At 47.0% G+C, this 71,663-nt stretch overlaps 1 long non-coding RNA gene across 2 annotated transcripts; it reads left to right on the top strand.

The window, feature by feature from the left end:
• Positions 1-28,556: 28,556 nt before the first annotated feature.
• Positions 28,557-71,208, top strand: LOC135453387 (uncharacterized). 2 transcript variants are annotated; one of them, XR_010441853.1, is made up of 6 exons: positions 28,557-28,649; positions 50,066-50,179; positions 54,942-55,099; positions 56,384-56,480; positions 58,763-58,824; positions 59,943-60,055. It is a non-coding gene; the product is annotated as an uncharacterized LOC135453387 (long non-coding RNA). The 2 variants fall into 2 exon arrangements; XR_010441852.1 differs by lacking the exons at positions 58,763-58,824; positions 59,943-60,055 and adding an exon at positions 70,889-71,208.
• Positions 71,209-71,663: the final 455 nt, after the last annotated feature.

Raw genomic sequence — 71,663 nt, 5'->3', positions numbered from 1 at the left:
TCCCTGTGAAATGGTGATTGATCCCTCAGGAGACTCGTGGGACAGCGAGGGCAGGATGTGGAGGCAGAGGAAGAGGAGAGCTCCCCCACAACCAGCAGTTCAGGTACCATCACCAGCTGGGTTTAGCCTAAAACATCCCAAAAGCAGAGCTGCAGTTTGTTCTTGGGGTACCTGCAATCTGGGCACCAGAAAAAGTTGTGGAAAATGCAAATTCCCTTTGGGAATGACAGTGGGGTGCTGTCCCTGGACTTGTGCTGGCTCATGAAGGCTTCACAAGCCTGGGTTTCATGGCTCAGAGCTCCCCTGTGCTGTTTGTGAGGGTCCCCAGGATGAGGTAGGAGATGAGAACCTGACTCCATGTTCTCAGAAGGCTGATTTATTATTATATTATAATTATATTATAGCTATATTGTAATTATGATATGCTGTGCTAAAACTATACTCAAGAAAGAGAAAGGATACTTACAGAAGGCTTAACAAGAATGATAATGAAAACTCATGTCTCCTTCCAGAGTCCTGACACAGCTGATGGTGATTGGTCATTAAGTCAAAACAATTCACAAGAAACCAACCCAACATGCAGCTGTTGGTAAGCAATCTCCAGATCACATCCCAAAGCAGCCAAACACAGGAAAAGCAATCAGGTAATTATTATTTACATTTTTCTCTGAGGCTTCTCAGCTTCCCAGGAGGAAAATATCAATATGACACCCCTGGACTCAAACAGGAGCATTTGGGAGGGGTTAAGTGGACTCTCCTCAGAAAACACCTGGGAAAATGGGATGGAAGAGTCAGGAATTCTGAAGGAATGAGGAAGGGAGAGCTTTTACTGGGGAGTCCCAGAAGGAGTGAGGGCCATCCCAAACTGGCTGTACTGAACCTGGTTTGGGATCTGGCAGAGCACAGAGCTTTGATCCCTTGGCTGGGAGCGAGAGCCATTGACTCACGGAGCCACTGCCAGCTCAGGTGGGACAAAATGTGCCTTTATTCCCTCTTTGGTGCACAGAAAGGCAGCAAAACCTTGTCCTCTGCTGGGAAACCTTGTCCTCCTATGGCCAGGCTTTGATCCTCCCCTGAACAATGCACCAGGAGCCTGAGCTGCGTGTCTGCATCCCTAAAGAGTGCAATAAATGTGTCTGCTAGGATTTCACCTGCATTCTGCACGGGTAAAATGCCTTCCATCCCGCTTTTTCTGCCTCATTTTCAACAGCAATTTCCTATTTTCCAATATAAATGCAGATATTTGATAAGTGCTGATAATGGGATCCTGCAAATCTGTCAGTGTAATGATTTCTCTGCAGTCTGGAAGGTGCCACTGTGGTTCTTGTTTTGATCCCAGGATGCTACAGAGAGAAAACCTCTGGAAAAAGGAACTGTGAGCCTGTGGGAGAGCACCTTTCCCATTTTCCTGCTTCTCTCTAATTTTTTTTGTAAATTCTTTGGAAAATCCTCTTTTACATTACTTTAAAAATGGATACAAGGTGAGGGCATGGAAGTTTAAATGCTTGTTGTTAATAAATAAATATAAAAATCAGAATTTAAATAGAAATATTATTGTGTACCTTATCATTTTGAAAAGCTAGTTTATTTCTCCAGTCACTTTGAAATACTTGGAGATAATTTTCCTTTCATATTTTCCATTTCTAGTCTATCATATCCATGAGAATTACTTGATAACCTGAATTTCCCTGTGGTTTATTTATCTGTGGAGGAACTGGTCTGGAGAGCACAAGTTCATCCAGAAGTGTCTGTTTTGCTTGATGGGGCATTTGCTCCCTCCCAGAGATGGAATATTCTGTCCCATCTGCCTCACTGAAGAAAATGAAAAGCACAATAAGCAGGGAGAGGGAAGCTGTGATGATAAAATATGAGATATTTGTTAATGTGCATCATGCACACGTTCAGAGCCTGCAAATGGGGCCCTAAAATGTATCAGAATTTATTCTGCAGTCAGTGTTCCCTCCTTGCTGAGCAATGGCCAAGGCAGCAGCACAGGGAACTGGGCTGGGGGCTCTTTCAAGGGTTTCAATTACAAATAAATAATCAACCCATTCTCAGAGTGGCCAGCTGTTATTGTGATGTTTTTTGAAACATTTCTTTGCTAGGATTTCTTCTGCTGGCAAAATGAGAAGCCTCAGCTTCTCCATGTTTTGCTGCCCTGGAATGTGATTTGGAGAATTGTTCACCCAGCATGTGAATTGTTTTTAATTAATGGCCAATCCCAGTCCAGCTGTGTCAGGATTCTGGTCAGTCATGAGTTTTTATTATTCATTCCTTTCCAGCCTTCTGATGGCTCCTTTCTCTTTCCTTAGTACAGTTTTAGAAATATAATATAATATAATATAATATAATATAATATAATATAATATAATATAATATAATATAATATAATATAATATAATATAATATAATATAATATAATATAATATAATATAATATTCAGCCTTCTGAGAACATGGGGTCAAATTCTCATCTCTCACCTCATCCTGGGGACCCTCACACCACCACAACAATCAGCTGAATGTATTTTAAAGCAATTAATTGCTGGTTAATTGCCATGCAGGTTACTATGCTGCGCAATAGAATTCCTGGGCATTTTTGCTGCCACAATGTGAATATTTGTGTCAGGGCTGACAACCCCAAGGCAGCTGCACAGCTTCTGCCTGGTGTACAAATCTCATAGAGGGGCTCATCAATTTTTTAAAAACATGACCTGGCACTGGTTCAGTGAAACAATTGAATTGAGTGAAAATCATGACATTGGGAAGCTTAATTAAAATAACTGCTGATGTGAAGGGCTAAGGGATAGGAGCTGTACATGATAATAACAAAAACAATTAGAAGTCTGTGAAGGAAACTTTCCAACCTGCTGGCCCTTGGCTTTCCATGGTCACTGCAGCTCTGGGGATGGGGCAGGGGGGCTTGGGCTCTGTCAGCTGTGCTGGGATAGCTCTGAAAAATCCTTCTCCAGGATGGGACCGACCCCTGATGCTTCAAACTCCTGCTGGAGCCAGGAGCTGCTTCCCAGACTGGGGGAAGTGAAGCTCCTGGCGTGGCATGGGGCCTCTGAGGAAGCAATTCCTTGATGGAGATGCTGGCCAGCACGGTAAATGCAGATTTCATCTGGATGGAGCTGCAGTTGAGGCCTGCCCAGCACAGGTAAAATGCAGATTTTCCTCTGGATGGAGCTGCAGGTGTGGGGCCTGGCTCAGCACAGGTAAAATGCAGATTTTCATCTGGATGGAGCTGCAGGTGTGAGGCCTGGCTTGGCACAGGTGAAATTCAGGTTTCCCTCTGGGATGCAGCCTTGGCCATAGGGAGGAGCTGTGCTCTGCCTGGGGAACATCCAGAAAAGAGGCTGCAGATATTTTAAAGCCAATTCTGGTTGTTTTTCAAACCTGAGCTGTGCTTTTGTATGTACTTGGATATCTGAAAAGCCCAAATTAGCATTCAGAGAGCTGTTGGCAATTTGGGGGCCAGATTTTGCTCTTATTTCCCTTTGTACAAGGCAGGAATGTGCAAGGAGAAATTGGCAGCGCACCCAGGCAGATCTGAGCCTGTTTAAATGGAGTTTCTGGAATTGCTCTGCTCTTCTCCAGGCTGTGTGAGCCCCCAGGCTGGTTCTGCACTGGGCAGGGATGGGTTGGGGCTGGGCTGGGCTCCTCTGGGGCTGCTCTGAGCACATCCCAGCCCAGCTCCTGGGGTTTCCCTGGTGAAACCCTCCCTGCCACTGAGCTGCTGTTTGCTGCTGCCCTGGCTGCTGCCAGAGGTGTTCCAGGTGTCCTGTGCCTCCTGCCAGCTCCCCAGCCCTGTGCTGAGCTGCTGCAGGGCACTGCTGGCACTGCCACCCTGGGCTGGCACTGCTCGTTCTGGGTTTGGGCAGGAAAGCGCAGAATGAGAGCTTGTAGGAGCAGAACTGGATTGCTGCAGCAGAAAGGAAATGGTGGAAGTTTGCAGCTCCTCCATCCCTGGCAGTGCCCAAGGCCAGGTTGGGGTTTGGAGCCACCTGGGACAGTGAGGGTGTCCCTGCCATGGGGGTGGCACTGGGTGGCCTTTGGGCTCCTTCCAACCCAAACTGTCATTCTGTGATTCTATAAAATCCCACCTTGCAGGTTGTTGAGCTGTTGGGCACCCCCTTTGTGTCCCCTCCCGTTTTCTGCAGGGGATGAAGGGTTTGCAGCAGGGTAGGGAGGAAAGGAGGGGCTGAGGTTTGGAGTGAGGGTGTCACTCACAGGCAGCTGCACAGCTTTGGAATTATTCTGGGAACTGTTTGGGCTCTGAGACCCAAACCCAACAGACTGAAAGCCTGTGGGACACGGGATGAATGTGACGCCCCTGAGCTCCCATGGCAGTGCCAGCACCCCCCTCTGCCTGCAGGGAACAGCAGAAATGCTTTGTGCCTCAGTTTCCCCACCAGGAATGAGAAACGTTCCTCATTTAGGAGCTCATTTTCATTGTTCATAAGAAAGGGATAAGTTTTAAGGTCATTATCACATGAAGCATTCCCTCAGTGCAGACACAGGGCTCAGGTTTGAGGGCTGGGGGTTTCTGAAGTGAGTCCTAAATGGAGAATTAGAGCAATAAATGGATCATTCTTTAGTTTGATGCTAATGGAGATTCTGGCATCTCTGGGCTGTCAGGAGGTGCAGTGATTGGGTCACTTTACCCTTTCCTAGCACTGCAATGAACTCTGGATCAAATCCTGCTGTGTTTGTGTCTCTAGCAGCTCCCACTTGGGGAAGGAGGTTGGGGAAATATTATTGTTCAAGCAGTTTGGGATTGAGAATGGATGAATAACTTTTATGGGAGAAGAAGAATATATTTAATTTTGAATTTGCTTTTCCTTGGGCTCGGGGCAGCCTGCTCTGCTCTCCTCTGGGTTCGTGGCAGAGGGAGACAGGAGCTGCTGCACTATCTGGGATGATTAATGCCTGGAGGAGCCCAGTGCTTATGGAATTACTGCATGTTTGAAGGGTCTGACATGGCAGATAATTTCTCCCTGCTCCCCCTGCCCTGGCAGCACAAGATTCAGACTTGCTGATGCTCCTGAGGAGCTGTCCCAGGCCCAGAGATGGTGGGGATAAGGTAAATAACCTCTCTGGCCACGGGCAGCTTATCTAAATGAAAACCCAGCTCCAGGCCCCTGGAATCTCTGCCATCGCTCCTGCAAAAGCCCATATTTAAAAAAGAAAATGAAATGTTGGAGTTTTCAATTTCAAGTGGGTGCAGGTATTTCAGTTCCAAAAAAAAAAAAAATTAGATGGTAGATTGTTAAAAAAATAAATGCTTCAGTGCCCAAAAATGACAGAGTGGAAAATGCCACATTTTATTCAGAGCAAACAAAACCAATCAAGGCTTTTCACAGGGTGTGAATGGAAGGGACCCACCAGGAACTCTGAGTCCAGCTCAGCCTGCTCAGAACCAGCTCTGGAGTTCCACCAGTGCCTCTGTGGTAGGAAATGGCAGCAATAGCATTGTAGCTGTTCATTCCCTGCTCCCCTTTTCCTGGGATTAAATTAAAGCTGCTCATTCCCACCTCCCCTTTTCCTGGGATTAAATTAAAGCTGATTATTCCCACCTCCCCATTTCCCTGGGATGCTCCCCAGTTCCCTTTCCCCACGGCAGCAGCAGCTGCACCAGCTGCCCACAGCTCCCACCAGGGAAATAATGAAAGCATGGATTTTTTAACCTGGATCAAACCTCTGCTATTTCCAGGCTTGTCTGGGCATAAATTGGAAATCAAACACCCAACAAGTTCCTTCCACCCCTGCTGAAAGGCTCCGGGCTTCATTTAGTCAAGGCTCAGAATTAATTTTCCTATTAAATGAATGCTTTCTTAAAATGAGGGGGGGAAATGTTTTCACTGATAAGATTGTTCTGTGAACCATTCCTAATGAGCTGCTGTGTCATCCCCTTCTGCCTCCTATTTATCTTGTTTAGATCCTTCGGTACGAGCTACTCCAGTCCTCTCCTGCCTGCTAAGAGTTTGTTTTGTTTTGTTTTATTTTAACTGGGAGCCTCAAATACCTTTTGAAAGCTGTTAGTGAAATATTTTATTTATTTATTTATCTTGGCTTTTTTTTTCAGGAAAGTGGATATAACTTTCCTGAAAAAGTTATATATATATTACATATAATATATTTATAAATATATATTATATATCTTATATATATCTTATATATATATATATATATATATATATATATAAATATATAAACTTTTAATCTATTTCTGTAAGGTTTATAATCTAAATTCCCATTTTAATACATGGCCTTGTTTATTTCCCAAGGACATTTTCCTTCTTGCCCTGGAAAGGGCTTGACCTCCACACTGGCATCTATAGAACCACTTGTGGGGCTGCCATCAAGGTGATTTTTATAGAATAAAAGGGTATTTTTGCTCAGCAGAGGCAGATTTTTATTGCCTGTTGCGCAGCAGGTGCTGTGTGGTGAGGGGTCCCAGCATCACCAACACCCAGCAGTGGGTTTGGCAGCCCTGCACTCCTTTCACATGGCAAAGCACTCTTGTGGATAAAACAAATACTTACAACTTCTCAGAAACATCTCTTGAGGTGCCTTTAAACGGGAGAGATGAGCACTGAAGGGGAAAAGAATCCCTCAAGATCAAACCGAGTAATTTTCAAACTCTGCAGGCCAAACAAGGCTTTATTGTGTGACTGCCTCATCCAAGGTGACTCCCAGGGCCCCCAGCACCTTCAGGCACTGCTGGCATTGGGATTTCTTTCACACACGGGGATTTTGGGAGCGTTTCTGGGATTCACATGGTGGGATTCACATTCTGCTGTAGGTGGGGTATTGCTGTTTATCCTCCTTGTCCAGCCCAGGGCACCCATTTCCACTCTGGGGGCAGAGCTCAGGCTCCTGCCCAGGGCTCTTGGTGTTTGTTGGGTACCATGGACTCTCCCTCTATTTTATCCCAATTTCTGGTGTTTGTTGGATTCCATGGACTCTCCCTCTGTTTAATCCCAAATTCTGGATGCAGCAGCAGTTGGTGTTTGTTGGATTCCATGGAATCTCCCTCTATTTAATCCCAATTTCTGGAATTCTGGATGCGGCAGCTGTTGGTGTTTGTTGGATTCCATGGACTCTCCCTCTGTTTAATCCCAATTTCTGGAATTCTGGATGCAGCAGCTGTTGGTGTTTGTTGGGTTCCATGGACTCTCCCTCTGTTTAATCCCCATTTCTGGATGCAGCTGTTCCAGAGGTGCCCATGGGCACAGAGGGATCACCCTGGGGTCCCTGGCTGGTGAAGCCCAGCCTGTCTGGGGACCACACCAGCACTGAGGCTCCCCTCTGCCTCAGCAATGTCAGTGAGAGGTGCTCAGCTTCCCAGTGTGTTTGAAGGAATTGAAGCAATTAGAGGAACTATTGAAGCAAGAGCTTCCCTCTGCCTCTGTCAGGTAACGCCGCGCTCGGAATTTATCTGAGGGAAGGAGAACTTTCACAGCCCAGTGATCCCACCTTTTATTCTTTCTACACTGTGAAGTATCATAATATTCTTTAATAGTGTCATACTTATATTTCACGGTCTAATCCCCTTTTCTCCTGCGTTCCATTGTGTTTTATCCAGCTGGAAGTCAGCAGCGTGCTCACCATCAGCTGCTCGGGGCTGAGGCTCAGCCTTTCATCAGGAATTGGCTCCTTCTCTTCAACTGAAACACTGCAAACTTGGTGCTGGAAGGAATTATAATGTCCTGTGCATAGTGCACATTTTCTTTACCTTTTCCACTCTGTGCCTTGCAGCACAGCACACTTGTCACTGGTTTTCCCTCCTCATGCCTTAATGAGAATCTCGGGTTTGGGAATGTGCTGCTTCTGTCCTTTGTGTCTAATCTGTGCCCTCTATTTCTCTCCCCCTCTTGGAGATAAAAGTGCATTTTGCTGCTGTTGCAGTTCCAGCTGAATTTGATCAAGATAGAGGAACTGACTCATCACCTTTCCCTGAATCTTTAGGAGCTGCTGTGGCACACGTGGCCAGGGCAGCGTCTGCTGGGGCTGCTGAGAGGGAACAAGAGGCTTTGCTGTTGTTTTCACCCACACTGAGTCTCCTTTGGATCCTGACTCTCTCGATTTTATCTTTTATAAGTGGAGAGAGAGGGGAAAAAGCTGAGCTGATGGCTGGGAGAAGGACACAAAATGTAAAGCTCCCTTGGATGTTTTCTGTGCTAATGGGCTGGGACAGTGGCTGCTCTCCCCAGGGAACTGTGCTGGGAGCTGTGCTTCGTTCTCTGTCCCAGGCAATGCTGGATCCTTCACAGGAGTTGCTGCAGGCACCACTTTTCTTCTGGCATAATAATAACAGGGCTCATAACTTGGGCTCATCATTCCCTCATCACTCAGCCAGGATCAATGGGAAGTTCCTAAAGGCCCCTCAGCCACTCCAGGGCACTGGGAAATGGAGTTTAAATAGAAATTCAAATGAAGTGTTCACCTGAGGAAGTGCTGCTTAACCAGCAGGGTCACTTCTCTCCTGCAAAGCCTTCTCTGAGTGCAGGAGGTGCAGGTCAGCCTGGCTCCAGGTTGGATGAATCTGCAAAGATGTTTGAGCACAGCTCTGCTCCAGCTGCAACACACAGCCCTTCTCTGCCTGCCTTTCCAGGTCTTGCCTTTCCTGGCTCCTTGGCCTTTCCTGGCTCCTTGCTTCCTGGGCTCCTGGCCTTTCTGGCTCCTGGCCTTTCCTGGCTCCTGGCTTTCCTGGGCTCCTTGGCCCTTTCTGAGGCTCTGGTCCTTTCTGGCTCCTGCCTTTTCTGGCTCCTGGCCTTTTCTGGGGCTCCATGGCCAATTCCTGGGCTCCTGGCCAATTCCTGGGACTCCTTGGCCAATTCTGGGACTCCTTGCATTTCCTGGGCTGCTTGGCCTTCCTGGGGCTCCTTGGCCAATTCCTGGGGCCCTGGCCTTTTCTGGGTCCTTGGCCTTCTGAGGCTCCTGGCCTTTCCTGGGGCTCCTGGGCCTTTCCTGGGTTCCTTGGCCCTTCCTGGGCTCTGCCTTCCTGGGTTCCTGGCTTCTGGGGCTCCTGGCCTTTCCTGGGGCTCCTGGGCCTTTCCTGGGGCTCCTGGGCCTTTCCTGGGGCTCCTGGGCCCTTTCTGGGGCTCCTGGGCCTTTCCTGGGGCTCCTTGGCCCTTTCCTGGGGCTCCTTAGCCAATTCCTGGGGCTCCTTGGCCTTTCCTGGGGCTCCTGGGCCTTTCCTGGGGCTCCTGGGCCCTTCCTGGGGTCATTCCAGAGGCTGGGGATGGCGGAGTTTCCTACAGGAGCTCAGAGTCCAAGCATTTCCCCTCCTTCCCTTTCCTGACTCGGGGTCTCTTGCCTGCCCCAGCTGCAATCCAGGAGGGTGTCAGGACATGATCTCCCCATGTACCACAGAGCCATCCACATCCACTAGTCTGGGTTGGAAGGGAAACTTTGCCTTTGACTTATTGGATTCCAATCTTCCCAAGCTAACTGCTGAGTTTATATCCATATAACTGGAATCTGCCTTGATAAATTCATACAACTGGAATTCAGTGGGTTCATAATTAGATTTTTTAATCCCATGCTTTCCTGCTCCTCACAATGGATATTTTTCCCATACTGCCATGACACTGGGTTTGTGTCTTGTTTTTTTTAGTTTACTCCTTTAAGCCTTGTCTCTGCTCCTCTAATTTAATGAATTACTGCAATGTTGGTTTGGTTTTTTCCCCAGTGCTGGGGCTGGAGTTTCTGAGCATGATGAAGTTTTTCTGTGGAGATGCAGCTCCCATGTTTTAATTACTGCTCAGGCCAGGTAAGCTGAGCTGATCTGGGGTTTATTCCAGGGAAACAGCCTTGGCTCTGGCAGTGCTCTGCTCCCACCATGGCTCTGCAGCACCCTCCACCTCAGATGTTCTCTGAGTTTATTTTGGGCAAACTCCTTGAAATCCAAAGGTTTTCCTCTAGTTTGTTTTGCTTTGCTGGGTCAGGGGTTATTGCTGCCATCTCTGCTATTGCAGGGAAATTTAAATGGGGTTTTTCCCTCCTACTGCACAAATCCAGGAAAAGAAAGTGTCTGTGTGGAGGGGAACTTGGAAAGGGAAAGGCAAAGCTGTTGTGTTATGCAGAAGAATTTCCTTGCTTCTTTTAACTGCCTCTTGAGATTAGAATTCTCTGCCTTTATTTTTAGCAGCCAGGCTGGTGGCAGGAACAATTCCTCCCCTTGGCTTTGTCAATAGGTAAATACCACATTTATTTTATTTAAAGCAAAGTCTGGATGCAGAGGAAATGCAGCAGTCCTCAGAGGGAAGCCTGGGGAGCTGGGAATGCAGGCACAGCTTTCCTGCACTCATAATATTGCCATTACCACTGAGTTCCTGAACGCTGGCTTTTATTTAATGGTAACTTGGTGCTTGAACAGATGGGGCTGTGCAATGTAAAGACAATCAATTCTCATACCAAAATGATAAATGAAGAACAGAAAAGCGTGTCATATTCTGAAGAATTTTTAGCATATTTATCTCTGTTACAGTGAAAGTTCTTCTAAAGAATAATTGCTGATTAAAGCAGGTTTTATCACAGGTGAGCTGAATTCTTCAATAGATAGAGTTATGTTGCCTTTTAGTTTTGATTTGTCCTTTCCTAACCCACCAAATCCCACTTGTGATTTGTGCTTTTACTGAAATAGAAGAGGATTAAGTGACATGGTGCAGCTTTAGATGTTGTGCAGCAAATCACACTGTCACAAACTGGGAGGAAAACCCCCAGGAATGTGAATTTACACGGAGCTGGAGAGAGCTCTTTTGGGTTGCAGGGTTTAAACATGATTATGAAAGGGGGCGGAGAGAGGCAGAAAGAAAGCAGAGAATCAGAGGAAGGCTGGGATTTAAATGTGGGTTATTTTCTATTTAAATCTGCAGGCAGATTCTCCTGAGGGAAGGAGCCCAGGCTGAGCCCATATGGAAAGGCTCCTTTCCTCCCCACGGGAATGTGCTCTCCAGCAATTCCCAATATTTACTGCCAGCTCTGAGGGAATCAGTGCAGGTTAAATCAGGCCATGGCTCCTCAGGCAGCTCCTGCGAGGAGGAGGAGGATGAGGATGAGGATGGGGAGGAGGTCCCAGCCCCAGCAGAGCCCAGGCTGCTCCCAGTGCACTCTGAGGGGACAGGAGGTGACAGTTTGGGAATGGGGGCAGGCAGAGGTTGGCATCCACTTGGGCTGGGCACAGTGTGTCCTGCTCAAATGTGAAAGCAAAACCTCTGCTTTGCTCCAGCACTCAGCAGGGCAAACGTGGTTAATATTGAATATTGGTGCCTTTATCCCACCTGCAGGAGGGAAAGGGTTGGAAGGAAATTTCCTGCCCAGGTCACAACAAACAGGAGCTCTGTGTGTGATGTCTGAGTGCCTCCAGCACAAAGAACAGAAAAATTCCAGCTCTGGGAGCTCCTTTCCCAGTGCCATTTGTGCCAGGCTCACCCGGGGCTGGGGAATGGAATGGGTCCCCCTGAAAGGCTGCCCCTGCTGAACCCAAGCTGATCCCAACATCTCCTATTGATTTTCACTCATCTTTGCCAAGATATTCATTAAGATATTCATTACCTGGGCTGGCCTGAGCTTGCTTTGCACTTAGGATCTGAAATTTACAGTTCCTACTTGGCTGCAGCCCAGAATTGGGAGAAAAGGGACGGGGATTTCAGTGGTGTCATAAAATCCCTCAGAACATGTGGAACCTCCACAGGCAGTGAAACCCAAATCACCATCCCAGTGCCTTATTAACCAAACCATTGCAGCTCCCAGCTCCTTCCACGGGCTGGCTTGGTGGGGGCTGAGAAGACAGAATTGGAAAGGAGAGCTAATTCCCCCTTTTGGTAAAACAAACAAGCAGGTCCTGAGGATGGGATGCTGTGTGTCACATCCTGGTCTCAGAATGGGAAAGGAGAGCTAATTCCCCCTGTTTGGTAAAACAAACAAGCAGGTTGCGAGGATGGGATGCTGTGTGTCACATCCTGGTCCCTGCTCCACCTCCTGGGCTGGGCAGCCTTTGATGTCCTTCCAGATTGTTCCTCTCACACAGCTTTGTCTGGGAGGGGAATTCCTGCCTGACAGCTGCTCACACTCCCACATAGCCACGCTGTCAAAATATTACATTCTGCCCTAAATTATTTGGTAGCAATGGGAAAAACACCTGCTTGCTGAGAACACTTCTTCCTTTCATTATCCGCAGGAATTTTGGGGGGAGATGGATTATTTCCAATGGTAATGACAGCCCTGTGCAGGAGCAGGGAATTTTTGATTCCTCTTGTTCCACTCCTTGACATTCAGGTGCGTTGTTTGATTCCCTTTCCATCGTGTGGGAGCGGCTTCCCGAGGCGAGGGAGAAATATCCCATTATTTATCCATTACATCCTGTAGCATGTGATGTACAGAACCTTTTTGGGCTAACACTGCAGCAAAGGCTGCTTTTTAATTATAAATACACATCCAATATGCAGGCAGGCAAAATTGACAGGAGCAAGAGGAGAGCAAGAGGAATGGCTTGGAACCACCGTGCTGTGGGAAGTTTGCAAAATTAGTGTTGAAATATTCAGGGGTGTGCTTTAATTTGATTGAGGAATGTGACATTTAGATTGACAGGCAGTGCCATTCTGAAAAGGCATTTTTCTGTCTGACTGTCTAAACAGCTGCTGTGTAATATTTATATTTGTCATGTGTTTTTCTAGATACAGGAGTTCTTTAGATACTTATATTGATCACATGAAAACCCTCTTAAAGTTCTTATATGTAAGATTTAATAGTGTTTGGTGATTTATAAGGTTGGCATGTTTTAGATGATTTTTTTATAATATTAAGGTGTCTGTAAAGTGAGATACCCAATTATCTGCAGGTAAAGATGAGCGTATTAGTAAAAAATATAAATCTATAAAATATTGCAGATGCGGGGGAAAGGAATGTTTATTTAGCCAGGAGATTTATTCAATGCTCATGTGAAATATATCAGCACAAAGATGACATTATTTGGCCCCTGTTCAACAACCCCTGAGGTTCCAGCGCCGATTTTCAGTGCATTGAGCCCCAGAGCAGGATCCAGGCTGCTCCTGTGCCTTTGGAGTTGTCCTTTCAGGGGTTCCAAACCAGGAGAGGATTCTGCTGCAGGCCCTGGCAGGGGATGGGGCTGCTCTGGTTTCTTCCTGGCCCCAGGAAATGCAGATTTGCTGTGCCTGCTCTGATGCCTGTAACAGCTCTTTGGATATGGGAGAATCAGCTGTGGCAATTAAAAATGCTTCTGAGGCTCCAGCAGGCTGCAATAGCTGGAAATATTGGGCTGATAATTGACTTGAGCTGGCCTGGGCCCATTGTTCACACCGTGGTTTTTACAAAATACCCACTCCAAACCCAAAAGCTTTGTCATGCTCCTCACAAGGGGTTTGTAGGCAAATGATATTGTTGGTTCTTGCCTGACCTAAATTATTCTGATAGCAAGAAAAGCAAAAACCCAAGTTAAATTACTCTTTAGCAGAAATTCAGGCAATGGACACTTCCCCATGAATATTTCATAGCAGGCTATAAATAATTCTGTTGGATTTGGAGGAGCAGCAAGTGACTACTAGGATGATGTAGGGCATTTATGTAAGGCTGATTGCCTCGTGCCTGCTGCAAGAGAAAGATCCATTCATGGAATTCAAGTAATGTGTGGGCAAATTGGGCAGTTTCCCATGAATTTCCCTTCAATTGCTCTTTGTTTCAACTGTTCAGGCTGGAACAGACAAACACAGCCCTGTCATTCACCTCTGATGGTACCTGAGAGCAAAAGGAGATGTTTTCACAGAGCTTTTCCTCTTAGGAATGTTTTATTCAATATTCTAATGGCAGTGCTGAATGCATTGTGCTGATAAAATACAAGTTTGGTAAGTGCTGAGGGGCAGGTCCCTCTGAACCTTCACTCATGTGTGAAAATCAGCTGCACCTGATGGAATGATCTTCCCCAGGAGCTCTCTTGGATGGGATTTTCCTCTGGCTGTGGCGCTCATCTCTTCATATCGACCAGGGGGAAAAAGAAGAATTAGAGTTGTTTCTTCTTTATGTCCATCCAGGATGGGTCTCATGCACAGAAATCAAAATATCCTGTGTCCCAGGGCTACCCAGACTGGCCAAGCCCTCTGGGATCACTGAGTCCAGCTGCTGTCCCATGTCCCCAAATGCCACATCCACAACCTCTAAACCCTGCAGGGATGGGGACTCCTGGGCAGCCTGCACAGATTACACACAGTTTAATCCTTCTGTTCCCCTCCTGGTTTGTATGATTTATTCCAATCACACCCTGCTAATTTTCCAGGAATCACAATGCTCATCCACTTTCCTTTCCCTACAACGTCAGTTCTTTTTTCCCCTGGTAAAACAAGGCTCCTTTATCCAGCTTCCCATCTGTATCTCATCCCCCTTTTCACCATCTCTGTGATCCCTTTTGTGCTGCCAGGAGTGCTGCTCCTCCCTGAGAAACCTGGAGAGCAGCACAGAACCTTCCTGTCTCTCCTCTGGAGCGTGGCAGGGCTGGCACAGATCCCATGGATACAGGGGAGAAACAGGAGAGAGGAGATTTGACATCAAACAGAAATTCAAACAGCTGGGAAAGCCCATGGGGTGCAATAAAACCTTCCCTGATGGAACCCTGAGCTCGGGGGGGAAGGAGCCAAAGCAGGAGCTGATGTGCTGGGATCACCATCCCTGGAGGGAATTCTGTCCCATTCTTTGCTGCTGCCATTCCAGCTCCCCCTCTGCTCCTTCTGCAGCTGCTGTGCGATTGCCTTGCACTGGAGTTTGCCCAAATCCCAGCTTTCCCAGAGTTTTCTGTTTTATTTAGAGCTTTTCCAAGTGGTTCCTTGCAGATGTGGAGTTCTGAAATGCGGGTAACGCTCTGGATCCCCCCCGGGAGATGGTGAGAATTCCTGCCACAGAGTGAAAGGCAGGAACAGCTCTGGGAGCAAACCACAGTGGAAGTGTTCTGGATCTTCTAGGGGAGCACAGAAGGAGTTAAATAAACCAGAGCTGGGAGGACATTCCCAAATCCATAATGCACAAGATTGGCATTCTGTCTGCATACAAATAACTTGGATTAGCAGGATGTGCCGTTGCTTTCACCATAAAAATATCCACTCTCACATTATTTTAAGACAGTTTCAAAATAGAGCGGAGTTAAAATATTTGTTTTAAACTATCCAGGGATCCTTGCACAATCTTTTTGATGGCTTTTTATAGCCCTTCTCCACCCTGAGTCATTTAGCAGTTCCCTTTCCCAAAATACCAGTGGTAACTCCATCTCTGTGATGGATGTTTGTGTGCATTCATTTCACTCCTCACAGGCAGGCCCTTCAGCTCTGCCTCTGCACTTTGGGACAAATGCAGCCCAAACGGGGGATTTAGATAAAATAGCAGGGAAATAAAGTTACCACAGCAGCTGGGGCTGCCTCTGGTCCCTGGCAGTGCCCAGGCCAGGATGGACATTGGGGCTGGGTGTGGTGCTGTTCACAGGGGTCCCAGGGTGAGGGAAGGGATGAGAAATTATATTATATTATATTATATTATATTATATTGTATTGTATTGTATTGTATTGTATTGTGTTGTGTTATATTGTGTTGTATTATATTGTGTTGTGTTATATCGTATTATATTATATTGTACTATATTATATCGTATTATATTATATTATGTTGTATTATATCGTATTGTATTATATCGTATTATATCGTATTATATCGTATTATATAGTATTATATTGTATTATATTATATTGTATTATGTTGTATTATATCGTATTATATTGTATTGTATTATATTATATCGTATTATATTTTATTGTATTATATTATATTATGTTGTATTGTATCGTATTATATCGTATTATATCGTATTATATCGTATTATATCGTATTATATCGTATTATATCGTATTATATCGTATTGTATCGTATTGTATCGTATTGTATCGTATTATATCGTATTATATCGTATTATATCGTATTATATCGTATTATATCGTATTATATCGTATTATATCGTATTATATCGTATTATATCGTATTATATCGTATTGTATCGTATTATATCGTATTGTATTGTATTGTATTGTATTGTATTATATCGTATTGTATTGTATTGTATTATATTGTATTGTATTATATTGTATTGTATTATATTGTATTGTATTATATTATATTGTATTGTATTATATTGTATTATATCGTATTATATTGTATTGTATTATGTTGTATTATGTTGTATTATATTATGTTGTATTATATCGTATTATATCGTATTATATTGTATTGTATTATATTATATTATATTATATTATATTATATCGTATTATATTGTATTGTATTGTATTGTATTGTATTATATCGTATTATATTGTATTATATTGTATTATATTGTATTATGTTGTATTATATCGTATTATGTTGTATTATGTTGTATTATATCGTGGTATATTGTATTGTATTATATTGTATTGTATTATATTGTGTTATATTATATTGTATTATATTGTATTATATCGTATTATATCGTATTGTATCGTATTGTATCGTATTATATCGTATTATATCGTATTATATCGTATTATATTGTATTGTATTATATTGTATTATATTATATTATATTATGTTGTATTATATCGTATTATATCGTATTATATCGTATTATATCGTATTATATCGTATTATATCGTATTATATTGTATTGTATTATATTGTATTATATTGTATTGTATTGTATTATATTGTATTGTATTGTATTATATTATGTTGTGTTATGTTGTATTATATCGTATGATATCGTATTATATTGTATTGTATTATATTGTATTATACTGTATTGTATTATATTATATTATATTATGTTGTATTATGTTGTATTATATTGTATTATATCGTATTATATTGTATTGTATTATATTATATTATGTTGTATTATATCGTATTATATCGTATTATATCGTATTGTATTATATCGTATTATATCATATTATATCGTATTATATTGTATTGTATTATATTATATTATGTTGTATTATATCGTATTATATCGTATTATATCGTATTGTATTATATTGTATTATATCGTATTATATCGTATTATATCGTATTATATTATATTATATTGTATTATATCGTATTATATCGTATTATATCGTATTGTATTATATTGTATTATGTCGTATTATATCGTATTATATCGTATTATATCGTATCGTATTATATCGTATTGTATTATATTGTATTATATTGTATTATATTGTATTATATCGTATTGTATTATATTATATTATATTATGTTGTATCATGTTGTATTATATCGTATTGTATCGTATTGTATCGTATTGTATTATATTGTATTATATCGTATTATATTGTATCGTATTATATCGTATTATATCGTATTATATTGTATTGTATTATATTGTATTATGTCGTATTATATCGTATTATATTGTATTGTATTATATTGTATTATATTGTATTATATCGTATTATATTGTATTGTATTATATTATATTGTATTATATTGTATTGTATTATATTATATTATGTTGTATTATGTTGTATTATATCGTATTATATTGTATTATATTGTATTATATTGTATTATATTGTATTATGTTGTATTATATCGTATTATATTGTATTGTATTATATTATATTATGTTATATTATATTATATTATATTGTATTGTATTATATCGTATTATATTGTATTATATTATATTATATAATGTTGTATTATGTTGTATTATATCGTATTATATTGTATTGTATTGTATTATATTTTATTATATCGTATTATATTGTATTGTATTATATTATATTATGTTGTATTATGTTGTATTATATCGTATTATATTGTATTATATTGTATTGTATTATATTGTATTGTATTATATTATGTTGTGTTATATTGTGTTATATTGTGTTATATTGTATTATATTATATTATATTATATTATATTATATTATATTATATTATATTATATTATATTATATTATATTATATTATATTATATTATATTATGTTGTATTATATCGTATTATATTGTATTGTATCGTATTATATTTTATTATATCGTATTATATTGTATTGTATTATGTTGTATTATATCGTATTATATTGTATTGTATTATATTATATTGTATTATATTGTATTATATTGTATTGTATTATATTATATTATATTATGTTGTATTATATCGTATTATATCGTATTATATCGTATTGTATTATATCGTATTGTATTATATCGTATTATATTGTATTATATTGTATTATATCGTATTATATTGTATTATATTGTATTGTATTATATCGTATTATATCGTATTATATCGTATTGTATTATATCGTATTATGTCGTATTATATCGTATTATATCGTATTATATCGTATCGTATTATATCGTATTATGTCGTATTATATCGTATTATATTGTATTGTATTGTATTATATCGTATTATATTGTATTGTATTATATTATATTATGTTGTATTATGTTGTATTATATCGTATTATATTGTATTGTATTATATTGTATTGTATCGTATTGTATTATGTTGTATTATATCGTATTATATTGTATTGTATTATATTGTATTATATTGTATTGTATTATATTGTATTATGTTGTATTATATCGTATTATATTGTATTGTATTATATCGTATTATGTTGTATTGTATTATATTGTATTATGTTGTATTGTATTATATTGTATTATGTTGTATTGTATTATATTATATCGTATTATATTTGTATTATATTATTGTATTATATTATATTATATTGTGTTGTATTATATCGTATTATATTGTATTATATCGTATTATATTGTATTATATCGTATTATATTGTATTGTATTATATTATATTATATTATGTTGTATTATATCGTATTATATCGTATTGTATTGTATTATATCGTATTATATTGTATTGTATTATATTATATTATATTATGTTGTATTATATCGTATTATATTGTATTATATTGTATTATATTGTATTGTATTATATTATATTATGTTGTATTATATTCTGTTATTATGGATTTCATCAGAATGCTAGCAAAGGAAGGAATGGAATGATAATAAAATCTTGTGACTGACCACAGCCTCGACACAGGTGGCTGTCATTGGTCATCAGGTAAAACCAACCCACATGGGCCAATCAAACTGCCCCTGTTGCATTCCACAGCAGCAGATAATTATTGCTTTTCTTTTCCTCTGAGGCTTCTCAGGAGAAAAAATCCTAGCAAAGGATTTTTCATAGAATATGTCTGTGACAGCTGGGAGCAGCCCGGGCGGTGTCCCTGGGCAGGGATTTAAGGTCCCTCCCAAGCCAAACCTCCTGTGGTTCCCTGCTCACTCGCTGTGGAGGTTTTTAATTTACCCCATCTCAGGTTCCACACCCTTTCTTTTGGCCCTTGACATTTCACTGTTGATGCAAAAGCTTTGCATGGCAGCAGGGGCTGCACAGAGCTCCCTCCTGTCCCTCACAAGGACTGGGAGCGTGTTTGGGAGCTGCTCCCCTGAATCTGGTCCTGTTCTCGTTCCTGTCTCACAGCCAAAGTAACACCACGATGTGTTCTTGTCTTCCTTTTATAAATTGAATATCCAATTCAATAATCCATATTCTCCTGCTTTCCCTCAGGAGCATCTCAGTGAAATTGTTTTCCCGTCCTGCAAAACCCTTCAGAAACTCTCCCTGCCCAGACTGAGGTGAGTGCTTTTGCTTCTTTATTGCTGCTTTTCCTGCAAGCAATAGGTTCCATTTGCTGGGCATTTCAAGGCACTTTGATCTGTATCAAGTTTGAATTTTAACTTTCTTTCTATTTTGGAATGGAAGGAATTTTTCAGCTTTGTGTTCTGGCAATTCAGGATGTTTTCACATCAGCCCTTTCCCATAAACATTGGTTTGTGCCTGTTGGATTTTTAAATGGAAATATTGGGTTGAAATTGTCACAGGTGTTTTTGTACCTTCCCCCTCCCTGACAGGTGAGGGCCAGAGTATCTCCAGCTGTGGGGATCTTTTCCTTGGATTTTTAAGAATTTCTAGCTAATTTTGACATCTAAAATCATTTCAAGTGCCCTTCACACTTTTATTTTTCCCCTTTTATCTGCTCCAGTTCTCCTGAATTCCACATCTGTGCATTTTCTAGATTTCCCTCTTGTCCTGGATTGTTTTCCATCTCTTTCTGACACGCAGAGTTCCAGTAGGAGCTTGGTAAACTCTTTAAACAGCTCAAAGAAATTACCACTTTTCCCCGCTTTCCATCATCTCTTAATTCTTTACCTTTTGAGCAGTGTAGAATTTTCTCCTCCAGCTGTCAGGCTGTGTGTAATTAATGCTGTCTTGCTGTTCTCCCAGCTCCCACATCCCTGCCTTCCCCTCTCCCCCTGGCTCTGTTTCCTTTGCCATTTGAAGGCACCCATTATTCTGCCTGAGAGGCAAAAGAAGTTCAGCCTGGTTCTCGTGTGACAGCATCAGCTCAAGTTGTGCTTGGAAAGTGCTGCAGGGCTGCCTGAGAAAGGAGTGAAACTTCTCCATTCCAGTCCTCTCTGGGAGATGGGAAGGTGCCCATGGGGTTGGAATGAGATGGGATTGAAGGGCTCTTCCAACCCAAATTCATCTGGGATTTTGGACCCTGCTCCTCCCTTTGAACTCAAACCATTCTGGGATTTTAGACCCTGCTGCTCCCTTCCAGCCTAAACCATTCTGGGGATTTAGACCTTTTGAACCCAAACTCATCTGGGATTTTAGACCCTGCTCCTCCCTTTGAACCTCCAAACCATTCTGGGATTTTAGACCCTGCTGCACCCTTCCAACCTCTAAACCAGTCTGGGATTTTAGACCCTGCTCCTCCCTTTGAACCTCCAAACCACTCCAGGGTTTTAGACCCTGCTCTTCCCTTTGAACCCTCAAACCATTCTGGGATTTTAGACCCTGCTGCTCCCTTCCAACCTCTAAACCAGTCTGGTATTTTAGACCCTGCTGCTCCCTTCCAGCCTAAACTCATCTGGTGTTTTTTAGACCCTGCTGCTCCCTTTGAACCCAAACCATTCTGGCATATTAAAACCTGCTGCTCCTTTGCAGCCCAAACCATTCTGAGGTTTTAGACCCTGCTCTTCCCTTTGAACCCAAACAATTCTGGGGTTTTAGACCCTGCTGCACCCTTCCAGCCTCCAAACCAGTCTGGGATTTTAGTCCCTGCTGCTCCCTTCCAACACGAATTCATCTGGGATTTTAGACCCTGCTCCTCCCTTTGAACCCAAACAGTTCTAGGGTTTTAGACCCTGCTGCTCCCTTCCAACCTAAACAATTCTGGGGTTTTAGACCCTGCTGCTCCCTTCCAACCTCCAAACCATTCTGGGGTTTTAGCCCCTGCTCCAGGAGGGGAAGGCAGCCCCAGCCTGGTCCCTGGAGGGATAAGGGACAGTGGTACAAGGGACTGTGCCCTGCTGCTCTCCTGCAGGACTCAGCTCCCATTCCAGTGGATTTTGGGATTTGGAATACACTTGCAGGTGCTGAGTGATGAGGGGTAGTAGCAAATCTCCTGTTGCAGTATTTATATGAAATCCCTGCAGTCCAAGGGGAAGGGAGCTGGAGCTGGGTGTTGGTTTCAGCAGCTGAAAGTGGTTTGATTTTATCTTTTATTTTTAAGAAATCCTTTAAAAATGAATGTTTGGTTTTTATTTTTAATCTGATGTTAAAGATTCAGAGCAGGGAAGGTGTTTCTGTCTGGATGCCAGGGCCAGGAGCTGCTGTGGCACTCGGGCTGTGCAAGCCCCAGAGTTCCTCTCTCATCTGCCAGGCTGGGGGTGCCACTCTGCAGGGGGATGGAAAAGGAAAATCTCTTGGCAAGAGCAGGCTTTTCCTTCTGTTTGCTGCTTTTCCAAGATGTTCTCCGAGTGTTTCCAAGTAAAACACTTCCTGACACGTCTTCCAGCAAGCAGCAGGAGGGAAGTGTGATTTCAGTGCACATGAGGATCTGGGGGAGACAGCCCCAGGAACAAAGGGAGAGTGGGACCCCAGGTAATGAATTCTCATTGATTGCACAGGAGGGAAGTGTGATTTCAGTGCACATGGGGATCTGGGGGAGACAACCCCAGGAACAAAGGGAGAGTGGGACCCCAGGTAATGAATTCCCATCAATTGCACAGGAGGGTGGTGGCAGCCCCACAGCTGCCAGAGCTCCAGGAGTGCTTGGGCAATGCCCCAGGGCAGGGGGGCATTGCTGGGGTGCTGGGTTCTGATCCCTGGGGTCCCTTCCCCTCAGGATATTCCCCAGTTCCACGAAAGGCTCCTTGCATAACTCCCTGCTGAGTGAGATCTGCCTGACTCAGCTGAGGGAGCAGTTGTCCTGCTGCCTCCCCTTCCCTGGCTGCCCTGAACATATTGGGAACACTGGGTTACTTAATTTCTGCTATTAATAAACATCATTCCTGCCTATGTGAGCGAAAATCAGAATAAAAGCCAGAGCAGGAGCTGCCTCCCTGCTGCTGCCTTGGCTGGACTCCTCAGGGATCACTGTGGGTGCAGCCAAACCCTGCCCTGTGTCAGCACCCAGGGCTTGGGAAGGGCTGGGAATTCTCCCCCTGCACATTGTGATGCTCTGCAATGAGATTTGGGGTTCATACAGTGGGAGGTGTCTGGGGTGGGCTGCATGGGCCTCAAAGTCCCTTCCACCCCAAACCATCCTGGGAGTCTGTTATAAAACAACGTTTTGGGAAAAAAAAAAAAAAAAAAGAGGTTACTAATTCCCCTGCTGGAAAGAGGAGGAGGGGAGAGCAGAACAATCTGCCAAATAATTTCATATAAATTGTTTGGTTCTGTTTTCCTGGACAGCACTGGTTACACTCCTGGTGCCAGCCCCTGCTGCTGCCAGTGCAGGGCAGTGAGGTGGGCAGGAGCTGCAGGGGCACAGGCACTAAAACTGCCCTGAGGAGGGTAAAGCACATGGGGGAACTCTGGCAGGGCACTGGGGAGTTTCATTTTCTGCAGGGGTGGAAGAACAAAGGCCCTGGGCAGTAAATGCTGGTGGGGAGAGCTGGCAGGGCAGGATGTGCTGCCCTGCCCCACACTCTGCTCCCTGCTGCACCCCTGCAGGAAATGGGGACCATCGCCCTGAAACTGTGTCCAGTCCCAGCTCAACCCCCAGCAGGAATAATAAGGAATAATAATAATAAGGAATAATAAAAATAAAAGCAGAAACAAACAGGTTGGGGTTTAACAAGGAGGAAAACCCTAATTATACAAAGAGCTTTAATTGATAAATGCAAATCAAGGTTGCAGAAGCTCTGCCTGTACCAGTGCAGAGTCTGCTGTCAGCTCTTCTCTCTGAGCCAAGGCTGCCCTTTGTGTGCTGGCTTTTGCACCAGGTGTGCTTGAATTTAACATGAAAATAAATCATTCCCTGCCTTTCTGAGCTTGTTGTCCTCCTGCAGAGCAGCAGAGAGCAGAAGGCCCCGCAGGCAGGAGGAGCAAGGCTGGGTAAGCCAAGTGCTGTGTCCCAGGAGCCTGGCAGCTGAGCAGCATTGATCAGCTCAGGGTGACCTGTTCCAACACAATGCACCTCTCAGATACAAAATAGCTGCAGAAAATCAGATTATTGGAACCAGCTTGCTGCTCCCCTGTCACACAGATCCCCAGGGTGGGGGTCACACTGGGAATAAAGGAATGAACCACCAGGAGGGCACATCAGGAATTTCCACAGCAGTGCCACCCTTCAGTCCTTCACTGGTGGGAGGTTCCAAACCCCACCAGCAGCTGATCCCACGTGGTTCTGTAACATTTAAAAGCCGCCACAGACTCTTTTCCTGAAAATCCAGTGTATTCCAAATGCTCTTTCACTTTTGTTTTCTGCATCTGTTGCTCAGATTACCTTTGGTCAACTTCTGCCCACCTAAACATCCTTAAACCCACCAGGTATGAAACCAAAATCTCTCTGGTAATTCTTTGGAGAGAAGAAAAAGTTTGGACAAGACAAAGTGGGATCTGATGGCTTCAGACTGACAGAGAGAAGGTTTAGATGGGATATTAGGAAAAAATCTTTATCAGGAGGGTGTGAGGCCCTGGCACAGCTGTGGCTGCCCCTGGATCCCTGGCAGTGCCCAAGGCCAGGCTGGACATTGGGGCTGGAGCACCTGGGACAGTGGGAGGTGTCCCTGCCATGGCAGGGGTGGCACTGGGTGGGATTTAGGGTCCCTTCCAACCCAAACCAGTCTGGGATTCTATTCCATAGTGAGAAAGACAAAATGAGAGGTTAATGGTGTGTTAGGATGTATTTCCTGCAGAGGAAATCAACATACCAGGATATTATTTATTCTGGTTGATCTGAATAAAATAGAGACCAAGATATTATTTATTCTAGTTAATCTGAATAAGATAGAGGCCTTAGTTGTTAATATAGTCCCACTTGGCAAAAAGGGCCCTCTCTATCTTCTTAGAACACTCCCAATTTTTAATCTTATGTAACATGTTCTCATTTCCCTGTGTTCTACACCTATTTCCTTCATTCTGCCAGATTTCAGCACCTCCCCTGTTTATGGCCTCTAGAGTGATGAGCACAGCTCATCAAGCAGCAAATGATGTTCTCCAAAAAAAGGGAAAAAAGCTCCTTATGTCTAATTACCCTGGGTGGAGAGTGCCAGGCAGGAAGGTGCCCTGGGGTGCCCAGGGCAGGGCTGGGCTGTGCCTGTGCCACACACACACATAGAGGTGAGCCCAGGGTGTGAGCAGAGCTCAGGGCTGTGCCTGAGCCAGGACAGGATTAGAGCTGAGCTCTGCTCATGCCCTCCCTGCACAGCCCCGAGCTCAGCCTGGCCCCTGAGCCTGCCCAGCTCAGGGAAATGCACTCCACATCCCCTGGGGAATCAGGGTTTGATTTGGGGGCAGCCTGAGGAGCCTGGGCAGGGCTGGGAGAGGGGCTGGGGCTGCTGGGGACAGCTCAGCCCCTGCTGCCTGCAGCTGCTCTGCAGTGTTCCCTGGGAGGGGATGGGGATTGGGATGGGATTGTTCTGGATTGGGATCCTCCATCTCTCTGCCCGTGGCCAGCACAGGGGTTGAGCTGGCCAGGGCAGCATCCCTCATGCAGGAGCAGGGAGGTTGCTGTGCCAGCTCCCAGGCTCACTCGGGCCAGGCTTTAGGCTCAGTTCTGGAGCTCCTGGAGCAGGGAAAGGATCCCTTGTTGTAGCAGAGGCTCTCATGCTGTGATTGCCTCTCATTTCCCTCAGCTCCAGCCCTGCCCAGGGGCACCAAATGAGAGCAGCCCCAGGCTCCTGACAGTGCTGCACCTTCAGCTGGCAGCTCTGCTCCCCTGGGAGGGTAGGGCTGCTCCTGTCAGGCTGGGGGATGCAGGCACAGGGAGGGATGTGGGCACAGGGAGGGATGCACACAGCTGGCACAGGGGGGGATGCAGGCACAGGGAGGGATGCAGGCACAGGGAGGGATGCAGGCACACAGAGGGATGCACACCGCTGGCACAGGGAGGGATGCAGGCACAGGGAGGGATGCACACCCCTGGCACAGGGAGGGATGCAGGCACAGGGAGGGATGCACACCCCTGGCACAGGGGGGGATGCAGGCACACAGAGGGATGCAGGCACAGGGAGGGATGCGGGCACAGGGAGGGATGCAGGCACAGGGAGGGATGCAGGCACACAGAGGGATGCACACCCCTGGCACAGGGGGGGATGCAGGCACAGGGAGGGATGCACACCCCTGGCACAGGGGGGGATGCAGGCACACAGAGGGATGCACACCGCTGGCACAGGGAGGGTGCTGTGATAGGCAGTCACACATCAGGCACATCCTGAGCACATCCTGCTGCTGGGATCTGATTCCCTGACACATCCATGTTTTATCTGTGTGTTTGGGAAAGGTGCCAGACAAAAGAGACACAGGAATTTAAATAAATGCAGGTTATCTAGAAGACAGGGTTTCATATTCACTGCAGGCATATCAAGATGTTCCAGAGCTGGGAAGAGCACAAGGAGTGATGTGAGTGTTAGGAGCACTGATAAATTAGCTGTACACAGCACCGAGCCTGGCTCTAAAGATGATTTTTTGCTGTAATTCGTGTTCTACAAGCACAGGGAGAGCCATGAGAGCTGCTGGAGCCTGAGCCAGCAGTGGCTGCTCCTGCAGCAGCAGGTTGGGGATGGATGGGCTCTCCTGGGCCAGGAATGATCTGTTCCACTGCCCTTCAGCCTGAGCAGCTGCGAGCCCGGGACCCAGCTCCCCTTGGGGGCTGCTGAGGGCTGGGCTGGGGAGGAATTCAAAGAATCTGACTCCATGTTCTTAGAAGGCTAATTTATATATTATATTATATTATATTATATTATATTATATTATATTATATTATATTATATTATATTATATTATATTATATTATATTATATTATATTATATTATATTATATTATATTATGACATCAGAAGGCCTGACAAGAACGATAATGATATTTTATTATAATAATATTTTATAATTTTATAATATTTTATAAGTTTATAATGATATTTTCAATTATAACGAAAGCTCGTGACTCCTCAGAGTTTGACACAGCTGATGGTGGCTGGTCATTAAGTCAAAACAATTCACATGAAACCAATCCAGCAATGACCAGTTGGTAAACAATCTTCAGACCACATTCCAAAGCAGCAAACACAGGAGAAGCAATCAGATAATTATTGTTTTAATTTCTCTCTGAGGCTTCTTGGCTTCTCAGCTTTCCAGGAGAAGAATCCTGGGCAAAGAGGATTTTTCAGAGAATGTGACGATGACACCTTTGCATCCTGGGAGGAGAATTGGGACTCTGTCATCGGGAAGGCTTCAGGGGGATCACTGAGTCCTGGATCCCTGGCAGTGATGAGGGATCTGCTGGGATATCCCCAGAATTTGCTGTTTCTCAGCCTGATTTGAAATCCCAGTTCAGCCCATCTGGAGAGAAGAAGAAAAAAAATATCCATGGAGCTCCACAGCGAGCCCTTGGTGTCACAGAACCATGGAATGGTTTGGGAGGGACCCCAAGTCCCCCCCCAGTGCCACCCCTGCCATGCAAGGACACCTCCCACTGTCCCAGGGTGTCCCAATGTCCAGCCTGGCCTTGGGCACTGCCAGGGATCCAGGGCAGCCACAGCAAATCTGGGATTTCCAGCCCCTCCCCACCCTCCCATTGAACAATTCCCAATTCCAGTATCCCCCCCAGCCCTGCCCTTGCACTGGGGAGCCACTGAAATGATCCTGCAGAACATTGCTGTCTTCCATAGAAAAATTCTATTTAAATGCCTGTTTGTTGGGCACAGCGAAAATGGGGTTTAGGTGTTCAATTTACCCAGGGCTCTGTGCTATGGATGAGTGAATTTTGAAACAGAAATCTCTCTCTTGTGTTTTCCTGCCCTGTGCCTCGTGTCCCTGCTCTCCCAGTGTAATTATCCAGTTACTGACTCTGCACATCAGGTGTTTAATGTGGGGGAGGAGGGGGCTGCACACTTCCATTAATTAAGCCAACTTGTAGCAGATCATCATCATTTTTCAAGGTGTCAATGGAGAGATCTCTGGGAGTGCTGCGGCTGAGCCAGGACCACCTGGGAATTCAGGCTCAGTTCCCACCTCAGCATTTCCCAGCCTGTGGAAAACCTGTCAGAGCTCCAGGTTAACCCCCCAGCAGATACAAAGGATATCTGCAGGGTTGTCCTGAACGTTTTAACTTCCATTTCTGCAATGCAGAAAAACCCCAGTGAACCCCAGGATTGTTCTGCTGTTGTGCAGGGAGGATTTCTGTGAAATCCTGCAAACAAAAATTTTAGCTCTAATTAAACCATGGGATGCTGCAGTTGGAGCAGGAAAGGAGGGGAAGGCAGTAAAGCAAATATCTCATAGGAAGCACAGAGATAAATGTGAATTCTGTGGGGTTTTTATGTGGCCAGGTAAGAAAACTCTCTGGTTTATGCCCAGCTTGATTAATGTGAAGCCACACAAATTTCTGGTTTGCATCTCTGCTTTATCACACTGAAAGCAGGCTGGAGCTCAGTCAGTGTTTGCTGGCTTTAAAAAGCAGCAGCAGAGGCACTTCCAGCCTGTGGCCCTGGGGCTGGGCAGGGTTGATGGGGTGGCTGAGTGCTCACAGGGCTGAGGGACATCGAGTCCTGCCTGTGTGGGAACACCTCTGCTGAGGAGTGCAGGGATCCTGCATTCATCCCACAAGCATGAGGGAATGTTTCTCATTTTTAACGTTCAGCTCCTCCTTTATGACTTTTTCCAGCACAGCTGTTTCTGTTTTTTGGCTCTTTTGTAAATAAAATATTATTCTATTTGTGTCTCTGAGCACAGGAGTTCTCTGTGTGTTCTGCATCTCTGTGTCAGAGCTGACTGGTTTGCTGCTTTCCCAGCCCTGACCCGCAGCTGCTCCTGCCTTTAGCACCACTGTTCATTCTGCAGCTGTGGGTGCCAAAGCAGGGGCTGAGGGTGGGGCTGGGCTCTGCTCACCTGGGGCTGCCCAGGGATGCTCAGCTGCACTTTGGGCTCTCTGGGGTGGGGACGGCTCTGACCAACACCCCGAGGGCACAAAAAGCCTTTCCTGGCCTCTGGAGGCTGCTGGGATGAGCAGGAGGTGTGAGCAGGCTGAAGATAACAAGCAGGTAGGTTTATTTGTGTGTTTTCAATCTATTTTATCGTTGTAGAATGCATTTTTTCTCTTTGGAGAGCTCTGTTGTGGTGGTTTGCTGTCTAAACAGAAGAGGCAGCAATGTCTTTGATGTCTTTCTATAAAGTTTTATCTCTGTGCCCTGGCTGACTCAGAGCCTTGTCACAGTGACTTTTATTTTAATTAACCAGTGTAGAAAGGTTGGTTTTGAGGAGGGCAGAGCTCCTGGCCAGGGGCTGCTGTAGCAGCAGCAGAATTGTTGGGCTGCACCCACAGTGTGAGCATCCCCTGCTCCTGCCTGGGGCTCTGGCTCTGGTCCCCCTTGTGGGGCTGGGGCTCTTCCAGATATGGCACCATTTATCAAAGCCTTTGAGCCAGGAGGGTGTTCTGGCATTTCACCTGCCCGGCTGGGCTGGGCTTTGGGTCTGTCTCTGCACCAAGCTCCAGGAGCAAACAGGGAATTCAAGGGGAGGCATTAAAAGGCCATAATAATAAAAATAATAATAATAATCCTCCAGGTCTGTAGAGAGGCTGTGGGTGCAGCCAGCAACAGTGCAGGAGTGAAGCAAGGGGGTGGCAGATGGAGCCTGACCATGGAACCTCTTCACCCCCTTCCTCCTCCCTGGGACTGGAAGTTTACCACAGAACTTAATTTCTGTCATTATTAAAAACATTGATTTGTCACCCTTGGTTGTCAGGCAGTTCACTTCTCCTTTGTGCAACTTTGCCTTACAGTAGAACTGTTTCTTCCCTCCTATTTATTTATTTGCTGCCACCAAACCCAGCTGATTTCCCAGGCTAAATAAGCAAATTTTTTTTTCATCTCAGCCTCTGTTCCCACTCCTTGATCACCCATGCAATCCTTGTATACACTGAGATTCATCTGTCTTGAGCAAAGATGTACAAAATCATACAGGAGATTGAGAACTGAGCTCTTTGTGTTCTGCCTGTTGGAAAAATGATGTGTAACAGGATTGAACCCTTTAATTGTAATTTCCACCTAAAGCACGCTTGGTTTGCTGCTCTTTTACTTCTGAGCTCCTGGTGTTGAACAGGAATTGCTGTTGTTGAACAGCATCTTTCACTTAGCTCCAGGCAGGGCTCTGTGTGCCCACAGCCAGCATTAAACTGAGCCACTGTGGCTCACGTGGAGGGCTGGAGTTGGGTTCTGGGGCTTGAGGGGAATGTTCCAGTCGGATTCCTGGGGTTTGAGGGGAATATTCCCATGGGATTCCCGGGGTTTGAGAGGAATATTAATTCCCATGGGTTCTGGGGTTTGAGGGGAATATTCCTGTTGGATTCCTGGGGTTTGAGGGGAATATTCCTGTTGGATTCCTGGGGTTTGAGAGGAATATTCCCATGGGATTCCTGGGGTTTGAGAGGAATATTCCTGTTGGATTCCTGGGATTGGAGAGGAATATTCCCATGGGATTCCCGGGGTTTGAGAGGAATATTAATTCCCATGGGTTCTGGGGTTTGAGGGGAATATTCCTGTTGGATTCCTGGGGTTTGAGAGGAATATTCCCATGGGATTCCTGGGGTTTGAGAGGAATATTCCCATGGGATTCCTGGGGTTTGAGAGGAATATTCCCATGGCAGATCTTGTAGGAGTCACTCAGCCTGTGACTCAGGAGCATCAGCTCTGCTGCAGCCATGTATTTATTTGCCACGTGTTAATGTTCCTCCTTTAATATTCTGTTGTCTAATTGTGGCTCTTAATTGTGCTCATTACCTTAAATCATGCTCTGCCAGCCATACTTTCTGTCAGTGGCAATAAGGGTTGTTTTCCTCCCTGGAAGGTGCTTGTAGTTGAATATCAGTGTCTCAATAATGAAGATTTATGGGCTCAGGCCACACAGGGCTGTGTGGCTCTGTGGGGAAGCCACACTCTGGGTTATAAAAAAAGGCAGAGAAAAGTCAAGGCCTGTCAAACACTTCAGTGATGGGCATGGCAGCCAGGAGAAGTTTACATCTCTGCCCAAACCAAAGGCTGAAGGAAAATCCTCAAAGGAAAGCCATGAAGAGTGTTTGGCACCTCCCACAGCACCCAAATCTTCCAGGACTTTCCATCCTCGATGACTTTGCATTTAATTTAATTTAATTATCCCATTTCCAATCAGCCAGGCCCATCACCACATTTATTAGTTGTACCAGTCTGGCCCAAAGGGGTTCCAAACCAGGTTTTAATTGTGGGGTGTCTGAGGTGGCTCCTGCAGGGTTTGAGGGTTGAATGTTTTGAGCAGTTTTCCAGTTGGATGATACAATAAATATCCCCACCCCACAAATACCTGAGCAGCACCTGCGCAGGTGATTTTGTGCTTGTGGGGGCTCTGAGGGCTCAGGTGACTCCCATAAAGTTGAAAATTTTGTGTTCAGAGCAGATGCTGAGCTGGCACACCCTGCAGAATGCACATTTGCAGCTTGGGCTTGGGAAGAGGAGCAGAAATAATTGAGAAGCCACAGAAAACAGAGTCAGGCTGTGATGGGACAAGTTAACAGCAGTGGGACTTGTGAGGAGATGACTGAAATATCTTTTTGATGATTAAAAATGAGTGTATAACTGCTGAGTTGTAATTCCTGCCACTGACTCTCCAGATTGTGGCACGAGTCACAGCTGTCTTTTGCAGACTTGAGAGATAGTTACGTTTTACTTCAAGAATTCACATTTTCTGTCCTGGTTTGTGGGGATTTCAGTTCCTTTGCATAAAAGCCACGTCCACTGTGGGCCTTGGCTTTCTGCTGAGTGGATCTCTCTGCTCTCCCTCATCCCCAGTTTGTGCAGCCAGGTTCGTTTCCTGGTGCTGGCTCGCTTTGGGCAGATGTTCCTGTTCAGTGCATGAGTGAGCAGAGCTCTGGAAAGTTCCGTGCCCTGCTGGGGCTGCCCAGATTGACAGGGGCACTGACATTTGGGCAATTTGGCTCCAGGACCTGTGATCATTGCGGGCGCAGCCGGTGGTAAATGTGATTTTTGGCTCAGGGACAGGGAGCTGCAGGTTGGAGCTCAGGGGTTTCCCTTCAAACCACTGACAAGGTGATTTGGGGAGTTCTGAATTCCCCAGGATTTATTTAAAAGCTTTTCCTCCCTTCATTTATTTATTTCTCCAATACCTTCAGCCATGGATGGAATCTATTCAGCCATGGATGGAATCTATTTTGAGGGTAGCTGTCTCTGTGTTCATTATTTTATCATCCAACTGGAAATCTGCTCAAAACCTTCAATCCTCAAAATTCACTAAATCCTGAGGAATTTCCAGACCAGTCAGTTTTGTCTGTTTTCACTTAGTTGCAGAACTTCTGAAAGAAACGTGTTGTTAAGAAAAATACCTAAATATTTATAAGAATAGGAAATGGTGTTGGAAGGAGCACAGGGATCATGGAGAGCCTGCCTTGACTTGCTGGAGGGCAGAATATGGCACTGGAATTATAAAAAAAAAAAGAAAGCAAGGCTTTGTCTCCTTCTAAAACTAAGAAAATTGAGTTGAATCCATAGCAAATGTGGAGGTTTAAATGAAGTTGAGTCAGGAGACTTCCCCAAAGAAAGATGAGTTTTATTTGTGGAAGTATCTTGAATTCTGATTGAAGATGGGCATGACTCACTTGGATTAAATATAATTTCTATTAGTTTTAAACTAATAAACAAGTACAGATCTGAGCAAAAACTTCAGTGTTGTAGAGAATTCCTCTGTCATTTGGGAAGGTGCTGAGCTCCCTGAACCTCTGCAGCCTTTTGGATCTTCCCCACTTGTGGACATTCATCCCCCTCACGGTCCTGCTTTATTAACACTTTGTCCATAACTTTTTTGACTCTGAGCCCAATAAATCTCCCAAATTACAGGGCTGTGGTGGAGTTTTCAATTAGACATTACACAAAAGCTAACAGCTCACTCTTGAGCTCCTCTGCATCCTCTCTGCCAATAAATCCTGGGCTCTGGCACGTCCTTGTGCAGACACTCTGCTGCCTCTGAGCAGCAATGATGTAATGGGGTTACTAAAAAGGGCAGTAATATAGATTTTCTCCAGGCATTGTGTCATCAGAAGGGTGTAAATCTGACCACTCTGAAAAATCCAAATCAATTTATTGTGCATTATGAAAATTCCTTGATATATTTTCTGTATTGCAGAACGTTGTTGCTTCCAAGTGCCCTGCTTTGAAAAACAGAGCTGTTACTTGTAAAGGGATTTTCCTAAATCAAAGCTGGGCCATAAAAAACTGAAGGTGGCAAAGGACATAATTCCCCCCCAATTTTGGATCAGACATCTTGTATTTTAAGAAAAGGAGACAGTGGAGAAATGTTTCCCCAGTGATTATACCAGTAAATCCCCCATGAGTTATGTGATACTTGACTAAAATGATCACTCTGGATGACCAGAACACATCACTGCAAATCTCAGTGCATCTTGTGTTCCGTGGTCAGAGCCCTGGCAGGTTGTGCAGCCTTCAGAAAATGCCATTTTCCATTCTCAGGGATGAAACACCCCGTGAGGAGCGTGTGGCTCTGCAGGGGTGACACGGGGACAGCCCTGCAGCCCCACTCATCCCCAGGAACCCAGGTGTGGTTATTCCCTGTCCCTGGCACGTTCTGGGGCACAGCAGTGGCTCCTGCCTCTCTCCCCCCTCAGGGCTGGCTGGGTGAGAGGGAACAATGGGGACTACCCAAAATTTGGGTGTTTTCACTCTGCCCTGAGCAGGGCACTGGAGGTGCAGCCAGGGGTGTTTGTGGAGCCTGGACCGTGGAGTTTTCCTGCCCTGTTGCATTTCCTGTGCCACCTGTGCAGCTGCCAGTGCTCTGTGTGGTTTCCTGCAACAGGACTGGAGGCAGCTCTGGAGGGTTTCCCTGTGGGATGTTGGAGCTCAGGGATGTCCCTGCTGCAGGGACAGGGATGGAGGCAGCTCTGGAGGGTTTCCCTGTGGATGCTGGAGCTCAGGGATGTCCCTGCTGCAGGGACAGGGATGGAGGCAGCTCTGGAGGGTTTCCCTGTGGATGCTGGAGCTCAGGGATCTCCCTGCGCCAGGGACAGGGATGGAGGCAGCTCTGGAGGGTTTCCCTGTGGATGCTGGAGCTCAGGGATGTCCCTGCTGCAGGGACAGGGATGGAGGCAGCTCTGGAGGGTTTCCCTGTGGGATGTTGGAGCTCAGGGATGTCCCTGCTCCAGGGACAGACTGGAGGCAGCTCTGGAGGGTTTCCCTGTGGATGCTGGAGCTCAGGATCTCCCTGCTCCAGGGACAGGGATGGAGGCAGCTCTGGAGGGTTTCCCCATGGGATGTTGGAGCTCAGGATCTCCTGCTCCAGGGACAGGGATGGAGGCAGCTCTGGAGGGTTTCCCTGTGGGATGTTGGAGCTCAGGATCTCCCTGCTCCAGGGACAGGGATGGAGGCAGCTCTGGAGGGTTTCCCTGTGGATGTTGGAGCTCAGGGATCTTCCTGCTGCAGGGACAGGGATGGAGGCAGCTCTGGAGGGTTTCCCTGTGGGATGTTGGAGCTCAGGGATGTCCCTGCTCCAGGGACAGGGATGGAGGCAGCTCTGGAGGGTTTCCCTGTGGGATGTTGGAGCTCAGGGATGTCCCTGCTGCAGGGACAGACTGGAGGCAGCTCTGGAGGGTTTCCCTGTGGATGCTGGAGCTCAGGATCTCCCTGCTCCAGGGACAGTGCTGGGAGCTGTGATCCTGAGGGGAGTGGACTGAAGCACTGCATTTCTGAGTGGGATTTGTGGTGCTTTTGGGAGCTGTTCTGTACAAAGTGCCCATTCCTGGGGGGATCTGCAGCATGGGTGCATGGCCTCGGCAGTGTTGCATTAATGACTGGATTCCATCCTTAACTGATTCCCAACCCAAAGATTCCATGATTCCCTGGAAGCCCTGGTTTCATGAAGTTCTGTTTCAAGGAAATCCTTCAGGAGTGAGATTGTGGATCCCAGTTTGGGAGGGCTCATTGCACGCTGGGAGACCGAGGGTTTGGGGGAATAATTGGATTTCACTCCTGGTTTCCCATCAGAGAACCAAACCATCCAAGAATAGAGTGGTGCTTTCTGCTTGGGTGAGTGCCCAGCTCACAGCTCCAGCTTTGCACTGGCAGAGATCTGATTTCCTTCTGCTGTGTCCTCTGCACTGCAAAACTGGGATACGGGGAAAGAAGCTTCCAAGCTTAAGTGAACTCAGGGACCCTTTTATTTTTAGATTAATTCTAAGAGTTGCTAATTGCTCAGCAGCTTTTATTGATAATTTTTTAATTTCTCAGCTGTTTTGACTAGCAGGCTTTTCCATTCCTCTGCTGTTTGAAATTATTTTAGAAGACATCTACTTAGGTGATTATTATGAGCTAATAGATATTATGAACTAATCACAATTCAGATTTCAAGGCTTGCAGATAGAATTTGAAAGAAGTGATGAAAGATTTCTACCGTGTAAGGATAATTTCAAGGAGGGGGAAGAAAAAACCTAAATCCATCAAATGAGTTATTAATTGCAAATTATTAACTCAGATTTAATCAAAAAGGATTTTTTTAATATAGGAAGTAGAAAGTATATTAATCTAGTTTTTAGAGCTGTCTTATGGAAATGAATACAGAAATATGTTCTCAATGGGAAACTGTAATGTTTCAAGGATACTGTGTTGAGAGAGTAATGAATACATTAGGAAAGAGTAATTGCATATTTTAAAGGAATTATCCAACTAATCATAAAATTCCTGTTGGAAAGAGTGATTAGGAAGTGTTTGGATTTATTTAAGAACAGAAATTGCAAATTGACAGCAAAGGTCAGAACCCCCTGTAATGAGGAATATTTGAATATTTCACTGGTGGGTGACCCCTAGGATTCCATAAATACCTTTCAGGAGTTGTGGTGTTTACAGATGGGAAGGGAAGAACGTTTCCTTCTGGGTGGCACGGCCTGGGAGCTGAACTGGAAAGGTGAGGGAGGGATGAACTGGCAATTTCCTTGGGAAAATGTCAGTGCCCAGCCCGGGCTGAGCCTGTGCTGTCCCCATTTCCGGTTCAGATCCCCATTTCCAGTGCAGGTCCTGCTTTCATGTGCAATTACCCCCTCTGGGATGTGGATAATGCTCAGCCCTGATTGCAGTGGAGGGCCTGGCACAGTTCTGCTCCCCTGGCACAGAACCAGGGCTCTCCTGCAGCTCTCAGGGCAGATGCTCCAAAACCTCTCGTGGAGCTGTGCTGGAATTTGGGAAAATTATCTGTGATTTTCTGCCCTAATGGCTTAATTGCCTGCTGGTGGGTGCTGTGATGGGCAGGTAAATAACCTGCAATTTTTGCTTCAATAGCTATTTTTGGAACAGGTTCTGTGTGGTTTGTGTGTGTTTCCCTCGTGCATGGTTCATCTGCATGAAACATTTCTGTGTCCTTCCCTCTGCCATGCTGTGGGACTGGGAATGGGGGGTTTAGGGGTTTACACACTGGGGTCAGGCCAACAGAAAGAAAAGGAGGTGCAAAAAAAGGCAGGGGGAGCAAAGGGGTCACACCTCATTGAGTATTGATTTTTAATTTAATTTTTTGGTGAACTTTGGCTGTTTCTCCACAAGTGGATCACTCAGGAGAGGATCAGAAGATGGAATTCAGAAGTGTCCATCTACAGTGCTCATAGAGTGGATTTTCCTGCACAGTTTGGCCCCAGGACCAAGCTGCAGGTGTAGTTCAGAATTCCCAGGACTGGTTGGGATCACACTCACCTGGCTCTCACCAACAGCTTTAATATGGCCCAAACCGACCCATTTTTTAGCACTTTTGGAAGGAAGATTCTAATTCAATTTCCTCTTCAAGAAGCGGAGTTGGTGTTCACCAGAACTGCTCTGTGCCTTGCATTAATGCCTGCTAATTGGGATTGATGAGAGGATTTGTTTGTGATCCTCTCAAACACCAGCCCTGGGCACGATGAGCCCTGCCAGGAGCTCCTGGTGACAGGGCAGTGGCTCTGGTGGCACTGGGGTTTCCTCAGGACACACTCAGCACCAGCCTGTGAGAGGACAGCTCACAATAGTGAGGAGATTGAGCAGATTGAGCTGTACAGGGCATTAATTGGGGTTTTAGGAAGCACTGTCCTCACTGCCTCTCTCACACAAAATTCCACTCCCTCTGTGCTGGACACAGAGCCCTTGAGGCAATTTCCAGGGAATGAGGCCGAGGAAGGGAATCCAGTCTCCAGCTGCACTTTGTGTCCCCTAGGAGAATTTTTTTGTTTCTCCTGTGACCTGCAGACCCATCCAGGCTCCCTTGTCACCCTGGGCTCTGGGACATCAGCACAGGGATTGTCGTGGTCACTGTCCCCCGTGGTTGTTGGATGTGACATCCAAGCTCAGGTGGCTTTTTGAAGCCTTTGTGTTTGCAGGGTTTGTTGGGAGTTCACTGAACACTTTCCCTCCTGTGCTCTGATGGAATTTTGGCTTGGATGGAGCTCTGAGCACCCTGGGACAGTGCAAGGGGTCCCTGCCATGGCAGCGGTGGGATGGGATGAGATTTAAGGTCCTGCCAACCCAACCCATTCCATGGCTCTCTGCCCTGGGCTTTGCTCATCCCCAGAATTGAATAAATTCAGTGCCAGGCCTGAGTTTGCCCACGTAGCATCACGTCATGGCTCTCATTTCATTCCAGGCTGGAAGCTGCTCTCTCTTCCCACAGTGAATTATTCAGCAGTGTCTCCTGGAGCTCAGCAGTGTGTGCTGCTGTGTGCTCAGTGCTCTCATCTGAGAGGTGCCGTGGCTTTGTGGAGTAGGCAAGGCAGGGAGAAATCCTTTGATCAGCTTTGTTGCTGGGAAAAGAGAGCACAGTAAATGCACAGTAAAAGAACTTTTTTTTTTTTCCCCTAAAAATTGGCTATCTTTCCAGATAAATTTAAATAATTCATGGCAGTTTACTGCAGATTTTAATTTAGAACTAATTAGAAGCACTGGTTCATCACATGTGCTCTACCTCAGAACAGTTTCACCTTCTTTATGAGATATTTTTATATGGTTATTTTTGGCCTGTAATTAATGTGGATTTAAAAAATATTCGCTTTAATATTCTCTGGGTAAAGCTTGAAAAAAAGGGGTGTTTTTTTCTCCCTGGGGACCGAGTGCTCTGAATCAGAAGCAGCATCCACTGGTGAAAGGTTAAAGCCTCTGAAGCTGTTGCTGGGAACCTCTGGGACACCTCTGCAGTCTCCAAGTGTCTATTTCTGTGCTGGCCCCTTGTGACAGGAATTAGAGCAGGCTGAGTTAATGACCTCCCTGAGCAGCCTCCTCTGCTGAGCAGCACTTCCTGACACATTTTCATCAGCCACAGCAACGCTCCAGCCTGCTTTGTTTGCACCTCCTCATCCTGTTTCAAACACTGGCGTGGCCCTCATGGCCTGGATCTTCCTTGCAGCCCCTGGAACCCCCGATTCTGATTTTGGGGCTGGGGGGTGCCCAGGGGCTGCTCTGTGGCTGTGTCCTGGCCCCTCAGCGCTGCCAGCTGGGCTCTGCTCTGGGTCCCCAGAGGGAACAGCTCAAACACGGCCAGGGAAGTGTAGGTTGGACATTAGGGAACATTTCTTCATGGAAAACGTTGGCAAGTGTCAGAGCTCAGCACATCCCTTTGGATGTCTAGGGTTGCCAAGAACCTCATCAGGGGGCTCGGGGACCCTGCATGCTGCCCAGAACACCTGGGGATCTGATTGTGACCCTTGGAGCGAGTTGCCAACTTTGTATGAGGACGTCAAAGTCCCACAAGTTTGAATAGTGTAATAATAAAATATTCACAGGGTGAAAATGTAGATCTTAGGATTTTTGGTATGGGGGTTATGGGGACAAGATGGAGGAATCTGGGCATGTCCAGCCTTTCTCCTTCTTCTCCATTTTCTGCTGTGATGTTGGCGCTTTGGGATTGGTTTAGAGTAGAAGCTCACTGTCTAACATGGGTGATAGGTATTGGGAATTAAGTGTAAATATGTTATACATAGTTTGTAGTATAAAAGGACAATGCAGAGTGCTGTGGCTGCCCTGCTGAGCAGATCTCGGCTGAGCATAAAGAAAATTTTATAGATAAGAATTAATAAACAACCTCAAGACCGGAAAGTGAAGAGTGCAGACATGTTCTTTGGACACACGGGCCGAAGCAGAGACACCCTGCCCATGTGGGGCAGAAAATATCAACAGCAACCCAAGAGGCAAGCACTGGCCCAGCTGCCCAGGGTGATGTGCAGTCCCTGTCTGTGTGGCACTTGGGGACAGGGGCAGGGCTGGGGATGGTTGGGCTCTGTGAGCTCAAAGGGCTTTTCCAGCCTCTGCTCTGTGATTCCAAGGCTCTCTGGGTTTGGTGCTGCTGGTTTTATTGTTAGGTGCTGAGGGGAGTCCAGCTTAAATCTGAACTTTAGCTGCTCCTGAATTCTGATAGCCCATGGCGTGTGTTTATTCATTTAATGCGTTTATGCAGCTTATTACTCTTGGTAGCAGAGGCTGAGCTCTGGTCTCCAGGTCTTTATTGTCCTTATAAAAATCATGTTCATTCAGTCAAACAAGGAGAATTGTGTTGGACAGAATTTGCATCTCCAATCAAAGAGTGAGGGATAGAAAGGGAGCCTGTTCTTTCACCCTTTTCCATTGCAGTAGGAGACAGTTCCCCAGTATTTAACAATAATTTCAGTATAAAACTCGGGCTCTGTGCTGGATGTGCTGTCTGGGTGCAGGAGCCTTTGGATCCTTGGATAAAGCAGAATTCCTTCAAGGTGCATTTTCCCCCGTGTGAGACTGGTGCCACTGAACAGCAATAATCCACTTTCATGGCCAGCAGCAGAACAATGGAATTGTTCCATTAAGTTTAGTCAAGCGTAAGAACTCCTGCTAATAAATTAGAAAAGGAAAACAAAATGGTTCTTGTGGAGGATGTCCAGTGGAACCAAGGCCAGTCTGCCTGAGATTCTTGTGGCCTGTGAACTGGGGGGCTTCAGGGTGAGCTTTTCAGTTAAACTGCTGAAGTCTGGGCTGAAAATGAAAAATATTTGAACATCATCCTGGGTTTTTGTTAAGAGATGGGCAGAAACCTCTTCTGAGCACCAACCACAGGATGGCACTTGATGGAATAATCCATTTATCCAACATTCCCTGGTATGGAAACATTCCCAGCCTGGGACTTCAAGCAGCAGAGTTAAAGGCCTGAGGTGTTTTGTAGTGTTCATGGATTCAGCAAGATCACACCTGTGGAGATTTTCTGTGACTCACCCAGTGTTTCCTTGGTTTATATCACCCACACCTGAATGGCCAGCTCACCTGTGCAGCTCCAGCCTTTGGATCACACAACCTCACACCTGCTGTGGTATCTTTCATTCTCTCTGGTCATCATGCACTCATCCAGGTACTCTTAATGTATAGATTCTGTGGGGAACTACAGAAATGTTAGGAGGAAATGATCAAGAAAAGCAGAATCAGGGAAAATGCAGGGGAGGCCTGTCCTGTCCCTCAGCTGGGTGACTCGGGTAGAAAAATATTCCTCTGGTTCTGAAATAAAGCAGCCATTCCAAAGGGGGAGCACTTAATGGATTGGGGGGTTTGGAATTTTCCCCCCTTATTTCCTGTTCTCTCATCTGTGCTTGATTGGGAAAAGTGCCTTGAAAAAGTGGAGCTGCATAACTTGGATGGGATTGCTCGTCCTCTAGCAAAGACTCTGCAGCTCCCCAGGGGCCTGGCCAAATAAATAGAGAAGGATTAACACCAGCCTGTGTGGCTACCCAGAAGTTAAAGCATTACTTAAAGCAGTAAAAAGGATGTGAAGATTTAGTGCTGCTGTGCAGGGCCCTAAATAACAGCAAATTAACTCATAAAGCATGTCAGGGCTGGCTCCTTCAGCCCCTCCATCCGTGTGGAGCTGCCCTGGAGCTGGGCCTGGGACGTGGCTGGAGGAGCTGCTCAGAGGTGCAGAGTGCTTGTAGGAGCCTTACATAAGGCAGAGAGGGAGGCACTTTAAAGAACTTACTCCTTTTTTTTTACTTTTTAGATTTTTTAAATGACCTTACTGTAAATGGAAGTGTCTGTTCTCTGAGAGAAATATTCTTACGTGGGGACTGGGAGAAGGGAAGAGCAGGAAGGCCCGTGCTGATGTCAGCCTGAGGTTTGTTACATAAATCCAGCTCCTGGGAGGCTGCTAAACACCTCACTGATGGCTGTGGCTGCTCCTGCAGGGGCTCTTTGGGGTGTTGGGGAACTTTCACTGCAGTGAAGGTTTTCTAAGGTATTTCCAGGTTTGGGCAGCAGCACAGCAGCCTGGCTGCTCTTCCCCTCTCCTCCCTGCCCTGGGGCTCTCTGGGGGCTGCAGTGACCACAGCAGGAGCTTCATGGCCACATTTCTGGGGGTGTTTCACAGTACTGTAGTGGCTCTCTGTGAGACAACAGGAGAAGGGATGATGATGGCTTTATTGTCCTTTGTGACCCACCCTGATTCCTCTCCTTTGGCTCCAGTCCCTGTGCTCAGTGTGGCCCTTGTGCTCTGGCTCCAAACCTCACTGAGGAGCCTCAGGAGCAGGAGGAGCCCACCCTCACCTCCAGCAGGGACTGGGATGTTTGTGGAATCTACTGGGGCTGCCCTGGATCCCTGGAGGTGTCCCAGGCCAGGCTGGACAGGGCTGGAGCACCTGGGACAGTGAAGGTGTCCCTGCCATGGCAGGGCGGGCACTGGGTGGGCTCCAAGGTCCCTCCAACCCAAACCACCCTGGGATTCTCTCAATCTCAGACCAGGCTGAGAAGTGTTTTTATTTCTGCTGTGCTGAGCAGAGTGACCCCAGGAGGAGGTGCAGCTGCAGCCACCAGGAGCTTGGCTGGGCCCTGGCAGTGCCAGGCTGGCTCTGGGCTGGCATGGCCGTGCCAGGCAGCCCTCAGTGACCCTTCCTGAGCCCCAGCTATCCATGGAACCCTGCTCTGGGGGGGAATGATCTGCATGTGATTCCCAAACTGAGTTGTTTGGTGTCCCCCTCGGTGAGAGCCCTGTGCCTGCTCTGCACATCCAAACCAGGGAAAGTGTTTGTGCTCACCCAGAGAAGCTGATTCACCTGGGTAATGAGGTTATTAATTCCCTACCAGCTGGAGGTTATTTTGCTCAGCCAGCTGTGGCCACTTGTGTGAACTCATTCTCTTGTCTGGGAATGTGAACACTCTCCTGTCATTAAATAATCCTAAAATATTTTTGTGGTGATCAGTTTTATTTAGGGCCAAAGGAAGACCTCACAGACACTGTGAGTTCATGATTTCCAGTGCTGTGAGTTTATTTCTGGTTGGGCAGAGAGGCTGTGGAAGGTCTCTGTTGCATCCTGAGCTGGTTTATTTGCTGTTGGGGCACAGAGGAGATGGGCTGGATGATCTCCTGGCAGAACTTTCATCTCCTGCATGGGCACAGCTCTGTCCCACCCAGAGTCCTGAGGATGAATGCAGCCAAGCTTTCATGGCAGTCTCGAGATTGCTCAAGGCTCCCTCTTTAAAATTCTGGAGCTTTGCTGTTTTCCTCCATGGGATGTCAGATCCTATTAATGTTGTATCTGAGCATCTTATTAAGGCAGAAATTCCCTAACGTGTGTGTGGCACCAGAGCTGTCCTCACAGCACCCTGGCAGGGCCCTGCTGGGGCAGCTGGCACACCTGCAGTGGCCAGGGGTGATGGCAGAAGGGTTTGGGGGGCATTTTCCATCTGTGACCATAAAAATCCTTCTCTGGAGGTTCTGGATCAGTGAACTCTTCAGCCTCAGAGGTCCTTGCCTGTGTGCAGCTGTGCCCTGAGCAGCTCAGGGTGGGCACTGGGGCACTGGGGCTGAGGCTCTCCAGTGCCTGCTGAGGGCACAGGGCACGGTGGGTTTGTGCATTTTCCTGCTTTTCCCCAAGGCCAGAGGTGTGAGCAGGCTCCTGGCCATGCTGTGGGACACCCCTGGCAGCAGCAGGGCTGCAGCTCCTGCTCAGGAGCATCTGCAGGGGTTTCTGCACGGCCACAGGCAATTCCCAATAGCAATGTGCTTCCAGTCCCATCCCTTCTGCTCCCTGGGGCTTTGAGCTGAATGGAAAGAAGGATAAATTATTTAAAAATTGAAGAAGTTTATCTATGACATTTAATTAGTGCAGAGGGACTTCTCCTGCTCCATGAAATCCCCAGAGCAGCATAAGCATACCCAGGGCTCATGGATGATGGGCTGATCCATCAGCTCACAGTCTCCTTCCTATTACCACCAGTTTATCCTCAGATCTGGCAAAGGCCATTCATAAATTCATTTGAGAGGAGTGTTGTTTGGAGCTGCTATTATCCAGTGTAATTCCACAGCTCCAAATCAAGCTGTGATAACAGCTCCCTATCTGACAGGCCAAGCTTTTCAATCACACTTTATCACCAGTGCAGATGTCTGTAAAGGAACAGGTTTTTCTCAGAAACAATAGAGATAAGCAAAGGTGGCTGAGGAGTAATTTAGAGAGGGAAGAGCCTGGGAGACGTTTCCATTTCAGTATCTGGAGCAAGGAAAAGCACACAGACCCCTCAAATTAGCAATAGCTCTGAGTAATTCACTGAGATGATTTTCAATCCTTGGTTGTTTGATCCAAAGTAGGAATAAAGGAATTAATGCTGTGCCAGTCCCACAGGGCCTTGCAGAGAGCCCTGCTGCAAGGCCTGGGGATGGGGAAATCTCATTTTTCCATTCTGGAGACAGGGATGCTCCAGGGAAAGCAAAATGTGGTCTCCAAAAGCACAGAGGGGTTTCATTGCCCTGGGCTGCAGTCTCTGACCTCACTGCCCCTCCTGCCCTGCTGCTCCCTGGGCAGCTTCTGCTTCCCATTTTCTGCACATCCATGGAACTCCGTGGGTGCTGAATTGGCAAGAGAAATAAATAGAAATAAATCCCCCCTTATTTTGTTCTGCTAGAAAAGCCACTTTGAAGAGAGCCAGATCTTTAAACAGACATGAAACACTTTCTGAGGCCTTTATTTATATTATTTATAATAATGCAGGATTTTTTATTGTTCCAATTAATGCTGTTGGTAGGCTGAGCCCTGTGTTTTCAGTGTGGATTTCAATTCTCCTGGTGAGCCTGTTTCAGTTAAACTGGAACTGCATCCTGGGGCTCTTCCCATGCCCCTGTGGCTCCTCAGTTTGGATTCAGCTAGGTCTGTGGTGTTCAGGGTTTTGTGATGGATCATTGTGCAGGAAGAACCTTTATTGGGTTTGTGTTTAAATCTGGCCTCGTGGGAGCCTGGGGTTGTGCTTGGAGCCCAAAGAGCCACTCAGGAAATTCTCTGGTGCTGAAAAGCGAACCCAACCCGATTTTTTGGTTGTTTATTGGAGTCTGAGGACCAGTTTAGATCCAGCCACAGTGTCTGAGAATTACAGTGTGGTAGGGTTGTCTTCTTAGAGAGAAAGGAAAAAATACAACAATTGAAATGTGTGAATCTGTTGGGAGAGGAAGCTCTGGATTTTCTCTGATTGAGCACAGACATTCCCATAGGTGTGTCAGAAAATGAGGGAACAGGACATTGTCCAGGGCTCAGTGTGGGAGCTGTTGGGCTTTCCCAGGAATCTGAATCCAGGCCTGGTTTCCAAGGAGAAAGTGGGGAAACTGCCAAATTTTTGACAATTGAATGTACAGTGCTCAATACTCCAAGATTCTTGGGTCACTGAAATGTCTCTAATGGGAAATGAAGAGTGAAGCAGCTCCTGGAGGGGAGAGAAATGGGATTTATGCCTCAGGAGGGCTGAGGTGTGAACACATCCCAGTAGTGCCCATCACTGCAGACCTGCCAGAGCACTGCCCAGGCCTTGGATTCATTAATAAGAAAAGCAAAAATTAGAAATCACATCCTGAAGAGAGCAAAAGCAGAATTGGTTCCAGAGCCTGGATCAGAGCAGCATTGCCAGGTTACCTGGTTAACAAAAGAGCTGGTTTCATGGCAAATGTGTATTTGCACAGAATCACTTCAAAGTGCTTTTCAGGAGAAATTTAACTTCTGTATAATTTAAACAGGCAGCTTTTCTTGGACTTAAATAGGAATTGCATAATGCCACGGGCACTTCTGTATTCATACATGATTTAAGAATTATTAGGATGGATTAACACCTTTACAAACACTGCTAAGAGGTGCCCAAATCACGAGAGCAATCATCACTGGCACACAGAGCTCTGTAATTGATTTCTAATTATCGATCAGAGCAGAGCTCCTTTTATACAGTAGCAACAAATGTTAGAGGATAATTTCTATTTAGAGGATAATTATTGCCCACACCAGGTGCTGGTCTGTTTATAAATATAATCTGTTTAAGCCCCTTTGTGCTTTACAGAATGGAGAATATTTTTGCAGTGCTTGAATGTGGCCTTGTCTCGATCAGAACCAGCAGCTGTTGCTTTGCCAGCGTTTCAGAAAAATACAGCAAAAGGCCCAGCAAAACAGGGCTGAGCTTTGGGAGGAATTGAATGTCCAGGCCCTGGTTCTGTGCCCTGCTGAACCTCCTGCTGCTTCAGTGTGGCTGCACACGGGTGTTTGCAGTGGTGGTGGCTCCCATCAGTTATTTTGGGGTGGGTGCTGAGTGTTCACCTGACCTGTGCCTGCAGGCTCAGCTGCTGGTCAGGCTCTTTGGGGCTGGTTTTGGCTCACTTTTAGCAGGAATTGCAGCCCAGGAGGGCAGGATCTGTGCTCTCCCTGTCCCCAGGCTGTGCTGTGCTCATGGGGAGCAGCCTGGGTCACCCAGCAGGGTGGGCACAGCCACCTCCATCCTGCTCTCCCCATTCTGAGAGACCTGGCACAGCAGAAAGAGGATTCTGGAAAGGTTTCTCTCCAGTGTTGTGCTGGCTGCCTGAAAAATAGCACAGCCTTGCTGCAGGCGGGTTGTGGTGCTGAGGAATGGCAGAAACGTCTGATCCCTTCCATGAAGGACAGAGCTGGGAGGGAGGGCAAGAGCAAAGGGGAAATTCCCGTGGTGTGGGGATCGAGATGAGAAGGGAAAACAGGCCGGGTGTGGGAGCTGCTGGAGCTCCAGCTGAGCTGAGAGTGGAGGTGCTGGAGTGCAGGAGCCCATCCGGGAGCGGCTGGGGATGGCCGGGGGCATCCCTGGAGGGCTCCTGCACCTCCCAGCCCTGCCGGGGAGCGGGGCAGGGATTCTCGGAGGAATCCTCCCGGAGCGGGGCAGGAATTGTAGGAGGAATTGTCCGGGATCGGGGGAGGGATTGTCCGGGAGCTTGGGAGGAATCCTCCCGGAGCCGGGCAGGAGTTGTCCCGGATCAGGGGCAGGAATTGTCCGGGGGAACGAGGGAGGATTTCTCCGGGACCGGGGGAGGAATTGTCGGAGGAATTCTCCCTGATCCGGGCAGGAATTCTCCGGACGGCAGTATTGTCCCGATAGGGCAGGAATCTCGGACGGGAGGGATTGTCCGGATCCGGGGAGATTCTCCGGAGCGGGGCAGGAATTGTCCGGATCGAGGAGGATTTCTCCGGTGGGGAGGAATTCGGGACCGGGGAATTGTCGGAGGAATTCTCTGATCGGCGGAATTTCTCCACCGGCGTATGCCCGGGGGGCAGGAATTGTCCCGGGGATCGAGGGAGGATTTCTCCCGGATCGGGGGCAGGAATTCTCCGGGACCGGGGGAGGGATTGTCCCGGATCCGGGGAGGATTTCTCCCGGAGCGGGGGAGGAACTCTCGGAGGAATCCTCCCGGAGCGGGGCTCCCAGCTGGCCGGGGGAGGGAGGTGCTGCTGCATCGCCATCTGCTCGGGAGGTGGCAGAGAACAGAGAGGGCTTTTTCCCTGTGCTATTTCGGGAAAGGGAAAGAGGGAATTCGTGTGTTTCTGTGTCAATTTGCAGCTTTCGGTAATCACGGCAAAACCCCCTGGAACAGCTGAAGACGTTCTCGTGCAATGGGAAATTATTATTACAGTCGATTCTTCTGAAGGCTATTGTAGCAGTGTTTGCTTTTGTTCCAGAGCAAGGCTCTGTTATGGATAAAGAGTTAACAGTCGATTCTGGGCTCCCATACCGAAAATTTATTATTATTATTATTACTCCATTGAATTGGAATTGTTGAGCCACAACATAAAGGAAATGGGAAGCAATCAGTCAGTGCTGTACAGGCAAAGGCAGCCAGGGCTGCAGGGAGGGAAGGGGCTCATCCTGCCAGCCCTGGGAAGGGCAGCACAGGGGGAACCTTCACCAGAACGGCAGCGACTGACGTGGGCTATGGGTTCAAACTGAAAATGAGGGATTTAGGTGGGATATTAGCGATAAATCCTTCCCTGGCGGGTGGGCAGCCCTGGCACAGGTGCCCAGAGCAGCTGGGGCTGCCCCTGGATCCCTGGCAGTGCCCAAGGCCAGGCTGGAGATTGGGGCTGGAGCACCTGGGACAGTGGGAGGTGTCCCTGCCATGGCAGGGTGGAACAAATCACCTTAAGATCCCTTCTGATCCAGTCACAGAAGTTGTGTCTTTCCTTCCATGGCCAGCAGAGCTGATGGTGACCAATATCTTCCATTAACAAACCACATGCTGTTATCTGCTCCGGACTGGGCTGTGAAAACCAGGTCACTGAGGCTCGGGCAGGGCTGGCAGGGCTCGGTGCCGCTCGGGGTGTCAGTAGGTGTCACCCTGCGGTCGCCGGAGCGCTGCTGGCACCGCGCAGCTCCTGCGGGCGCTGCCGCACCCGCTCCGGGATGGACCGGGGTTAGAACCGGCCGGGAGCTCTGGGGTTAACCGGTGTTAACCAGCCGGGAGCTCCGGGACGGACCGGGGTTAACCAGCCCGGAGCTCTGAGGGTTAGAACCCGGCGATGGGGTTAAAGCGAACCATGAACGGAAAGCCGGCCCGGAATTGAACACTGGGGTTAACGGTTTAAACCAGCCCGGAGCTCCGGGATGAACCGGCCGGGAGCTGCGTGGTTAACCGGGGTTAAGCAGCCCGGAGCCTCCCGTGGGCAGGGAGGCAGCGATGCTCAGAGCTCCCCTCGCTGCCAGTGATGCTCTGCCCAGGTGAGCCCCTGGCTCGGGTTGGGTTTGCAGGTGCCGGTCCCGGAGCGTGGGGTGCTCAGCAGGATTCACTCCCGAAATCTCCTTCGGGAGAAGGTAATTCCCGGTTCAGCCCCTGCCTCAGCTCTGTGCAGAGCTCCCGAGGCCGAGCCTCCCTCGGTAACCACCCTGCAAACCCAGCTCAGCCCCGGGCTGCGAACCCGGCTTAGATCTGCTCGATGGGCTGGGATTGACGGGGTGGGAGCTGGAACTGCCCCGCCCGAGGTGCTGCAATCCCAGCAGGGCACTGGGGAAACCTCCAGAAGGGATCTGGAGGTGTTCCTGAGCAGAGCCTGCCTGGGGAGTGCAGGGCAGGATTATCCCTGTGCTGCTGCTCTGCCCATCATCCACAGTAAAAGAGGAGCCCTGAGGAGGAGACTGCACCCCAGAGTGCCTCAGTTCGGGCCCCTTTGAGCAGGGCAGCCCCATAATGACCCTGGGAATGACCCAGATGCAGGCTGAGCCCTGCTGGAAACCAGAGTGACACAGAGGAGCTCTTCTGTCTAATGTGCAGTGTGAGCTGGGCTCTCACAGGGGTGCGGGTGTCCCTGCCCTGACATCCCCCCTTTTGCTGTGTGTGACTGTGCCAATGCCCAGCCCCAGGTGGGAGCTCCAGCCCAGGATCCTCACTGGGATGGCAGCATGCTGGAACTGATCCATTTTCCCTGGGTCAGTGGCTTTGGCAGGAGCAGAGGAGCCTCCAAACCCAGCTCCAGAGCAGCCCCTCTCACATCCACCCTAATGCTGCTCCCTGCCACGGGAGTGGGGATTTAAGCCAAATCAGGAGGGCTCAGATGTGCTTATGCTCTCTATCCCTTCCCTCCTCTCTGTTCCCATCCTGTAACTGCTGACATTGGTTAAACAGCAGGTAATACTTTTTCCACAGACCTGTGGAAATGACACGGGGTTTATAAACCTCAGGAGGGTTTGCTGGCCTTGCCAGGCTTGCAAACTCAGCACAAACCCGCCTCAGCTGCAAAATGCCACTGCAGGAGGGATGTGTTGTGGCCAGAGGATGGGGCAGGGCCTGGCCAGGGCTGGCTGCCCCTCTGCCTGGTGCTGGCAGTGCCAGGATCTTGTACTGGGCAGCACAGGCCAAAGCAATATCACCCAAGCTTTAAGGTTTATGCTTCAAGTCAGTCAGTGAAGGATATTTTTGTGGCTTGTCTTAGGAAAAACCCCTTGACTGGGAATCACTTTTATGTGCCTTGTATTCCCAGTGAAAATGTGGCTTTGCACATCAAGAAATTCCAGCCTTGGGGGATTATCCCAAGTCCATCCCCTGCCCTGTTGGGAAGCAGCCTCATCCCACCAGCCCCACAGACAATCTGGTGTCATGCAGGTGAAATGTGAGGGTAAAATGTGTTGTTATTGTGAGCAGAGGTGAGGCAGTGCAGGGATTCTCATTATCATTACTCACTCACAAGATGGGTGAAGAACAAAATAATTACCAAACCATCCTGCTGCAAGAATGGAGCTGGTGCTGGCAACTAATCTGCTTGTAGGCTTTTGTGAGAAATGCAGGATTATCCCCTTCATTTCACCCATTCAGCTCGTTTCTAGCTCATTTTGCTTTGCTGTTTCTCTGAAGAATGCCAATTGTGGTTCGTGGCTCCATCCCTTCCTGGCTGACACATTGATCCTTCCTCAGGAGGCTCCCTGGTCTGTTCCTCAGCAGCTCAATATTATATTGTACCCTCAGTCTAATGATTTTATTTAAAACAGAGACCTTCTCCTGTGCATGTTTGAAACCTGTGGCACTGGGCTGAGGTGCAGCCTTGCCCTGAGCACCCCAGGGCTGCCTCAGGTGGGCTGGGATGGTTTGCAGGATGAAGTTTGAATGGAATCAGTATTTTTAGGCAGGAACACAATATTGGTGTTTCCTGCTGCATCTGGACTTTCCCACTGAATTCCCTTTCTCAGACACTTTTAGAGGAGGAGGAGAGAAGTGTCCTGTGAGCTCAGAGATGGGCTGGGGCTGGGGAGGTGTTTGCCACATTTCAGAGGCATTTTTTGTGTCCCACTGTGCGTTGTGCTCTGAGTGTGAAGCCAGCCTTGGCAATCCCTGTCTGTGCCAGGGCATGGTTGGGAATGACAATGTGGTTTTGGTAAAAACCCACCAGTTTTGGCAAACACTTTGTGATTAGGCTGTCTATCATGCAATAGAACCAAAATAATGTTCAACTGAGCATTAAAAAGGGGAGGCTTTGAAAAGAAGTGTGAGTTAGGGTTTTAGTTCTGCATTTTTTCAGTCTCAAGTTGTTTTATTCATGCACCCGGGCAGCAGAATTCCTGCCAGGACCATGGACAGCAGAATTCCTGTCGGGACCACGGACACCAGAATTCTGCCGGTGCCTGGAACTGGGGAATTGCACCTGAATCAAACAAGTGCTCTGCTTATGGGCTTTTTCTCTTTCTCCCTTGTTTTCACACAGTGAGAAGTGGGACCAGTGCTGGGTCCTTCCCTTGCTGCTGATGTCCCCCAGGCTCACCCTCCCAGGGATGGATTTTACCCTTGAGGAGGACAATCCCTGACCTTCAAACCCACAGTAAGTGGAAATTAGCCTTGATTTTAACCATCCTCCCAGAGGTGGGGAGGAGCTGCTGGTGTGTTCCCTTCTGCAGAACCCCAGAGTCCCTCAGGTGCCTCAGCAGCTCCTCTGCTGCTCCTAAACCCCATCGGTTCTGTGATATGCTGGCAAAATCAAAACAAAACTGAGCAAGGAACCTGAACCCTTGTGATATTCCCTCTTTCCCTCCCTCCCTCAGTGTTTTGGGTTTTGTCTCTGTGCTTTCCTGACCCTGCACAGCTGCTGGTGCTGCCCGGGGTGGGTGCCTTGCATTGTTATTGCAGCCTGTGCTCCTCCTCTCCAGCAGCAATTGGCTGGCACGTGGTGCTTTGCTTTTCCTGGCACCCCACTTACATTTCACTTCTCTTATCAGCTGATTTACTGCCTCTAGACAGAAGATGAATAGTTTGCACTTTGTACTCTTAAATCAAAGCAGAATGGGAAAGACTGCTTTAATCATATTTTATTCCAACCCCACTTATCTGAATCACCTATTGCTTAGCCCTGTCAGCAGTGATATGTCTGCAATTTCCTATCTTTGCGGTGCCTCAGCACAGCACCAGGGCTCTGCTTATTCATGACTCCAGCATTGTTTAATCCCAGACTGGGAGAGGCTCCACACGACCCCATGGCTCAAACAGTGAGACAGAGCTCATTGGTTTATTTTGCCATTGTTTTATTTTATTATTATTATTTTATTATTTTATAATTCTTTGTTTTGCCATTGAAGCCACGTTTGGAGCAGGGCCTGTGAGCTGGGCTTAGCTCAGCCTGACATTTCTGTCTGGCCTTCACATGAGGTTTATTCCAGGCTTTCCAGGCACAGCCCTGTTGTACACAGAGCAGGAGCAGCCAGTGTAGGGGAAGGAGAGAAGTGCAGTAGGCATTGGCCTAGTGGTCATTTCACCAGGTAAATGTAAATTGTGGCATCTGGGGCTACAAGTGCATGAAGTGCTTTTCATTTCTGGTTTGAGACTGATTTATTATCAAAGTTAAAAATAAAAGCAAATTGGTTAAAATATTATATGTATATATATCTCATATATTTCATGTACCTTTTTTTGGTGATGTAGCATTTTGATCTTAAAAAAAAATTAAAATTGTTCAGACTGTTTTTTCAATGGACTTTGAATGCCATGGTTCAAGCTTTGTGGACACACCTCCCTAGTGCCTGGGTAATGTGTGTGGAAACAAGCAATCCACGCCTTCCATGGTCAAAAATAAATCATTAAAAGGATTTGGGGCAGCCTGGCAATGCAAAATGGCCTAAATCTCAAAATAATACAGGGTGAAAAAATGAGATTTGAAAATTCAATACTGGATAAGGTTCTCTGTGTTTGTGTGTCCATGGAGCTTTCCAATGAGTGGGAACTCATCCAGGGGGAATGTGCTGCAGGCAGAGGGGCAGGAGGGGTTTGCTGCTTTTCTCTTGACTGGATGGGAGCTGACGGGGTGTGTGAGGAGTTGCTGACCTTTTCATGGGGCTGCTTTTCCACCTGAAGGTTCCTGCTGGGCTGTGCTGAGCTCTGCTGTTAGCCACAAAGCAATTAAAGAAATCCTTCCGTTGATAACTGGGGGTAATTTTTGTTTTCCTTCTTGCCTGTTGCCAGAATCTGGAATGATTTATGTGGCTGGAGCAGAACTGTGTGTGCTGTGAGCAGTTTATTCAGAATTTCCCTTTGCTTCCACCAGAGTGTGGCTGCATAAATGATACTCTGTGGTTTGAACTTGATTGCTTCTTTATGGAAATGGAAATCAAGCAATGGAACAGCTTTGGCCTTTGACTTCCAGGGCTTGGGCTCGGAACCATGGTCTGGGTCATCACTTCAGGCTGGGGACTAAGCTCAGTTGAATGATGTCTTCTACCAGGCTAAAGCTCAAACCAGAGTCCTGGCTGAGAAGCCTTCTCCAAGTTATGCAGTTCACTGGTTTATTTTTTTAAAAATAATTTAATAGTATTTTTACAGCTTTTCCCACAACTCAGCTAAAAATCCCATTTCTGTTTCAGGTTATTATGTACAAATTCCTTTTCATTCCATTTCAAATTCCTTTATGTGCAAGCTCAGGACATCAACAGGCATCTCCTGTGTCCTTCACTCTCCCCATGGAACTGAGCTGCTGCTCCTCCCTGGAGGTTTTTCTTGCTGGATTTGTTATTTTGAAGGTTGATGTGGCACCATGTCTAACTTGGGTGTATCACTGAGATCTTACTGAGTGCTTAAAAATGGGGCTGGTGCTTTTGGGCTGAGCCTTGCTGGGGCTTGCTTGGTTGATAAGTGAGGGAAATGTGCTCTGCTGGGTTTTTCTTTCTCTGCAATATCAGCCTGATGATGCTGCAGCAGCTGTGGCTGAGGTGGAAAACATCCTCCCTGCTCAAGGGCCACAGCTGGGAGCTGAGAGGGGTGGAAATCTGGAACTCGCAGGTGGCCCCGGGAGTTTTTCAGCTCAGGGAAGAAATCTCCCTAATTTGCATCAATTCCAGTCCCTCTGGCTTTCTCCTTTATCAGGAAAGCAACAGTAGCTGCAGGATCCATGGCTGGTGTGCGCTGGCTGTCTCTGGAAATAATAGAGGACTTATGGAAATCTCAGTCAGGAAAGTGGCAGTTTTGAAGCCAATCCCTTCGGTTCAGTTTCTTGCAGAACACATTTAAAGAACTCTCAGTAATCATTTTCATGCTAAAGCTCAAATTGTCTTGTTAGATTGTTGCTTTTGAGTGGAGAAATGGATTGACATTGATTTTTTCCCCCCTTTTACACTGATATTCAAGTTTTTGTGTCAGTCTGATTTGACAGAAACTGAGATCTGTCTTTATTATTTTTAGGCTGCTGACAGCTCAGTGTTTTTGACAGATAGAAGGATATTTTACACCCTTCTGATAGGGATTACCCAGTTTAATGTCCTCTCTTCCCAGCGTTTCTCTTGAATGCATTACAAAGTTGCCCAGCTGGATGCTGGCTAAGACATGCGCTTAATACATTTATTTATTAATTATCCCCCTGTGATTTCTGGGGTCCAGGCACCAGAATACAGATTTATAATACACATAAATGTGTATTATAAATCTGTATTATCTTCCCCAGCAGAGAACCCCACGGCCCCACAACATCCCCAAGCCCTTGGAGCTGCCGGGACCCTGGACAGCAGAATTCCTGTCAGGACCCTGGACAGAGCAGAATTCCTGTCGGGATCCCTGGACAGAGCAGAATTCCTGTCAGGACCCTGGACAGAGCAGAATTCCTGTCGGGATCCCTGGACAGCAGAATTCCTGTCAGGACCCTGGACAGAGCAGAATTCCTGTCGGGATTCCTGGACAGCAGAATTCCTGTCGGGATCCCTGGACAGCAGAATTCCTGTCGGGGCCATGGACAGCAGAATTCTGCCGGTGCCTGGAGCTGTTTCTGGTTTTTATCAGGAACTGAAGGCAGCGATGCCAGGCCCCAGCACAGATGCATCTCCTGCAGTAAATGTGTCCCAAAGGGGGTGAGAGCTTTGCTGGAAGGTTTTAATTTTCTCTGCAGGTAAAAGCCATTTCTGTGCTGCTTTGGAATGAGACCAAAAAGAAATCGTGCCTGAATGAGCTTTCTGTGTCAGAGCACAGCTCTGGCTGACAGAAACCTGAGGGACTGCAGGGAGCTGAACCTACACGGATTTTTTTGATTTTTTTTTTTTTTTTAATTCTTTTTCTTCAAAGTTATTGAGATTACCTTGTGACCTTGGTGTGGTGTCTCAGGCTGACCCAGCCCTGTCTCTGCTCCGGTTTCATTTGTGTTCTGTGACTCAGCAGAGGCTGAAGCAGCCACAGCTGTGCCTGGGTGCGGCAGGTTTGGGCTGTCCCCTGTCCCAGCTGAGGACAAAGCCAGGTGTCCCCAGAGAACAGGGCACCAGTCCTGGGCACCAGTTTGTCCATGGGTGATTTCTGAGCAGCCCTGATGGATGTGGCTTTCCAGCAGTGGGACAGCGGTGGGCTACCCCAGCCCCTCTGGATGAGTATTTACAGTTAAACGGAGATGAACGCTCAGTGTGTTACAGCACTCAGTGCTGTTCCCTTTTAATTCAAATATCTTGTCACTGGCCTTGCTGCATCTCCAGTGAGTTACTCTGTGAAGCTCAGGTGATTTACTGACACTGCTTTTGCCATCTGTATCACTCTCTTCTCACCATTATCAGGGCTCTGTTACCTCAAAGTCTGCCACCACCTGTCTCCCTCTCTTGCAGGTAAAGTTACTACAGACTATTTCAGATTCCTCAGAGTGTACTTTGGAAGTACAGGGGAAGTGGTCACTGGAAATTCGGATGTCGATTTTTCATTTACCCCAAAACAAGTAAACCAAAACTTTCAATTGAATTTTATTCCTGTGACAGTTTGATTTCAGTTCTCATTTTGTTTGGTGTTTACCAGACACTGAAGTATCCATTGAAAACTCCAATGGAAACCCCAGGCTTTGCAACCACTCCATGCAGCCAGGTTTATGTGTGTATTTAGTTCTGGGAACTTCAGTTAGAGAGGTTTGGATCCTGGGGATAAATCCTTCCCTGTCAGGGTGGGCAGCCCTGGCACAGGTGCCCAGAGCAGCTGGGGCTGCCCCTGGATCCCTGGCAGTGCCCAAGGCCAGGCTGGACACTGGGGCTGGAGCACCTGGGACAGTGGGAGGGGTCCCTGCCATGGCAGGGGTGGCACTGGAGGGGATTTAGGGTCCTTCCAACCCAAAAATCCTGGAATTCCTAATTTGCTTTTTGTAGGAGCCCTTTAAAGCCCTCAACCATGTGTCCATCCAGTTCCCCCATTCTTCATGGACAAATTTGCCACAGAAAATGGGCAATGTCCTCTTTGACTGGATTTTCCATGCTTTTCCTTGGCTTTTATGCCATGGCTGAATGTCTTGGAGCGGGGAGCCAAGGTGAGTCTGTTTGCAGGGAGCTGTTCCCTTGTCTGATGGTCCAGCTCTGCCTTGTCTGATCCCAGTTACAACCAAATCCTGTCAGTGTCAGCTCTTCTTTTATGGAAATGTGCCCAGTGCCCTGTTTCCTTTCCTTTTCTCCTTTTCATTCCTTTCCCCCCTGCCTTTCTAGACCAGACTGAGAGGTGTATTTGATCACCAGAAGTTAATTATTAAAGAAGGAAGGGAGGATTCATTCCAGAAGTGGATGGTTCTTAATGCTCCTGGCAAACTGGCAGCCAGTGAGTTTTCCTCAGTCTCACTGGACCTTCTGCCATGTAAAGCTAAATAACAAGTGAAAGGAAGAATGGGAAGAAAATTACCTCACCTATTTTATTTTCTGAGGTGATAATATCCCCCTGCCTTGCCATGCACTGAAGGAAGTTTTGGGACTCCTTTCTGGGTCTGTGTCCTTCACTAATTTCCAAGCCCTGTTGCATCTGCTCATCAAATTAAAGCCATTCCCACAGGGAATAAAGGAAATTAGTACAATAAAGAGCAGCACTTACCAAATCCAGGGATCCTGTGCAATACAATAACATGTTTAAGTTAGTAAACACAGGTGAAATATCCCTTGAAAGAACAGAGTGATCTAATAGTTCTTTGCTTCTGGAAACGGTGTTTAGTGTAGGGGGAAATAAATAATCTGAACTAAATGTGCCACTTACTGTGCCTGTGCTGGGAGTCTTTGATAGGCTTTGGATAAAACTCCCAATTCACTGCACTCCAGATGAATTTTGAGTCTTTCAGAGCTTTTGCTTAAAAGATTCATTAAGAAATATCCATTCCAGGCAGAGCTCCAAGCAGCTGCAATGTTGGCTACCAACCCCTGCAGAAATAGGATTTAAAGGCCTTTCATGTGTTTGCAAACCAACAGCTCCAGATCTGTGGCCTTTCCTTCCCTCCTCCTCCCATCCCACCTTAGGCATAAGATATCAGATATTTAACCCTAAAAACACTGCTGCATTGTGAATTCTTGCTGCAAACCCCTTTGCTGGGCAGGCAGCCTCAGGAGGGAATGTCCCCGGTTCTGGTGCAGCTCATGGGTGGCCCAGGCACTGAACTTATTAATAAACCCAATTAGCACCTCATTAAACACCCATCCTCCTGTTTATAGACATACAGCATGTTTAAATGTTAAGTGGAATTAATTAATACCTCCAAATGTTTCTGTCATAGGCAGAGATGGAATAAATAAGTGGTGGGGTCTGCCTTCAATACTGTAATAACCTCACTTCCTTTCAGGTTTTGGGGAGTCCCCCAAAGGAAAACAGTGTCAAAGCCATGCCAGCTCTGCACAAGCAGATATTTCCACCTGCTGATAACATCCATGGAACCTAAGGTATGTTATTGAGTATGGAATTTGTTATGAAGTTATGGAATCTAAGAGATGTTAGTCATGCAGAAGTTTTCTGCATGTGAAATTCGACTCAGGTTCTGTGTGTGGGTTAAATTGTGGTTTTTGTGGTGTTTTCCAGGGCAGCAGAGGCTGCACAGAGGATTTCTGTTCCCCTGAGGAGTGTCCCTTTGTCTGCCCCCATTTGTCACTGTGGGTTTGCCCCTGAGCATGTGGAGAGGAGCTGTTTGGGAAGTGTGGTCCCAAAAGCTCCATCCCAGCCCCAGGAAGGTTTAATTCATATTTAACAGCGTGGGGACAGAGCTGATACCCACTCAGACAGTTCAGGAGGCTGCTGATACAGCAGTTTTTTTGAGTTAGGTCTCATAAGCTCTCAGAGGTCTATAACACACCTAAGGTAGCTCAGCTTGGAGGCATAAAAATCAGCAGGATGGCTTCTGGTGCAGTGTTGGAAACAAAGAGGTTTAATAAAAGGCAAAATAACAAACAGAAAAACTGAGCTAAGTGCTAGAGGTTCTTGCTTTTGGTAAAACACCTTAAAAAAGCAATTAGTTTTTGTTCACTTCTTTTTGTAGTGAATTGCCCAGGCAGGACGTTTTGGCTTCTGTCCAATTGGCGCTCCTTAAGTTTGAGGTGAAGTCCCCCAGGCCTAATCAAGGAGAGAAATTTCTGGGCTTCTTTCCTTTCTGAGGGGACAAAGGACATTGTGCACATTCCCACAGGCTGCAGCCTCTGCCAGCTGCCCGTGCCAGCCCCGTCCTGCCCATGCCAGGCAGCTCTCACAAGGAGCAGGGACAGGAAACCTTCTCCTCCTTCTCCCGTTTGTTTTTCCTGCCTTTCAGGCCTCAGAGGGGTTTTGTTCCATTTCTGCCAGCCCCTGACAAGTGTTGTTCCCTCCAGACGTGCTTTGGAACATCTGTGCCCCGTTCCCTTCCCTGGTTTAAGGTTTTTATTTACCTGGGCTCCTGCAGACACAGCTCCAGGTGCTGGGACAGGAACAGTTCCTGTCCTGGGGACACTCAGGGACTCTGCTGGAGCCCCTGCCATCCCAGGGGTTTCCCTGTAAACCTCTCACTGTCCCAGCTTGCTGGGGGTGTGGGGAGCCCCTATTATTTAAAAATACTGAGTGGAAAAGGAACTGTATCCTCTCACCCCCCAAGGGCAAGGCTAGCAGGTGCTTTTAAGGGCAGGGTAGCTCAGATCTGCAGGTGAGAGATGAGCTGTCTTTGGAACAACAAGGCATGCAGTTTATTGAGCAAATGTTGTGCACTTTGGTTACCTGATAAATATTTTCATTTCCTCTTTTCCCCCCTCTGGATTTTGAATGCACATTTTATGATGGCACAGTTTTTACCCTGGAAGCAGTCTGCACTAGTGGGATGTGATGGGTTATGCTTTGGGCTGGCTGTGGTGGATGCTCCTGTCCACACAGGGTGTGCCAAGGTCAGAATGATAAAATTTATGTGCATTAGAGGTGATGGAATGGAGGATTTCATGTCTTGCCTTTGTGGCTGGGATTGGCACGACACATTGTTTGGGACTGAAATACATTCCTGCCAAAGCTGGGGATACTTAGAGCCAAATGAGAAGAGATTGGCCATATTTTGGCATTCCTAGGACATGTTCCAGCCATATTTTGGCATTCCTAGGACATGGGAATACTTAGAGCCAAAGGAGAAAATATTTGCCATATTTTGGCATTCCTAGGAAGTGTCCCAGCCATATTTTGGCATTCCTAGGAAGTGGGAATATTTAGAGTCAAATGAGAAGAGATTAGCCATATTTTGGCATTCCTAGGAAGTGTCCCAGCCATATTTTGGCATTCCTAGGACGTGTCCCAGCCATATTTTGGCATTCCTAGGACGTGCCCTGCCCTCTGTGCCCCCTGCCCTGGCAGAGCTGAGCTGCCCTGCCAGGGAACCCTGCCCCTCTCCCAGGGAATCCTCTCCTGCGCCTCTGCAGGTGCAGTTTGCACCAATTCACAAGAAACATTTGAACTCTCTTCTAGGAGTTAATTTTTTAAAGCCAAAAATTGGGAATGTCTGCTCGGGGTTATGGATAAAATTGTTGCTGATTGATCTCACGGATGCTCCCAATGCCTGCACAAGGAGTGGCTGGGTTTGGGGTGATTTATTCTGCTCAATAAAAGCTTTACAAGCAGCTTTAAGGATCAAGCAGCTTTAAAGATCATGTTAGCTGATAACTGTTGTGTTATTGTGTCAGAATTAGGACATAAAATCATTTAATTGCCCTATTCTGGTGTTCAGCTCCTCAGGATGTTTTCCCTCTCCACCTCAGGAAACCAGCACATCCCCAGGCAGACTGGAAGGTATAAAATATAAAATATCCCTGTCAGAGGTGAGGGGCCTCAGGGGTGAGAGTGGGGAAAAGGAAAAACCAAAGTGGAGTTTGCTTTTTCTCTTACTTTGAATTTGTTTTCTTCAAAGCCAATTAATTTATCAGGCAGAACCTTTGTGGAGACAGGTAATAAAGAATATTCATGGAAAGCGAATTTTAAATTCAAACATGAATATAAATGTAGGAAAGTTGAATAAATGAGGGGTTGGTGTTTGGTTTTTGTTATTTTGGGGTTTTTGCTAACTAAGATATACAAACATTGTACTGCAGCTTAATGATGACTCTGTGCAGCAAAACTGAGCCCAGCAGTGAGATGGGATAACAAATATTTGCATTTTAACTGCTCATAAACCATGGCTGCCATTTGGTAATGGTAGTTAAATCCACAGACTGCCTAGTAAATCATACTTTTAATCATTTTTACATGAGGCAGGGAACTCGAGGAGGGAAAAGGATTGCTCATACACTACTGGTAATCAAATCCATTATTATTATTATTTCACTCAAATAAGAACTAGGTTTTTCTGTCCCACACAACTTCTGTGGCTGTCCATATTTATTCCAGCTGTCTGTGCTAACAAAAAGAACTGTTTTAATCCAGTGCAAATGGATTTGGGGCTTATTTGGTGGTTTCTTTCAAACTTTACAGATAGAATCCCACAATTCCAGGCTGGTTTGGGTAGAAAGGGGCATTAAGGACCATCCAGTCCTTGGCAGGGACACCTCCCACTGTCCCGACCCCCATCCAACCTGGCCTTGGAGCTCTTGAAATGTGATGGATGCAATTAGACAAAAAAAAAAAAAAAAAGATTGGCTTGCTGGGACTGAGGGAGCACTTGGATTGTTATTTTCTCAGTGGAATAGATTGATGTGACACCTGAAATGACAGTCAGGAATAGATTCTGAACTGCCACCTTCATCTTTAATTAGTACAAGCAATTCTTTTGAACAAAATATGGTTATCATCAGGTTCATCCTGTCCCAGGGAGATTAAAGAGTGCTTGAAATTCCCTTTTTTTTTGTCCCAGGGGTGGGATAATCCCTGTAATTACCTCATATTATCCACTGATATTCATGTATCATCTCTAGTGATACTGGGATCTTCTGCAGATCACTTTGAATATTCAAACAAGTCTTGCTGAGACACTTCTCATTCAACAGCTGGAGATTCCTCTGCTGGAAATGGTTACTTTGATATAAAACTCCCCTCATTGCTTGTTAAATACATGAAAAGCTTGTTAAATGTTGAATTTCAGACTCACTGTATTTAAATTATTTTAAATATTTCAACGTGTATAAAAATTTTACCTATTTGTTGCTCTCATTTTGAATTTAGTGGTGCACACTAAGAAGTCTTTTTATAGTGGGCTTTAATCAGAGGAGAAAGAGAAGAGAATAAAGAGATTTTCATTGCCTCAGGAAGAGCAGGGAAAGGCTGCTTTGTTTCGTGTATGGCCAGGAGATTTTCACCCTTGCAGAGAGAAAAACCAGAAAATGTCGTATCTGCTATGAATTTCAACAACCATTTCCCTCTGAAAGCATCGTGTTCTTCTCACAGCTGGTGTCAGGTGCATTGCTCAGGAGGGGCTGAGGGTGCAGCCCATTCCGTGCTGCTGAAATGTCAGCATGCTGAAGCCATTAACGCAAATATCTGCAGCCCAGGTGGGCAGCTGGGGTGGGTGGAGAGGTGGAGCAGCTGCCGAGGAGCTCAGGTGGGGTTTGGATCTCAGGTGTGGTTTGGTTTGGATCTCTGAGGTGTGCTTTGGATCTCAGGTGTGGATTTGGAGCTGAGGTGGGGTTTGGATCTCTGAGGTGAGGTGTGGGTTGGATCTCCGGAGTGGTTTGGTTTGGATCTCAGGTGGGGTTTGGATCTCAGATGTGGTTCATGCTGGCAGGGCTCTCCTTTGGTTTCCCCACTCCTGTTCCTGCCCTGCCATGGCTGGGTTTGCCCCAGGCCCCTCAGTCTCTGGGAACTGGGGATGTGTTGGGAACAGGGAACACCTCCCAGCTATCTGTCTGTCCTGCACACCCTCCCAGCTGTCTGTCTGTCCTGCACATCATCACCTCAGGCTGGGGCTTTGCTCTGGGGCGTCCACACAGACAGAGCAGATCCTCTGCACCCCAGGGAAGGATCACATTCATGGTCCAGCCCAGGAGAGGCACCTGGGACAGGGAATCCTCCCCTCAGAGGAGTTTCTGCCCTGGGAAATGGGATTGAGCCCTGGGATGGAGCTGTGGGAAAACCCAAATCTGGGATGGAGCTGTGTGAAACCCCAGAGCCTCTGAAGGCAGAATTGAGCAGCTTCCAGCAGCAGGAGGGTTCTGGGAGCTGCAAGGGGAGCTGGGGCTGGGGGCAGCCCTGCACAGACGGCTGCAGTGTCACAGGTCACTGTCCCCAGGACAAACAGGTACACAGTACACTGCCACCACAATGGACAGGTGTCACAGGTCACTGTCCCCAGGACAAATAGGTATCACAGTACACTGCCACCACAATGGACAGGTGTCACAGGTTCCTGTCAGAGGACATGCAGGTGTCACAGGTTCCTGTCCCCAGGACAGGTCACAGTTCCTGCCACACAATGGACAGGTGTCACAGGTTCCTGTCCCCAGGATGGACAGGTGTCACAGGTTGGTGTCACAGGTTCCTGTCCCCAGGAAAATGCTCAAATACCTCCTTGACTGACTGACTGACCTCCTTGCCCAGCCTGGCTGCTCTGAAAGCTGCTGAGAGGAGAGTGCAGCTCTCAGGGACCCTTCAGACCCCACCACAGCTGAGGAGTTCAAAGAGCTCTGCCAAAAAAGGGAAGCCCAAAATGATGACCTACCTTTCCTTCCTTTTCACATTTCCAGGGAGCTGTTAAAAATTAAAGATGCCTTTAAGGAGCTTCCCAGAAAACTGGGGAATGTAGGACATGGTGTACCAGCAGGTTACAAAATGAGGCAACTTTCTGCAATATATTGTGCTGCAATGCAATTTGCTTCCAAGTGGCTCAAGTATTTCAATTAAGAAAAACAACAATCAAGGACAAACAACGATTTAGTAGGAGGGGATTGGATTATTTCTATGGTTACAGAGCTGGAGCTGCAACTGGAATCAAAGTTTTAAGATCAAGGTTACGTTTATGTTTGTTAAAATATTGATGTTAATGGATAGTTTTTACATGCACAAACAACTTTGGGTTTTTTGGTTTATTGAGGTTTTTAAGGGTAGGATAGTGCACAGCTCGAGCTATGAATTAACTTTATTGGGTTACAGTTCTGTCGCTGCTGTAGCATCAAACAAAGTGAAGGATTTTGATTATTCCACTCCTCCAACTTAACACATTTAAATTGTGCTCATACACCATTGTTTTGTTTGGGTTTATTTTGCGTTGAAGTGAAACTCCAGAGAGCAAAGAGAGATAAAAGACACTCATCCATTTATCCTGCAGCTGAACTCCTGCACGAGGGCTCTCAGGGCTGTTTGTTTGTGGGGGAAGGATGTTTGTCCTTTTCCACCCCTGATGTTTGTCCCTTTCCACCCCAGATGTTTGTCCCTTTCCACCCCTGATGTTTGTCCCTTTCCACCCCTGATGTTTGTCCTTTTCCACCCCTATGTTTGTCCTTTAACACCCCTGATGTTTGTCCTTTCCCACCCCAGATGTTTGTCCCTTTAACACCCCTGATGTCTGTCCCTTTCCACCCCTGATGTTTGTCCCTTTCCACCCTGATGTCTGTCCCTTTTCCACCCCGATGTTTCTTCCTTTTCCACCCCATATGTTTGTTCCTTCCCACCCCAGATGTTTGTCCCTTTCCATCCCTGATGTTTGTCCCTTTTCCATCCCTCCTCCCCGAGCATCCCTGCTGCAGGTAGGACAGACAGACAGACAGACAGACATCCCTGCCCCTCCTGAAGCCCAGCCCAGCCCAGAGAAGCCAAAGCTCTGCCTTGGGTCTGTCCCAGCAGAGGAGCCAGGGGCTCCTGAGGAAGCTGAGAGCAGATTGATGGGCTGGAACAAGCGGGATGAGGCCGAGTGGGCGGCTATAAAACCCTTGTGGGCTCCTGCAGCCACCAGGAAATGGCTTTGCAGAGCCACAGCTGCTCTGCCCACGTGTTTTCCCAGAGTAACCACAGCTGACAGAGGGGCACTGCCAGGAAATGGCTGGCAGTGCTTTCTCAGGGGTGGGGGTGGATGTGGCTGCAGTTGCTCTGCTGGAAAATACCTGTAAAATTTTATAAATATGGAAAAATAATAGGAAACAGGTGAAGTTCTTGCAGACTGTAGGGAATTAACTTCAGCAGCATCCTTGCCTGTAGGATTTGCAGCAGGAGCTGCCTTGGGGTAGGACTGGCACTAATCAGGGCTCTGAGGCTCTCTCTGAGCAGAGGAAATCACCTGGGCTGGGGCGGCTGAACAAACAGGGGCTGGAGGGGCCAGGGAGGGCTCTGGGTGTTCTCCATCCCTGGGCTGGGCCCAGGTGGCCTCGCTGCCCTCCCTGGCTGCTCAGGGCACTGCTGAAGGCTCCAGCAGGAGCAGCCTGTGCCTGCCACAAAGGCAGGAGACACAGAACAAAAATTAAAAAAAAAATAGAAAAAAGAAAAAGAAGTAAGGATGAAAGAGGAGGGAAGAACAGAGGAGCCCAGATCTTTCCCTCAGGCACTTGTCAGCTCTCACAAAGGTGGTGACACAAGGACAGCAAAGTCCACTTTCTTCTCCTGCTCTATTAAAAGTTTGAGGGATAGCATTTGTGCTCAGGGTTTTTTTAGGAGAGGAATTGAAGTTTGGTGTTGGTAGCACCAGCATTGCCTTGAAGTTTAGGTGGCTCTGCTTGGGCTTGATAATGATTTGCTGAGTTTTTCTCTGTCCTCAAACCTGAGAAGGTCTCAATATCTCATTGCTGTTGCCCCACTGCAGCCCAGCCCCAGCAGGAGAGTGCCAGGAGTGGTTTCTGTCCTGAATTCCATATTCAAATTAACTCCATCAGAATAGAGTGTAGTTTTTGCTGCAGTGCTGGAAATCCTCCCTTTTTTCCTACCCCTCTTCCACAATGTAAAATTAAAGCATTTTGTTGCCATTACCACAGCTGGTCTGCAGCTTCATGGGCAGCTTTAGGGGGCACAGCCTGGCCAGGAGCTCCAGGGCACGCTGGGCTTCCCTGGTGCCAATTCTGTATTTCCCCAAGCACAAACCATGTGGGGCAGCAGCTCCAGGGGGAAATTGGGAATGGGGCTGGAAGGAGCCTGGAATGGCAGAGTGGGGACAGCTCTGTCACCTCCAGGGCTTGGGGACCCTGGAACTGAGCAGGCTGAGCTGGGACCCTCTGCCCTGCAGGTAACCATGCCCTAATGGAGAATTTTGGGTCTGGGACTGGCTCTGCAGGGTTTTCCACAGGAATTTCTCCCCAAGGGGACTGGTTCTCCCCAACCTGGCGAGCTCTGCTGGTATTTTGACAGTTTGTTTGTTGTGGATGCTCAGGCTTGTCAGAGAGACTCAGGCAATGTTTCCTCTCTCTTGTCTGGCTATGAAAATTATCCCAGTAGGATATTTGGAAGTTTGTGGGGCATTTTGGGTTTTTTAGTATTCTAGTCAAACTAAAATAAATGTAAAAATTGAAATGATAACAGACTAGGGGATTAGAAGATGTTTTTGGAAGGTTCAGATAAGAAGTGGCAATTTCTGCCTTGCTGCAGTAGCTGCACTCTCCCCAGCACACTTTCCCTACCCTGGGAACACAAGAAATGCTGTCATCATCCCTGCACAATTCTATTACTGAGTTGTCAGAGCAGAGTCAGGTTTCTGGCAGCAATGATCCAACTCCATTTTCACTTCCCCATGGCTCAGGGTCACCTTGGCACTCCTGGGCACAGCTCTGAGGAGCTGGCTCGGGCACAGGTGCCAGCCTGGGGGAGATGATGCCCTAAACTGGAGCTGGGTGTGGGACTGGCCCTGCACAGCCCCAGGGCCTGGGCTGGAGCCTTCAATGGCCAGGCAGGCCTGGACCCTGTGTTTGTGCAGCCTGGACACAGCTGTTGTGGTTTATGCACTTGGGGTGCTGCTCTCAGAAATGCTTCAATCAGACCCATTATCCAATTATTCAAATGGACTGTCAGGCAAAGAAGGGTTTTAATTAGTGGCAGAGGTGGGATCGTTGTCATGCAGGAAAACAGTAAAAGGCAGAATTGCCTGAGCAGAGTCCAGCAGAGCAAAGCACAGAGTGTGTGGGAGCTATGGGATGGATGGACGGATAGGATGGATGGACAGAGGAGGATGCAGGGTGGGTGATGGATGGATGGATGCAGGGGTGGATGGATGGATGCAGGTCACAGATCCCCCCTGTCCTTGCCGCTCCATTCATCCCTGTGGGGCACTGATGCCTTTCCCAGTGCTGGAAAGGAGCAGAGTGATAGAATCACTTAGGGAAAAGACCTCTGAGATGCCCAGGTGCAGCCCAGCACCACCACAGTCACTGCCCAGGTCCTCAAGGTGGTATCCATGTGGGTTTAGGGTAACACACTCTGCAGTCTGGCTTGTAAAGTCTTTTTTTCCTTTTCACCTTCTTGTTCATAAAGTTGTCCATCCCCACGTGGTGGGCACAGGGAGAAATCTGGGGTCAGTGTGAGATGTGTTCATTTTTTACTCTCCCAGCAAAGAAGGAAACACATCTGTGTTTCTTTGTCCATCCCATTCATTTGGGATGGTGATTTCTTTCCTTCTGAGGACCTGCAGTAAGAGAATTCCACATCCAAAGTCCCTGTTCTGGATTTTCTGATTTTCTGGTTTTCTTTGTTGGTGGCGACACGGGGAGTTGCAGGTGTGTGGGGGCCTGAATATATGTTGTATTGTAAGACCTGTGTGGGTCTGAGTTGCTCCAAACGAGCCACAGCTGCAGGGTCCTTAGTTGGGCAGCAGCTGTAACTTGTGAAGGTAACTGAAATAAATAAGGGTGGGTTGAGAGCCCAAGAGGAGCCCCTGAGAAGATAGAAAGGACTGTGCTGCAGAGAATGGAGAAGAGCCCCAGCAGAGAGGCAAGAACAACACTGTAGCGAAGATTACAACAACTGGTGACCCCGACGTGATGAAGAACATGCAGCCACTCTTCGAAAGAAGGTATGGAATCCCCTGGACAGCCGAGAGCTGTGGCAGCCAGAGAGCTGGGACTTTGGATTATAATATGGCCTTTGAATTAAGGAGCTGTAGCAGCAGAAAGCTGTAAGAATATGGCCTTTAAGGAAAAGAGCCTTGGAACATCTAAAGACAGCCGAGAGCTGTGGCAGCCTGAGAGCTGGGACTGTATGTATATTGTCATTGTATAAGTTGTTAAAAGAAAAGGGGGGAAATGTGGGGGCCTGAATATATGTTGTATTGTAAGACCTGTGTGGGTCTGAGTTGCTCCAAACGAGCTGCAGCTGCAGGGTCCTTAGTTGGGCAGCAGCTGTAGCTCGTGAAGGTAACTGAAATAAATAGGGGGTGGGTTGAGAGCCCAAGAGGAGCCCCTGAGAAGATAGAAAGGACTGTGCTGCAGAGAATGGAGAAGAGCCCCAGCAGAGAGGCAAGAACAACACTGTAGCGAAGATTACAACACAGGTGAGCCATGAAACCAGCACCTGATGCAGAAACTTTTGTTATTTGATGGTTTCTTGGTCTCGTGCAGCCAGCCCCTAATCTGTCAGGATCATTTGAAAGGTCTGCAGCCCATGAGTGACCCCTTCATTTCCAGCACAAATCCAGGTGCTGTGGCAGGGACTGTGGATGACTCCGTTGCTAATTAGTGCCCATGCTTCCTGCAGGGCTGTTTGTTCTCCCCTCTGGTGCATGTGCAGAATTGGGCCTGGCTCAGGAAGCCCCGGGTGCAGCAGCAGCTCCCAGTGCCCCAGGGATGCTCTGAAGCTCTCAGGCCTTTCTGCAGGATGGGATTCCCTGGAGCAGCCACCACACAACCAGCAGCTCCCTCCTGCAGCTCTGCCCTGGAAGTGTCTCCCTGTGTCCCATCAGATGGAGCTGCAGGGAGCCAAGGCAGGGCTGTGGGGTTAATTGGAATGTGCTTTTAGCTCTGGGCTCAGGAGGATCCCTGGCAGCAGCTGCAGCCCTGCCCTGCTCAGAGCTGAGCCCCAGTCACTGCGATGTTCCTTCCCCTCCCAGCTACCAGTTATGCAAAGTGAAGCTTTACCTGGGCAGGGAGTGAGATTTTCCATGTTCAGCTCACAGCATTTAATGGAAAGTGATCTATCTGGGCAGCAAGGAGGGGGGAAAAGCAAAATCCAAACCCCCTCAAACACAAGCAGCTTATTTTAGTGCTGTGTCTTTCATAAATCCTAAAGGTTGTTTTGTTTCTGCCACGACTGTTTTGTTTAAAATCAGCTTATGTTTAGAATACAAGAAGGAGGAGGAAGAGGAACCAGATTCAATAATTTCCTTCTGCTTCTGGTAGTTGTTCCTTACTTGATTACTTGCCAAAGTGCCAGAACTGACAAATTATCCAATAACACAGAAGTGAAGGCAGCACTGTGCCGTGTAAAGCTGGATTAGTTTATAAAGTGTCCCTGTTGTGCTCCAGAAAATGAATAACCAATATTCAGCAAACCTGTTGCAGGTCCTTTCCCCCTTCCTTTCTCTTCCTTCCTTTTCTTTTGGGCGCTAAAAGGAGCGGAAAGTTACACATTTATTTACTTGTCAGCAGAGGGGAAATCCTTCAAAAAGAAAAATGGTGTGCTCCCAAAGCCATTGCAGGGTGGGGAAGGGAGTACATTGGATTTCATTGCCTGGGGCTGCTCTGGGGAGCTGGGTTCTGGGCTGAGGGTTTGGAGCCTGGGGATGCTGCAGCACAGTCGTTATTCCCAGAGGACAGCGTGGGGATTTACTCAGTGAGTTACCCAGCGTTGTGTGTTCAATTGGAAGGAGAAGCTGATTGCACATGAAGCCCAGGACGTGCTGCAGGAGAACAGAAAGGATCAGAGCTGGCAGCTGAGTTTTCCCAGTGCTCCTGGCTGCTTTTATTGGGGTTTTATCTCTGTGCCCTGTGGGCCTGGGCTGCTGCCTCCTGTGTGCAGGGTTTGTGTGCCCTCCTGTACAGGTGTTGGTGTTTGGGGGAGGCTGAGCCACAGCACAGGGAGCACAGAGAGCCTCAGTGATGCAGGCTTTATTCCCCTGCTTTTATAAAAATATAGAAATATTTAGGTATATAAAATATATTAAAAATTCTAGAAATATATAAACATATAATATTTGTTAAAAATTTTATATATATATATATGTAAAGTATATGTAATTTTATATAAATTTTAATACTTTCTATATATATAATTTTATTATGAATATATATTTATATAAATATATATTTATAGTTTTATATAAACATAATCAGAAATATATAACATAGAAATATAAAGTTTATATAGATAGATACTTTATATAAATATATAAACATACAATGCAAATATATAAATATATAAAATATTAAATATAGAAATGCCTAACTACATAAATATATAAGTATCTGTGCACGTGGAAAGCCCAGCAGAATGTGCATTAGCCCAGCTCCAGGGCAGAGCAGGGCTGGGGTGATGTTAGTGCTGGGAGCAGGGCAGAGCTGCACCTCAGGAAATGGACAGGGGGTGGGAGAAACTCCACAAACCCCACAGGGCTTTGTTCTGCTCCCAGCACAGCCAGCCTCCAGCTGTAATTCAATAATTATGAAAGGTTTTGTGGCATTGGTATCAGTGGGGAAGAGCGAGTGCAGGTGATGGGGAAAGCTCACTGAAATCTGTATTTATCACAGAGCCCCTGGGTGGGCTGGGAGGGACATTAAGAGACCCCATCCCACCCATCCATGGCAGGGACACCTCCCACTGTCCCAGGGGCCCCCAGCCCCAGTGTCCAGCCTGGCCTTGGGCACTGCCAGGGATGCAGGGGCAGCCCCAGCTGCTCTGGGCACCTGTGCCAGGGCCTGGAGCCATTCCCTGTGCCCTGTCCCTCCAGGAGTGAATGTCCATGCCCTTGGGGGAGTGAATTGGAGCCACCAGAGCTCCCCCAGCCTTTGCCAGCTCCTGCCTGGGCGCTGTTCCCACCTGTGAGTGGCACCCTGGTGCCATCGCAGTGCCAGGCCACCCCCGAGTGCCTCCATGGCACCCGAACTAATTCTCAGTGTGCTTGCTTAAGGAGCAGCAGCAGCATCCCAGGGCTGTTAATTAATCAGCCCATAGCACTTGGAATGTCCTGGTGTGCAATTAAATTAATGGGCTGAGCCCGTGGGGTGGGGGAGCTGTGAGAGCTGCCAGGGCCACCCTGCAGCACGGGCAGCTCCAGGCTGATCCCAGGCTGATCCAGGCTAATTCCAGCTGATCCAGGTAATTCTGGGCTGATTCTGGGCTGATTCCTGGCTAATTCCAGACTGATTGCAGGCTAATTCTTAGCTAATTCCAGACTGATTCCAGGCTGACTCCAGGCTGACTCCAGGGATTTTTGGGGTGTGGTGCAGTTCCAGCACTGCTGGAGCTGAGTCCCAGAGTAGAGCATCAGGCAGGTGAGGGTGTTTTGGGGCTCTGAGAGCCATCGCATCCCAGGGCTGATGAGATCCCATCACATCCCAGGGCTGATGAGATCCCATCACATCCCAGGGCTGATGAGATCCCAGGGCTGATGAGATCCCATCACATCCCAGGGCTCTGGGAGCAAATCCAGCAGGTGCTGGCTGATGGCAGCCTGGCAAGTGAGCAGAAATTTGAGAAAGCTCCCTTTTAAATGTGTGCAAGGCTGGAGCTGCCCTGAAAGCAGCCCTGACCCACAGGGAAATCTCCCATTTTCTCCTCACTGTGTAATTTCCCAGCAGGCTGATTGCTGCTCCAGCATTTTCATCACGCTGGACAAGAAAGGAGAAAATTACTGACAATTAGCTGAGCTCTTCAGGCCTCACTCAAGCAGAATCCCATTGCCTGCACTGGGAACGCTTCCCAGGACTGGATTCCAACTTTTCCCCACTCACCATTTAGGAAAGGGCTGAGCAGAGCCCCTGCAGGGCCCAGCACTGTGCTGGAACAAAAGATCTTCTTTACTTTTGTTATGGGAGGCAGTGAGAATGTTTGTGGGGAATGTGGAGCTCTGATAAGGAGTCTGTCACACCTGAGAGCAGGTTTGATCAGAGCAGGACTTGCCCTGAGAGAGGCAGGTGGGGAGCAGCACCCTGGGAGTGATTGGGAACATCATTCCACTGAAGGTTTTCTCTTTTCCAGTAGGTTTTTTGTGATATCTTTCAATGCACAAAGCAAGCACTGAATTGAGCAGCACTGCCTAATTCAGCTAAGAAAATTGTGAAGTGAGGGAGCAAACAGACACACCTGGGTAAAGGATGGGATCTGTTCTGTTGCTGTGTATCAGACCCAAATGCTTTGAGAGAGCCTGGCTGTAAAGCACTTGGGAAGCATTCAGCCAGCAAATCTGAGTGACAGCTTCCCACATCCTGATGCCTGATGCTTTTGGGATTTCTTGTCCACAGGGATTTCTGCAGCTTAAATAAATCCTCTGTGATAACTCTGAAGAGGGAAGTACCTGAACTCCACAAAAACAAACAGCTGACCCTGGGCAGGGATCTAACAATGACAATTTCTGAAATATCTGGAGTCCTGCATGCTGGGAGGGCTCAGAGAGACCCTGCAGGGCCAGAATGAACAGTTTCTGTCACGGGAGGCACTGCCTCAGCCCTGCCACTTAGAACAGATTTGTCTTTTCATTAATTTAAACTCGGAGCAAGAAAAATCTTTTTGCTAAGCAAAGAGGAATTTGCAGGCATGGGCATTTGCAGAGCAGCTCCCCTTGCCTGCTCCAGAGCTCTGTGGTTTTTCCTTTCTTTGTTTCCCAGTAAAAGTGACAGGAAGGTCGACGTGACCGTGGCTTAAGAACTGGGACCATGAATTTGACAAATGCTTCAGCCTCACATGGTTTTGCTTCCATGAGTAATTTTTCTCTTGCACCGAGAGCTCCTCAGGAGGAGGAGGAGGAGGGTGACCCCAGAGCCTTTCCAAAGGCACTCTGATAACTCCTGCTCTCTCCCTTCTGCAGGGCCATTTGTCTGGGTGCTTGACATTTGTCCTGGTGCCACCTCCCCCAGCTGCCTCTGATTGAATCACTGCTGCCGTTATTATTTCTCTGTTCCTTGACTTTTCTGCCAGCCAACTGAAAATACTGAACTGAAAATGCTTCCATTCTTGTTTGCTGTTGATCAGATAATTCACAGGCCTGAGCTGTCCTGACGTGGCCAGCACTGCAAGTTCATGTGCTGGAAAATGAGTGCATACAAGGAGTGGTTTACACCTCTGCCCCTGTTCCTACGCCGTGTTTTAATATTTGCAGTGCCTTTTGGATGTGTTACAATTGGCAGTAGCTCCATCACAATGCATTTATTGTGTTTCCAGGAGGGCAATTGCACCTGGGAAAGCAAAACAACTCAGAATTCTTCTGAAATTACTCAGCTCTGCTTTTATTTCTATTTTTTCCCCCAAAAAAGAAAAGAAAAAAAAAAAAAAATGAAAACCCTGTTGTAGATGAAATAATTACAACATTTGCTTGCCTGAAAATTCACCAAAACTTGGGAGTGTTTGGGGCTGTCCTGCCCTGCTCAGCAGGGAGTGCCCAGGAGCTGCTGCCTCCCCCTCTGATGTCCCTGGGGGCAGTGGGATATTGGAGGGCAGTGGGATTTGGGACCACTGGGGCTGGGGAGCAGTGGGATATTGGGAGGCAGTGGGATTGGGAAGCACTGGGGATTAGGGAGCAGTGGGATTGAGGATTTGGGAGCATTGAGATATTGGGGAGCAGTGGGATATTGGGGAGCAGTGGA

Source organism: Zonotrichia leucophrys, chromosome 12 (genome assembly GCF_028769735.1).
Source record: "Zonotrichia leucophrys gambelii isolate GWCS_2022_RI chromosome 12, RI_Zleu_2.0, whole genome shotgun sequence".
Classification (NCBI taxonomy): domain Eukaryota; kingdom Metazoa; phylum Chordata; class Aves; order Passeriformes; family Passerellidae; genus Zonotrichia; species Zonotrichia leucophrys.
This window is presented reverse-complemented; position numbering and strand designations above follow the sequence as displayed.